Source organism: Rutidosis leptorrhynchoides, chromosome 2, assembly GCF_046630445.1.
Source record: "Rutidosis leptorrhynchoides isolate AG116_Rl617_1_P2 chromosome 2, CSIRO_AGI_Rlap_v1, whole genome shotgun sequence".
NCBI lineage: Eukaryota > Viridiplantae > Streptophyta > Magnoliopsida > Asterales > Asteraceae > Rutidosis > Rutidosis leptorrhynchoides.
The window spans coordinates 120,670,641-120,742,729 of record NC_092334.1 but is presented as its reverse complement, the minus strand read 5'-3'; positions in this window follow the sequence as shown (position 1 = coordinate 120,742,729).

Genomic DNA, 72,089 nt, shown 5'->3' with positions numbered 1-72,089 from the left:
TCAGCCCAAAAATATTTAGAGTTTAAAAGGGACTATATACTCACCTAATGTATTTTGTAGTAAAAATACATATAACGACATTTAACAAGTGTAGGGTTGGCCTCGGATTCACGAACCTCAAGGGAGTATCCCTTAAAAATGGCCAAGCCCGGGTTTGAACCCGCTACGTCCCGCTAACCCGATAACATCCTTATCCGTTACTCCGTATCATTTTTTTTTCTATTATCATTATTAAGATTTTAATATCTTAAATAAATTTTTCAATTTTGACTTCGTCATCAATCATTGTAATATATTCTTATGATCATAATTTCGTATCATCATAATCGATTTTTGCCATCATACCCGTAACAATTATACATAACCATATTCGAATCATCATCATCACTTAATTTTCATCTTATCATCATCATTTAACTACATCATCATCTTTAATATCGTGACTATTAGATAATCACAAATCATTATCATCATTCCATGTTTCAACGTAAACAGAATCATATATCATCATTATATTTATCCTTCTTGACCCAACAATCTAATGGCCCAAGTAATAAGGAAACTCGGCCCAACAGTTTAAAGGATCATGGCCCATCATGAATTTAAATAAAACGGCCCAAGTTAAGGAACAGATCATATCGGTTTTGATATCTAAAATACATCTGTCGACAAACAAAATAGGTGGGGTTCTCCTTTTAAAATAATGTCGGCCATCAACAATAGAAAAAGAGAAAAAACGTGAATCACGTCCGTCCAAGTGGGTTTAGATGATGAAGTGATAGTTTCAACTCGAATAGAAAACAGAAACAATAATGGTTTGCAACTACAAATAGCTGTAGCAATAGCGAAGGTGGTTTGGATCGAAGCAGAAACAAATGGGTTTGTTGTGAATTTTCGAAGAAAACAGAAGAACATAAGTAGTAGAAGAATACGTAGGTGGTGGTGATTCTTAGGTTTGTTTTGAGTTGTTCTTGGACAGGAAAACAGCAGCAATTGTCGAAGGTTTGCAGGTGATTCCCATGGTGATTTAAGATGATGATTTATCGAGCAATACAGAAAAAGAATTATTCGATAGTGATGGATGAAGGGTGAATTAACTTGGGCTGTTGGGACAGAAACATGATTGAAGGTTTTATGATTTGATGTGGGTCTAGCTTGATCAAGACACCAAACAAAACAGGTACATGATATAGTGCAACAACATGTGGGATTTACGTTGAGTACAACTAAAATAAAAAAAAGTTTTGGTTTTCGAGGTGTTTGATTGGAAGAACGTGATGTGGAAGGTGGTTCAACACAAGATTGTGGGTTTTCATCATGCAATAGCAGCGATTTTTAATGGTTCACGGTGGTTTCGTGTTGATGGGTTATGTCGATGGAACAAAGAGGATAAAGGTGGTGTCGACGGTGGTTTTGGTGAGGGTTGCAGTTTAATAGTCTCGTGGCTCAACACTAAAAGAAAAGAGAGAAGAGAGAGCGGTGGAAGCTTACGGTGGTTGATGGTAACCGGAGTTGAAAAGGAAAAAGAAACGAATCATAAAGGTGGCCGTTGGCGTATGAGAGTGGCGATGGGTTGTTTTAGAGGGTGACAGTGGTGTTCTTGATTGTTGGGGTTGGCGAGGGTGATGATGAATCGTAAATGACAACCGGTGGTGATTCAATGAAGAAGAAGGATATTGGAGGTGAAGGTCGGATGAAGAATGTGAAGAGTGATGGCGGTATTGGTTATCGAAGAAGAAAATAATGTAGGTGAAGGAGTGAATATCTCTTAATGTATAAGTCTATATATAGAATATATAGAGTATGAAAGTTGACAGATAGATGGTTATGAATTTCAAACGCAAACAGTAATGGAATCTAATAATCATATCCACAAGTTTAGCTCTCGTGACTCAAAATTTGGTTTATACTACCGACGTGACATGCTTCCACCATTTACGTTTCATATTAAAATTTACATGATTTTCTAAAAAAAATCAATAGACAACCTAAGAGTTAAATTGTTTCATTACACTCTTCTTAAGGAAATAAAACTATAAATATGTAAAGATAAGCAAACATATAATCATAACATTTACAAGATGATCTTTAAACAGATTGACCTTAATAATGCACCATATTTTAATAATAAGTTTTATTATTTACATAATTAATTCTAATATCAAAATTATATAATATATTATTTATATACTTATTATATTATTTTACATATTTATTAAATCGTATATTATTTTTAATTTGAATTATTATATATATATTTATATTTTTAATATATGTATGTATCTCTCTACAAATAGTTGTTCTTGAATCGTCACGCTTGGTCAAAGGGTAACTGATTATCCGAATATAGATTTCAGACTTTCTAGACTCAACATTAGGGTTTTTGCTTATCGTGTCGGAAACCCATAGAGATTTGAGTTTAAATTTGGTCGGAAATTTCCGGGTCATTACAGTACCTACCCGTTAAATAAATTTCGTCCCCGAAATTTGATAGAGGTTGTCATGGATAACAACAGGAATGTTTTCATGACGAATATGAGGGAATAATGGAGTTTTATCATTATTGAGATATATAGATAAAACGATTTGATCATGTGAAGCGCACGAGTGAAGCTATCACAAAAGAGTGAAATGAGTAAACAATTATATTTGTTTCAACCGATGACGTAGTTGATATTGATTTCCGCGATTTAAGGAATCCAAAGAAAATCTTACGTAATAATATGTGGTTCTTCGGCGATCAGGATCCGGCAATCTGTTTCTATTTCTTTGTCGGATATTTCACTATAAATCCACCCCCTTCCCTTCCTTATTCTCCACACCTTCTATTCCTTATTCCTCTACTCATTCCTTAATATGCTCCATCCAATCCTAATTCTTATTATACTTTTAACTTTCATATATTTCATTCTTCTCTTTCATCTGCCGCCAGAAGAATCTATTCACTTTTATGATTTCCTTGGAATTATAATGTTTCTAATTCTCCCATGTCTTTACGTTGCAATACGTATTAATATACACGGTTTGTAGTTTCTGGGTGGTTGTTGGGTTTTATATCTTCCCTTATACTTCGATGTCCTTTCTTTTGTTTTCCATAATCATTGTCATCCACAGTTAATGTTCTCTCCTAATTGCTGCGATTTTTACTACAACTTTTATTTCGGAGCTTTATTCTTTTTCTTTTCCTCCTCTTCAACTAAGCATCTATTGTAATGGTCCGGAATTTACACATATGGATTTTCGAATGAACATTGTTAATGCTCTAAGAAAGAATTGGTAATGGCACGATTTTGATTTGTCAATTTACCAGAATTTGGAAGAAAAGATAGAACTATCAGGAAGATATGTTCTCGATACATTTGAAAATTGGGTAGAATGTAATAGTCGTATAACATGACACATGATGATGGTACTGTGAATCATCACATTCCATTAGAAACTCAACATGACTTACTGTAATATAATGAAGTTGATCAAGTTTCATTATATTATACTAATTCATGCATCAGTTCCCAACACTACTTCAAACCATTCATATTTCAATTTCGAAGATTTCAGATTTTTGAAACTAACATAGTTTCTTTTATATTGTAACGCAAATATTATGGAAAGATAGATGATTTCGGATAAGAATAGTTGTGAAAGTATCTCCAAAAATATGGAGAATATGTATAACGGAAGATATGAAGATATCTTGTAATATCTAAGATAAGATGATGATGAAGAATATCATCTGGAAAGATTTAGAATAAAGAGTAGGGTTCTTACTAATGATTTCAGCAGACACTGAATCATTTGGATTCTTTGAAAGCAGATTCAGTTCTTGTGATTTATTCATACTTTGCTCAATCCGTTTTCCAGTTCCAACCCTTCTCTTTTTCTGAGCTTTTCCAACACACTGTACTTTTTCGTCAAACTTTTGACTTGTTAAAGTCGTTTACGGTTTTTGCTGCTTCATCAGCATTTTAAGAACTAGTTCGCAGTTCTGGGTGTTTTTCGGAAAACTTCACATTCGGAGTATGAAATTCTTAGGAGTAGACGTTATAGGTATAACTGGAGAAGTTCCGTGAGATTTTCAAATTACCAATTGCGGATTCTGCCAAGGAAACGACGAGCTGCTGGTACATCTGTTGATGATGTCGTGGAATATAAAAGGTTCACCGGTAACGACGGCGAAAGGACAGCGTATATACGTCGAGGTTATAATAAGACTAGTCTTGCTGAGAAATCGAGGTTAACTTACTGAAGCAGTGACAAAATTGGCTACTTTGAAAAGGAGTCATAAGGTTGTTTTTTTGCTAATAAATGATAAAGGATTTAACACGGTACGTGTTAAGCTATGAATTTGGGTTCGAGAGTTTTTCAGGTGCATATATCTTTTCTTCCATAGATGAAGTGCGGCTGGTTCAACTTCTCGGTGGAGGGGTTTTCAAGAATCATGAAAGATTTGAACACGGATTGTAATTATCGAGGTACAAATGAGATTTAGGATGAAATCAAGTGGCAAATTTGAAGAATTGTTTAGTTTCATATGTTATAACAATATTTTAATTCATTTTAATTGTCCAAAGTTAGCAGTCCAATTGTCCAATGGTCCAATAAATTCATAAATAATTTTAATATATAATATTCGAATTAAATAATACGTATCGTGACCCGTGTACCGGTCTCAGTATTGATCACAACTCAAACCATATATATATTTTGGAATCAACTCCAACCCTGTATAGCCAACTCCCACCTTCACATATAGAGTGTCTATGGTTGTTCCGAAATATATATATAGATGGGTCGATATGATAAGTCGAAACCTTGCATACGTGTCCCGTTATTTATAGTGCGTAAAATAAATAAATATATATCATGACCCATTGCACAACGTGTTGTCTCAGAATTAATCCGACGTATTGTTGTCCATGTGTCCCGACGGTATGTAAAGTGCGGAAATTAAATGACGATAAATAAAATTGCGAGAATGTAAATTGCGAGAATGTAAATTGCGATAAATTAAATGTTAATCAGTTAGCTGGGAACAGTTAGCTAGGAACAGTTAGCGTGGAATCTTAACAGAGTTTCAATTAGTTAATTCGTTTGTTTCTAACAAATTTTTAATTTGTCCAATGTTTTCTTCATTATGCCACTTGTTGGATTCTGATAGATCAAAATCCAATTATGAAATCTGAATGGAAATGGTTATTTTGTGGTGAACGGATACATATATCGGTGGTTGTAAGTAGGATAGTAAATGATCGTTGAATCAGATTCGAATAATGTACAGTGTAACTTATTAATGTGAAATCTTAATATTCCTCGGGTACTACCTACCCGTTAAAATATTTTTCACCATTAACGGTCTGTACGAAAGAATTCTTAATTACAATCTTTATGAAAATATACTTGCATATATATTTTCTTCGGAGGTAATCATGGATCAAACGAGTTAATAAGATATTAAACTCACTTGATTTATCGCTAATTCTGGATTACAAAATCTCTAAAACTTTAGAGATTACATAATCGCCATGTCGAACGAAGACAAATGAGGTAGAATAATACATAACGCGAAGATAATCGATGTAGAACGAAGATCATATTCAAAGTACAGATGGAGATATTGAGGCGTGTGATGTTGTTATCCGAGGTACAGATTGTGATGTTTGAGGTTATGACGTGATTGTGATTGGGGTGATAAGGATACTGTCGACGTTGGTGATGATGGTACGAATTATGCTGTTGGTGCTGCTGCTGGTGTTTGCAACCTTCACACCATGTTCTCTAAAGCCGTCACGCAAGCACGTAGTTCGTTACTTTTTGCTGGTACACCGGGATGATTGACAGTTGAAGTGAGCGGATAAATAAAATTCGAAATATGGGATAGTATGTAATTATGACAAGATACTCGGAAAAGGGGAGAGAAAATGGTTTCTCGAATAGGTTCGCCGGTAAGTGCTTCAGGTTAAAAAGGGCAATTTGGTGGATGGAAGAGATCTTCGATGTGAAACGATTTTCGAATATAGGATGATATTCTAACTTCATAGAATTTCTATATATATAAAATCCTGTAGACTACGGAGGAATTTACAGCATATGTCAGGTAAGTCTACGGATGTGCTAAGATATAGATTATCAGATACGCTAAAATATGGATTTTGTCTATACACTATCGATGCACCAAATGCAGTAAGACGTGTCTAGACTTAAGAATGATAAGCACGCAATTTCCTAAGGATGATAAGCAGATGATTTCCGACTAGAATGATAAGCAAAACTTTTTGACAGACAGACACGGTCGAAGTCCAGACTCACTAATGTATCCTAACAACTACTAGTCAGACACACTAATGCAAGGCCTGGTTCACTAAGACCACCGCTCTGATACCAACTGTGATGTCCGCAACTAATCCATCCGAACGAAGTCTTCAACAGTTGGTCCCATTGCGATGATCGACTCCAAGTAATGTTCTTAAAATGAGCAAATGCACAGCGGAGGACTTAATTCATACCTGAGAATAACATGCTTTAAAACGTCAACATAAAGTTGGTGAGATATATAGGTTTGATGCTAGCAGCGTTATAACTATGGACCACAAGATTTCATGTTTATACATAATACACTCCTCGTGTATGGAAAAGTCGTTGAGCACTTGGTAACCATACTTAACTTTTAAATCACAGCAGCATATTCTTAAATAAACCCTACACCGTACCAAGTGTAGTAACGAAACGAAGTACTGTGCAACCGTTAAAAACTGGTCGTCCAACCCGGTTGGGGTTGTCAGGCCCGATAGATCTATCAACAGAATTCGCGTTTACGCTCCTCACGTAAATATTAGCTACCAAGTATAAAGAAATATGCCATGGTACAACTCAACGTAGAATTTATTTTTGATCACTTGTGTCCATAACGTAAATCATTTATAAAAACAGCGCATGTATTCTCAGCCCAAAAATATTTAGAGTTTAAAAGGGACTATATACTCACCTAATGTATTTTGTAGTAAAAATACATATAACGACATTTAACAAGTGTAGGGTTGGCCTCGGATTCACGAACCTCAAGGGAGTATCCCTTAAAAATGGCCAAGCCCGGGTTTGAACCCGCTACGTCCCGCTAACCCGATAACATCCTTATCCGTTACTCAGTATCATTTTTTTTTTCTATTATCATTATTAAGATTTTAATATCTTAAATAAATTTTTCAATTTTGACTTCGTCATCAATCATTGTAATATATTCTTATGATCATAATTTCGTATCATCATAATCGATTTTTGCCATCATACCCGTAACAATTATACATAACCATATTCGAATCATCATCATCACTTAATTTTCATCTTATCATCATCATTTAACTACATCATCATCTTTAATATCGTGACTATTAGATAATCACAAATCATTATCATCATTCCATGTTTCAACGTAAACAGAATCATATATCATCATTATATTTATCCTTCTTGACCCAACAATCTAATGGCCCAAGTAATAAGGAAACTCGGCCCAACAGTTTAAAGGATCATGGCCCATCATGAATTTAAATAAAACGGCCCAAGTTAAGGAACAGATCATATCGGTTTTGATATCTAAAATACATCTGTCGACAAACAAAATAGGTGGGGTTCTCCTTTTAAAATAATGTCGGCCATCAACAATAGAAAAAGAGAAAAAACGTGAATCACGTCCGTCCAAGTGGGTTTAGATGATGAAGTGATAGTTTCAACTCGAATAGAAAACAGAAACAATAATGGTTTGCAACTACAAATAGCTGTAGCAATAGCGAAGGTGGTTTGGATCGAAGCAGAAACAAATGGGTTTGTTGTGAATTTTCGAAGAAAACAGAAGAACATAAGTAGTAGAAGAATACGTAGGTGGTGGTGATTCTTAGGTTTGTTTTGAGTTGTTCTTGGACAGGAAAACAGCAGCAATTGTCGAAGGTTTGCAGGTGATTCCCATGGTGATTTAAGATGATGATTTATCGAGCAATACAGAAAAAGAATTATTCGATAGTGATGGATGAAGGGTGAATTAACTTGGGCTGTTGGGACAGAAACATGATTGAAGGTTTTATGATTTGATGTGGGTCTAGCTTGATCAAGACACCAAACAAAACAGGTACATGATATAGTGCAACAACATGTGGGATTTACGTTGAGTACAACTAAAATAAAAAAAAGTTTTGGTTTTCGAGGTGTTTGATTGGAAGAACGTGATGTGGAAGGTGGTTCAACACAAGATTGTGGGTTTTCATCATGCAATAGCAGCGATTTTTAATGGTTCACGGTGGTTTCGTGTTGATGGGTTATGTCGATGGAACAAAGAGGATAAAGGTGGTGTCGACGGTGGTTTTGGTGAGGGTTGCAGTTTAATAGTCTCGTGGCTCAACACTAAAAGAAAAGAGAGAAGAGAGAGCGGTGGAAGCTTACGGTGGTTGATGGTAACCGGAGTTGAAAAGGAAAAAGAAACGAATCATAAAGGTGGCCGTTGGCGTATGAGAGTGGCGATGGGTTGTTTTAGAGGGTGACAGTGGTGTTCTTGATTGTTGGGGTTGGCGAGGGTGATGATGAATCGTAAATGACAACCGGTGGTGATTCAATGAAGAAGAAGGATATTGGAGGTGAAGGTCGGATGAAGAATGTGAAGAGTGATGGCGGTATTGGTTATCGAAGAAGAAAATAATGTAGGTGAAGGAGTGAATATCTCTTAATGTATAAGTCTATATATAGAATATATAGAGTATGAAAGTTGACAGATAGATGGTTATGAATTTCAAACGCAAACAGTAATGGAATCTAATAATCATATCCACAAGTTTAGCTCTCGTGACTCAAAATTTGGTTTATACTACCGACGTGACATGCTTCCACCATTTACGTTTCATATTAAAATTTACATGATTTTCTAAAAAAAATCAATAGACAACCTAAGAGTTAAATTGTTTCATTACACTCTTCTTAAGGAAATAAAACTATAAATATGTAAAGATAAGCAAACATATAATCATAACATTTACAAGATGATCTTTAAACAGATTGACCTTAATAATGCACCATATTTTAATAATAAGTTTTATTATTTACATAATTAATTCTAATATCAAAATTATATAATATATTATTTATATACTTATTATATTATTTTACATATTTATTAAATCGTATATTATTTTTAATTTGAATTATTATATATATATTTATATTTTTAATATATGTATGTATCTCTCTACAAATAGTTGTTCTTGAATCGTCACGCTTGGTCAAAGGGTAACTGATTATCCGAATATAGATTTCAGACTTTCTAGACTCAACATTAGGGTTTTTGCTTATCGTGTCGGAAACCCATAGAGATTTGAGTTTAAATTTGGTCGGAAATTTCCGGGTCATTACAGTACCTACCCGTTAAATAAATTTCGTCCCCGAAATTTGATAGAGGTTGTCATGGATAACAACAGGAATGTTTTCATGACGAATATGAGGGAATAATGGAGTTTTATCATTATTGAGATATATAGATAAAACGATTTGATCATGTGAAGCGCACGAGTGAAGCTATCACAAAAGAGTGAAATGAGTAAACAATTATATTTGTTTCAACCGATGACGTAGTTGATATTGATTTCCGCGATTTAAGGAATCCAAAGAAAATCTTACGTAATAATATGTGGTTCTTCGGCGATCAGGATCCGGCAATCTGTTTCTATTTCTTTGTCGGATATTTCACTATAAATCCACCCCCTTCCCTTCCTTATTCTCCACACCTTCTATTCCTTATTCCTCTACTCATTCCTTAATATGCTCCATCCAATCCTAATTCTTATTATACTTTTAACTTTCATATATTTCATTCTTCTCTTTCATCTGCCGCCAGAAGAATCTATTCACTTTTATGATTTCCTTGGAATTATAATGTTTCTAATTCTCCCATGTCTTTACGTTGCAATACGTATTAATATACACGGTTTGTAGTTTCTGGGTGGTTGTTGGGTTTTATATCTTCCCTTATACTTCGATGTCCTTTCTTTTGTTTTCCATAATCATTGTCATCCACAGTTAATGTTCTCTCCTAATTGCTGCGATTTTTACTACAACTTTTATTTCGGAGCTTTATTCTTTTTCTTTTCCTCCTCTTCAACTAAGCATCTATTGTAATGGTCCGGAATTTACACATATGGATTTTCGAATGAACATTGTTAATGCTCTAAGAAAGAATTGGTAATGGCACGATTTTGATTTGTCAATTTACCAGAATTTGGAAGAAAAGATAGAACTATCAGGAAGATATGTTCTCGATACATTTGAAAATTGGGTAGAATGTAATAGTCGTATAACATGACACATGATGATGGTACTGTGAATCATCACATTCCATTAGAAACTCAACATGACTTACTGTAATATAATGAAGTTGATCAAGTTTCATTATATTATACTAATTCATGCATCAGTTCCCAACACTACTTCAAACCATTCATATTTCAATTTCGAAGATTTCAGATTTTTGAAACTAACATAGTTTCTTTTATATTGTAACGCAAATATTATGGAAAGATAGATGATTTCGGATAAGAATAGTTGTGAAAGTATCTCCAAAAATATGGAGAATATGTATAACGGAAGATATGAAGATATCTTGTAATATCTAAGATAAGATGATGATGAAGAATATCATCTGGAAAGATTTAGAATAAAGAGTAGGGTTCTTACTAATGATTTCAGCAGACACTGAATCATTTGGATTCTTTGAAAGCAGATTCAGTTCTTGTGATTTATTCATACTTTGCTCAATCCGTTTTCCAGTTCCAACCCTTCTCTTTTTCTGAGCTTTTCCAACACACTGTACTTTTTCGTCAAACTTTTGACTTGTTAAAGTCGTTTACGGTTTTTGCTGCTTCATCAGCATTTTAAGAACTAGTTCGCAGTTCTGGGTGTTTTTCGGAAAACTTCACATTCGGAGTATGAAATTCTTAGGAGTAGACGTTATAGGTATAACTGGAGAAGTTCCGTGAGATTTTCAAATTACCAATTGCGGATTCTGCCAAGGAAACGACGAGCTGCTGGTACATCTGTTGATGATGTCGTGGAATATAAAAGGTTCACCGGTAACGACGGCGAAAGGACAGCGTATATACGTCGAGGTTATAATAAGACTAGTCTTGCTGAGAAATCGAGGTTAACTTACTGAAGCAGTGACAAAATTGGCTACTTTGAAAAGGAGTCATAAGGTTGTTTTTTTGCTAATAAATGATAAAGGATTTAACACGGTACGTGTTAAGCTATGAATTTGGGTTCGAGAGTTTTTCAGGTGCATATATCTTTTCTTCCATAGATGAAGTGCGGCTGGTTCAACTTCTCGGTGGAGGGGTTTTCAAGAATCATGAAAGATTTGAACACGGATTGTAATTATCGAGGTACAAATGAGATTTAGGATGAAATCAAGTGGCAAACTTGAAGAATTGTTTAGTTTCATATGTTATAACAATATTTTAATTCATTTTAATTGTCCAAAGTTAGCAGTCCAATTGTCCAATGGTCCAATAAATTCATAAATAATTTTAATATATAATATTCGAATTAAATAATACGTATCGTGACCCGTGTACCGGTCTCAGTATTGATCACAACTCAAACCATATATATATTTTGGAATCAACTCCAACCCTGTATAGCCAACTCCCACCTTCACATATAGAGTGTCTATGGTTGTTCCGAAATATATATATAGATGGGTCGATATGATAAGTCGAAACCTTGCATACGTGTCCCGTTATTTATAGTGCGTAAAATAAATAAATATATATCATGACCCATTGCACAACGTGTTGTCTCAGAATTAATCCGACGTATTGTTGTCCATGTGTCCCGACGGTATGTAAAGTGCGGAAATTAAATGACGATAAATAAAATTGCGAGAATGTAAATTGCGAGAATGTAAATTGCGATAAATTAAATGTTAATCAGTTAGCTGGGAACAGTTAGCTAGGAACAGTTAGCGTGGAATCTTAACAGAGTTTCAATTAGTTAATTCGTTTGTTTCTAACAAATTTTTAATTTGTCCAATGTTTTCTTCATTATGCCACTTGTTGGATTCTGATAGATCAAAATCCAATTATGAAATCTGAATGGAAATGGTTATTTTGTGGTGAACGGATACATATATCGGTGGTTGTAAGTAGGATAGTAAATGATCGTTGAATCAGATTCGAATAATGTACAGTGTAACTTATTAATGTGAAATCTTAATATTCCTCGGGTACTACCTACCCGTTAAAATATTTTTCACCATTAACGGTCTGTACGAAAGAATTCTTAATTACAATCTTTATGAAAATATACTTGCATATATATTTTCTTCGGAGGTAATCATGGATCAAACGAGTTAATAAGATATTAAACTCACTTGATTTATCGCTAATTCTGGATTACAAAATCTCTAAAACTTTAGAGATTACATAATCGCCATGTCGAACGAAGACAAATGAGGTAGAATAATACATAACGCGAAGATAATCGATGTAGAACGAAGATCATATTCAAAGTACAGATGGCGATATTGAGGCGTGTGATGTTGTTATCCGAGGTACAGATTGTGATGTTTGAGGTTATGACGTGATTGTGATTGGGGTGATAAGGATACTGTCGACGTTGGTGATGATGGTACGAATTATGCTGTTGGTGCTGCTGCTGGTGTTTGCAACCTTCACACCATGTTCTCTAAAGCCGTCACGCAAGCACGTAGTTCGTTACTTTTTGCTGGTACACCGGGATGATTGACAGTTGAAGTGAGCGGATAAATAAAATTCGAAATATGGGATAGTATGTAATTATGACAAGATACTCGGAAAAGGGGAGAGAAAATGGTTTCTCGAATAGGTTCGCCGGTAAGTGCTTCAGGTTAAAAAGGGCAATTTGGTGGATGGAAGAGATCTTCGATGTGAAACGATTTTCGAATATAGGATGATATTCTAACTTCATAGAATTTCTATATATATAAAATCCTGTAGACTACGGAGGAATTTACAGCATATGTCAGGTAAGTCTACGGATGTGCTAAGATATAGATTATCAGATACGCTAAAATATGGATTTTGTCTATACACTATCGATGCACCAAATGCAGTAAGACGTGTCTAGACTTAAGAATGATAAGCACGCAATTTCCTAAGGATGATAAGCAGATGATTTCCGACTAGAATGATAAGCAAAACTTTTTGACAGACAGACACGGTCGAAGTCCAGACTCACTAATGTATCCTAACAACTACTAGTCAGACACACTAATGCAAGGCCTGGTTCACTAAGACCACCGCTCTGATACCAACTGTGATGTCCGCAACTAATCCATCCGAACGAAGTCTTCAACAGTTGGTCCCATTGCGATGATCGACTCCAAGTAATGTTCTTAAAATGAGCAAATGCACAGCGGAGGACTTAATTCATACCTGAGAATAACATGCTTTAAAACGTCAACATAAAGTTGGTGAGATATATAGGTTTGATGCTAGCAGCGTTATAACTATGGACCACAAGATTTCATGTTTATACATAATACACTCCTCGTGTATGGAAAAGTCGTTGAGCACTTGGTAACCATACTTAACTTTTAAATCACAGCAGCATATTCTTAAATAAACCCTACACCGTACCAAGTGTAGTAACGAAACGAAGTACTGTGCAACCGTTAAAAACTGGTCGTCCAGCCCGGTTGGGGTTGTCAGGCCCGATAGATCTATCAACAGAATTCGCGTTTACGCTCCTCACGTAAATATTAGCTACCAAGTATAAAGAAATATGCCATGGTACAACTCAACGTAGAATTTATTTTTGATCACTTGTGTCCATAACGTAAATCATTTATAAAAACAGCGCATGTATTCTCAGCCCAAAAATATTTAGAGTTTAAAAGGGACTATATACTCACCTAATGTATTTTGTAGTAAAAATACATATAACGACATTTAACAAGTGTAGGGTTGGCCTCGGATTCACGAACCTCAAGGGAGTATCCCTTAAAAATGGCCAAGCCCGGGTTTGAACCCGCTACGTCCCGCTAACCCGATAACATCCTTATCCGTTACTCCGTATCATTTTTTTTTTCTATTATCATTATTAAGATTTTAATATCTTAAATAAATTTTTCAATTTTGACTTCGTCATCAATCATTGTAATATATTCTTATGATCATAATTTCGTATCATCATAATCGATTTTTGCCATCATACCCGTAACAATTATACATAACCATATTCGAATCATCATCATCACTTAATTTTCATCTTATCATCATCATTTAACTACATCATCATCTTTAATATCGTGACTATTAGATAATCACAAATCATTATCATCATTCCATGTTTCAACGTAAACAGAATCATATATCATCATTATATTTATCCTTCTTGACCCAACAATCTAATGGCCCAAGTAATAAGGAAACTCGGCCCAACAGTTTAAAGGATCATGGCCCATCATGAATTTAAATAAAACGGCCCAAGTTAAGGAACAGATCATATCGGTTTTGATATCTAAAATACATCTGTCGACAAACAAAATAGGTGGGGTTCTCCTTTTAAAATAATGTCGGCCATCAACAATAGAAAAAGAGAAAAAACGTGAATCACGTCCGTCCAAGTGGGTTTAGATGATGAAGTGATAGTTTCAACTCGAATAGAAAACAGAAACAATAATGGTTTGCAACTACAAATAGCTGTAGCAATAGCGAAGGTGGTTTGGATCGAAGCAGAAACAAATGGGTTTGTTGTGAATTTTCGAAGAAAACAGAAGAACATAAGTAGTAGAAGAATACGTAGGTGGTGGTGATTCTTAGGTTTGTTTTGAGTTGTTCTTGGACAGGAAAACAGCAGCAATTGTCGAAGGTTTGCAGGTGATTCCCATGGTGATTTAAGATGATGATTTATCGAGCAATACAGAAAAAGAATTATTCGATAGTGATGGATGAAGGGTGAATTAACTTGGGCTGTTGGGACAGAAACATGATTGAAGGTTTTATGATTTGATGTGGGTCTAGCTTGATCAAGACACCAAACAAAACAGGTACATGATATAGTGCAACAACATGTGGGATTTACGTTGAGTACAACTAAAATAAAAAAAAGTTTTGGTTTTCGAGGTGTTTGATTGGAAGAACGTGATGTGGAAGGTGGTTCAACACAAGATTGTGGGTTTTCATCATGCAATAGTAGCGATTTTTAATGGTTCACGGTGGTTTCGTGTTGATGGGTTATGTCGATGGAACAAAGAGGATAAAGGTGGTGTCGACGGTGGGTTTGGTGAGGGTTGCAGTTTAATAGTCTCGTGGCTCAACACTAAAAGAAAAGAGAGAAGAGAGAGCGGTGGAAGCTTACGGTGGTTGATGGTAACCGGAGTTGAAAAGGAAAAAGAAACGAATCATAAAGGTGGCCGTTGGCGTATGAGAGTGGCGATGGGTTGTTTTAGAGGGTGACAGTGGTGTTCTTGATTGTTGGGGTTGGCGAGGGTGATGATGAATCGTAAATGACAATCGGTGGTGATTCAATGAAGAAGAAGGATATTGGAGGTGAAGGTCGGATGAAGAATGTGAAGAGTGATGGCGGTATTGGTTATCGAAGAAGAAAATAATGTAGGTGAAGGAGTGAATATCTCTTAATGTATAAGTCTATATATAGAATATATAGAGTATGAAAGTTGACAGATAGATGGTTATGAATTTCAAACGCAAACAGTAATGGAATCTAATAATCATATCCACAAGTTTAGCTCTCGTGACTCAAAATTTGGTTTATACTACCGACGTGACATGCTTCCACCATTTACGTTTCATATTAAAATTTACATGATTTTCTAAAAAAAATCAATAGACAACCTAAGAGTTAAATTGTTTCATTACACTCTTCTTAAGGAAATAAAACTATAAATATGTAAAGATAAGCAAACATATAATCATAACATTTACAAGATGATCTTTAAACAGATTGACCTTAATAATGCACCATATTTTAATAATAAGTTTTATTATTTACATAATTAATTCTAATATCAAAATTATATAATATATTATTTATATACTTATTATATTATTTTACATATTTATTAAATCGTATATTATTTTTAATTTGAATTATTATATATATATTTATATTTTTAATATATGTATGTATCTCTCTACAAATAGTTGTTCGTGAATCGTCACGCTTGGTCAAAGGGTAACTGATTATCCGAATATAGATTTCAGACTTTCTAGACTCAACATTAGGGTTTTTGCTTATCGTGTCGGAAACCCATAGAGATTTGAGTTTAAATTTGGTCGGAAATTTCCGGGTCATTACACATAGGTACCATACCGACTAGCTCCATCCGAAATGAAGGAATTATCTAGCCAACTACAAGAACTTTTAGACAAAGGATTCATTCGTCCTAGCTCTTCTCCGTGGGGTGCACCTGTTCTATTTGTCAAGAAGAAAGATGGCACGTTGAGAATGTGTATTGACTACCGAGAACTCAACAAGTTAACCATCAAAAATCGTTATCCACTCACGCGTATTGATGACCTGTTTGACCAACTGCAAGGGTCAAGTGTTTATTCGAAGATTGATCTAAGGTCGGGTTATCATCAACTAAGGGTCAAGGAAGCTGATGTTTCTAAGACTTCTTTCCGAACTCGTTATGGACATTATGAGTTTCTTGTCATGCCTTTTGGTTTAACCAATGCTCCTGCTGTATTCATGGATCTTATGAACCGTGTATGCAAACCTTATCTTGACAAATTCGTGATCGTTTTCATCGATGATATCCTAATCTATTCTAAGAGCGAGAAAGAGCATGAACAACATCTGTGGTTGATTCTAGAGCTTTTAAAGAAGGAACAACTGTATGCCAAGTTTTCCAAGTGTGAATTTTGGCTACTAACCGTACAATTTCTCGGGCATGTAGTTGATAGTAAGGGAATACATGTCGATCCTGCAAAAATCACCGCTATCCAGAACTGGGAAGTACCTAGAAGTGCGAAGCATATTCGCCAATTTTTGGGACTTGCTGGTTATTACCGAAGGTTTATCCAAGACTTTTCTCTTATAGCCAAACCTCTCACCAAGCTAACTCATAAAGGGAAGAAATTCGAGTGGTCCGAAGAACAGGAATCTGCTATCAAGATTCTAAAGGATAAATTGACCACAGCCCCGATTCTATCATTACCTGAGGGTACTGATGATTTTGTAGTCTATTGTGATGCCTCGAATCAAGGTTTCGGATGTGTTTTGATGCAACGTAAAAAGGTTATCGCCTATGCATCTAGACAGCCGAAGAAACATGAGAAGAACTATACCACACATGACTTGGAGTTAGGAGCTGTGGTATTTGCATTGAAGATGTGGAGACATTACCTCTATGGGGTTATGTAATGACCCGGACTTTTTCGATCGATCTATACTTATAAGATTAATATTTACATAAATTAAACCTTACCAACATGATAAGCAACCCAAATTGTTGAGACTTATGTTTTTGAAAAGAGATTTACACAACGTTTGACCGTCTAGTTTGACCGATGATATCACGAACTATATAACATATGATAATTATACGTTTGTGTATATATATGTATATATACATATTTAACATGATCTAAGGATGTTTTAATATCTCATTTTGTATTAATAACAATAAGTTATAAGTATATTTTGAAACTACTAACTTAAGTTTTCAAAACGATAACTTTAAGTAACGTTTTTGATATAAATACTTATAACCTATAATGTTTATACATATATCGTATATGTAATGTATTTAATCACTTTTTAAGGACTTAAATACATAAAACAATATAAGTATATTCACAAAAGATAACTATATTTGAATCCTCGTTCCGTTTTCACAAGATTCCTATACGTATATTTAGAGTATATGTACTCGTATCATACCTAGCTTCTATACGTATTTACTATTGGTATATACACATCAAATCACCACCAACCAGCCCTTGTTCATGCCTTATGTATAAGGTAACTCTCTTGTTCATGCCTTAAGTATAAGGTAATTACTTTTGTATGATAGTATGACTAATTACACAAAATTACAACATAAATTTTGTCCATGATCTTCATCATTCACGCCACCATCACCACCATATATACTCCATCCATTTTCAATTTTGCTACATCATTTTGCTAGTTAGGAACACACTTTCAAGAGCCTTAAAACCTTTAACCATCTCAGCCCACAACCATGAAGATCTAGCTTCAAAAACATCACTTAATCACCATAAGAAAACCCTTACAAAAACACTTCAAGAATCCTTCCAAGAACACAAGTTTACTTCCAATCTTTCATCCAACTCCACCACTCTTTTGATTCTAGGTTTTTACTTCTCTTTTACAGCAACCTTGTCCAAGTAACTTGAGGTAGTAACTTTGTTCATAACCTTATTCGATTCATATATATATAGTTATCTTATTTTATGGTATAAAATTTTAACAACAAGAACATAGTTTGAATGTTTTCAAACTTGTTTGCAAACTAAATAGATCCTTCTAACTTAACTTTTAAAATACTTCAAGACCTGTAATATATTATAAGGATATGCTAACTTAACAAGGTAAAACTTGGTTTTTCAAAGAACACCTTAAAAACTGAATTTACGTCGTCGGAGTACAACCGGGGGCTGTTTTGGGTTGGATAATTAAAAACCATCTTAAGCTTTGAATTGGAGGCTTATTTTCTGGAAAATTGATATTTACTATGAATATGTTAACACATAAAAATTTCATGATTTAACTCAAAGTATAAGTATTTTTAGAAAAATAATCATTTAAGGTAGTTTACATGATGGAAAATGATCAACTTCATAAGTTTCACCAAAGTTTGACCTATGACCTGTGATTTTGAATACAAACTAAGGTAATTACAGTTCATATTCTTAAAGAAGGACTCGATCCAAGGAAGTGGCAAGTTGAACCAACGAAAACGGAGTTGTAACGAAGAAACTATGACTAAAACAAGATCGGATATCCAAAACTAGTTTAGCCACGAAAATAATTGGAGAAAAATTAAATAAATCACATCTTTCTAAAATAACATGATATTTTATATATATGTACTCATAATTTAATTTTATATATTTCAGGATCACCCATAAACTATACGAGAAGATTAATCATAAGATCCCATGATTGTACGCAATACGTCTTCTTGACAATATAGGTACCATGGGTCAAGATTAATCCTGACCAATACAAATACGATGGGGGTTTTATTTATTTCGATGGGGGTTTTATTTATTTATTGAACACCTAAATATGAACCATTAAAATTGAATTGCTAACTACGGACTAAGAAGACATTAAAAGTATTATAAGTATATATACGTGACGATTGTTTAAAATGAAAATATATTGATATATTATATATGGATAGGTTCGTGATATCAACCGGAGACCAAGTAAAAATATATATATCTTCAAGGCAAAAGTGAGTATATAGTCCCACTTTTAAACTCTAAATATTTCGGGACGGGAATACATGTATTTTATGTTTTACGATATGGACACAAGTAACTGAAAAATATATTCTACGTTGAGTTGTACCACTGGCATACTTCCCTGTAGCTTGGTAACTACTATTTACAGCGGTATTGTAAACGCGAATCCTATTGATAGATCTATCGGGCCTGACAACCCCAACCGGACTGGACGACCAGTATTCAACGGTTGCACAGTACTTCGTTTCGGTGACTACACTTGGTACGGTGTAGTAAGATTTCATAATAAAGGGAATATGCGACGTGATTAAATGTTAAGTATGGTTACCAAGTGCTCAACCACTTAGAATATTTTTATTAAAATGTTTACATATGAAATCTTGTGGTCTAAATTTATACCGCTGCCGGCATTAAACCTATATCTCACCAACTTTATGTTGACATTTTAAACATGTCTATTCTCAGGTGATAACTAAAAGCTTCCGCTGCAACATGTTGAATTTAAGCAAGATCATGTGTACGCATATTTGTGTCAAAAACAAAACTGCATATCCGAGGAATTGTAATGTAAAATATGCTAGAAATCGTATTGTTATCATCACATGTAAAGTTTGTAAGTCTAAGATTATCGCTAAACGATAATCATCTTTTTATTGTCTAAAGCTTGTATTAAAATAAGAGTTATGGTTTGTAATGTAAAATAAATGCAGTTGTTCTTTTAAAAATGTCGCATATAGAGGTCAATACCTCGCAATGAAATCATACGTTATTTAACTCGTTCTTATGGTTAAGGACGGGTTATGACATGTGGTATCAGAGCGGTGGTCTTAGCGAACCAGGTTTGCATTAGTGTGTCTAACTGATAAGTCGTTAGGATACATTAGTAAGTCTGGACTTTGACCGGGTCTGATTTAAAAACCATTGCTTATCATTGTTGGTTAAAATTTATATGTAAATATTATGTAGTACTAATGGGTTAGTTGTTGTGTGATAGATGTCGGGCTCAAAACTTGTTATCACATTCAGCGACTCCGAACCAGAATCTTCAGATGGTGTTCCAGTCATTAACTTATCCGATGACGAAAATAATATCTTTGGGGAAGACTCACAAATTCCGGATGAACCAACTATAGAGAACCCGGAAAGTGAACCCGAGGAGGAAAGTGAACCCGAGGAGGAAAGTGAACCCGAGGAGGAAAGTGAACCCGAGGAAGAAATACAGGAAATTACAAAAGACAAGTTCGAACTAGGAAAGAAACGAAAGGCTAATGAATTAGAAAATTCAAATCCCGAGTTTAGTGAGGATGATGTGGCACCAACTCCACTAGACACTACCACCCCTATTCCCGCTATTCCTATTCGTTCTATCCCGGCATCCAGTTCTTCAGCCCCACAGCCAAAATATAGGGAGACACCGCCAAAATATAGGCAGACAGCCAGGATAAGCGTTAAGCGATTCTTTGAACCTAAACGTCCTAGAAAATAGACCAAATGATGCGCTGCCGTATTAAACCATGGGATCATATAATGTTTTGTATAATATTATTAGTGTGGTTTGCTTAATGTTCGATGTAAGATAAGCATATGTAAAATATTGAAGTATGAAATGCAATAATTTTCCATGGTTAAGTATTATTTAGATGGTAGTAATTGGTTCTGTACTAAGCTATTAAGTATGGACATTAACGGGTAGGTACTACCCTAGATATAATTATAAAACGCTAATAAGAAGAAAAGGCTTTTATAATAATACCTGGTTCATATTATTAATAAGCTATAATGTACTGTAAATATACACTACATCTATAATATTCCATGTGAATAATTATTTTCTTTTCATTCTTATAGAAGAATATGGCGCGATTGAATCGAATGACGGAACAAGAAGTCGAGGAATTCATCAACCAGCGAGTGAACGACAGAATGTTATGGGTCGAGGCTGCAAGAGCTGCTACAGTTAACCCAAATCCTCGTGTAGGATGCACCTACAAAACTTTTCAAGCTTGCAAGCCCTCATCATTCAGTGGAACAGAAGGACCGATCGGTTTAACCCGGTGGATAGAAAAGATGGAGACTGTGTTTAAAATCAGTGGTTGTGTTGAAAAGGACATGACCAAGTATGCATCGTGCACTTTACAAGATAGTGCACTCACGTGGTGGAAAAATTATGTGAAGGCTGTAGGAGGAGATGTAGCTTATGATACTCCATGGGAAGAATTCAAAATAATGTTAATCAACGAGTATTGTCCAAGGAACGAGGTTAGGAAGTTGGAAGATGAATTACGAAGCCTGAAGGTTGTTGGTACTGAAATCACCAATTACAATCAGCGATTCATGGAATTAGTTTTGCTATGTCCTGAATTGGTTCCAACCGAAGAACGGAAGATTGAAATGTACAAAGATGGTTTGCCCAAAAAGGTCAAGGCAAATGTTACAGCATCGAAACCTAAGACAATTCATGAAGCTATAACCATGGCAAACGAGCTAATGGATCAGGTCATCATGGATAAGAAAGTATCCAATACTGATGTGAAGGTATCAGGTAACAAAAGAAAGTAGAATGGAAATTATGATCGAGGTAACCAACAACAATCTTTTAAGAAACAAGAAATCACGCAAGGTGCTGGTAGTGGTTTAAGTTTTGGTTACAAAGGACAAAATCCTTTATGTAACCGATGCCACAAACATCACTCTGGCTACTGTAATGTGGTATGCAACAAATGTAATCAAAAGGGTCATCTTGCTGAAGATTGTAGGGCTCTCGTTACAAATACAAATGGTACCAAGACTCCTGCCACCAATGCAAATAGAACTGCTTTGGCTACTATTACTTGTTATGGGTGTGGAAAACAAGGTCACTATAAGAGCCAGTGCCCGAATCCTGAGAAGAATATCGGACCTGCACGTGGGAGAGCATTTATTATTAATGCTAGAGAGGAATGTGAAGACCCGGAGCTTGTTATGGGTACGTTTACCATTAATAACTTATCAGCATCTATTATATTTGATACTGGTGCCGATAGAAGTTACGTGTGTAGAAATTTTTACACTAAATTGAATTGTTCATCATTACCTCTAGATGCTAAGAACATGATTGAGTTAGCTAATGGTAAACTAATTAAAGCCGATAAAATTTGTCGTGATTGTAAAATAAATTTAGCCGGAGAAACGTTTAAAATTGACTTGATACCCGTAGAATTAGGAAGTTTTGATGTAATAGTCGGCATGGACTGGATGTCCAAAGTAGGAGCTGAAGTTGTGTGTGCCAAGAAGGCAATTCGCATTCCTTGTAAGGATAAAATGCCGGTGATGATTTATGGAGAGAAGGGTAACTCAAAGCTAAAACTCATTAGCTGTTTGAAAGCCAAGAAGTGTTTAGAAAAGGGATGTTATGCTATTCTAGCACATGTTAATAAAGTCAAAAAGAAAGAAAAAGAGAAGTGCATCAACGACGTGCCTGTGGCAAGAGATTTTCCTGAAGTTTTTCCGAAAGAGTTGCCGGGATTACCTCCATTTAGATCTGTAGAATTTCAAATAGATTTAGTACCAGGAGCTGCACCAGTTGCCCGTGCTCCATATAGACTTGCACCGTCCGAGTTAAAAGAACTTCAGAGTCAGTTAAAAGAATTACTGGATCGAGGATTCATACGACCAAGTACTTCACCGTGGGGAGCTCCGATTCTATTTGTTAAAAAGAAAGATGGATCTTTTAGGATGTGTATAGATTATCGTGAATTAAATAAGTTAACTATCAAGAATCGGTATCCACTACCGAGAATTGACGACTTATCATCAATTACGCGTCAAAGAAGAAGATATACCGAAAACTGCTTTTCAGACACGTTACGATCATTACGAATTTTTGGTCATGCCATTTGAATTGACGAATGCGCCAGCTGTATTCATGGACCTCATGAATCGAGTTTGTAGTCCATATTTAGATAAGTTTGTTATTGTTTTCATTGATGACATTCTTATCTATTCCAAGAGTGAGCAAGAGCATGAGCAGCATTTAAGGTTAATATTAGAGTTGTTGAGAAAAGAACAGCTATACGCTAAATTTTCTAAGTGTGCTTTCTGGTTGAAAGAAGTGCAATTTCTTGGTCACGTTGTTAGTAGCAAAGGAATTCAGGTTGATCCAGCTAAAATTGAGGCCATTGAAAAATGGGAGACTCCTAAAACACCAATGCAGATACGCCAATTTTTGGGTTTAGCCGGTTATTATAGAAGGTTTATTCAAGATTTTTCCCGAATAGCTAAGCCGTTGACAGCATTAACGCAAAAAGGGAAGAAATACGAATGGACCTCGGAGCAGGAGAACGCATTTCAATTACTGAAGAAGAAGTTAACTACGGCGCCTATTTTATCGTTACCTGAAGGGAACGATGATTTTGAAATATATTGTGACGCTTCGCGACAAGGTTTTGGTTGTGTTCTTATGCAACGAAAGAAAGTTATTGCATACGCATCCCGACAATTGAAGATTCATGAGCGGAATTATACGACGCATGATCTAGAACTGGGAGCAGTCGTGTTTGCGTTGAAGATATGGAGACACTACTTATATGGGGTTAGATGCACTGTGTTTACTGATCATAAAAGTCTTCAACATATTTTCGATCAGAAACAGCTGAACATGAGGCAACGTAGGTGGGTCGAGCTGATAAACGACTACGATTGTGAGATTCGCTATCATCCCGGGAAAGCGAATGTAGTGGCCGACGCTTTAAGCAGAAAGGAACGAGAACCAATTCGAGTACGAGCAATGAACATAAAAATTCGCATGAATCTCAACTCACAAATCAAAGAGGCTCAACGAGAAGCTCTTACTAAAGAAAACATAGGAAATGAAATAATGAAGAAGTATGGGAAACAACTCATTATGCGGGAAGATGGAATTCGATATTTTGCAAACCGTATTTGGGTACCAAAGTTGGGTGGATTAAGGAAGTTAATATTGAATGAGGCACATAAGACAAGATACTCGATACATCCTGGAGTTGGAAAGATGTATCAAGATCTTAAGACGCATTATTGGTGGCCTAATTTGAAGACAGACGTTACAACATATGTTGGGGAATGTTTAACTTGTTCCAAAGTCAAAGCAGAACACCAGAAGCCGTCAGGATTACTTCAACAACCAGAAATCCCAGAATGGAAATGGAATGGTATTACCATGGATTTCATCACAAAATTACCTAAGACTGCCTGGGGTTATGACACCATTTGGGTAATAGTTGATCGTCTCACCAAATCTGCACATTTCTTGCCTATAAAGGAAACGGATAGAATGGAGAAACTATTACGATTATACATAAAGGAAATTGTTTCAAGGCATGGAATACCTATTTCCATTATATCCGATCGTGATAGTAGATTTACATCAAAGTTCTGGCAATCACTACAGGAGGCCCTAGGAACTCGTTTGGATATGAGTACCGCATATCATCCGCAAACTGACGGGCAGAGTGAAAGAACAATTCAGACTCTTGAAGACATGCTTAGGGCATGTGTGATTGATTTTGGAAACGGATGGGATAAATATCTACCATTAGCAGAATTCTCGTATAATAATAGTTATCATGCGAGCATTAAAGCTGCATCATTCGAAGCACTGTATGGAAGGAAGTGTAGATCCCCTATCTGTTGGAACGAAGTAGGAGATCGACAATTAAATGGACCCGAGATCATCCATGAAACTACTGAGAAGATAGTGCAAATCAAGGAGAAATTGAAAACAGCCCGTAGTCTCAAAAAGAGCTACGCCGATGTCCGAAGGAAACCATTAGAGTTTCAGATCGGTGACATGGTTATGTTAAAGGTGTCACCTTGGAAAGGTGTAATACGTTTTGGAAAAAGGGGTAAACTAAACCCAAGGTATGTAGGCCCGTTCAAAATTATCGAACGCATCGGACCTGTAGCTTATCGACTCGAGTTACCGCAACAACTCGCCGGAGTACATAATACATTTCACGTCTCGAACCTTAAAAAGTGTCTTGCAAAGGAAGACCTCACCATTCCTCTTGAAGAAATTCAAGTTGACGAGAAACTACAATTCATAGAAGAACCAATCGAGATCATGGACCGTGAAGTTAAACGGCTCAAGCAGAGCAACATACCGATCGTTAAAGTTCGTTGGAATGCACGAAGAGGTCCCGAGTTTACTTGGGAGCGAGAGGATCAAATGAAACAAAAATACCAGCATTTGTTTCCCGATGACGCAAAATAGGTACGATTTTAAAATTTCGGGACGAAATTTATTTAACGGGCAGGTACTGTAATGACCCGGACTTTTTCGATCGATCTATACTTATAAGATTAATATTTACATAAATTAAACCTTATCAACATGATAAGTAACCCAAATTGTTGAGACTTATGTTTTTGAAAAGAGATTTACACAACGTTTGACCGTCTAGTTTGACCGATGATATCACGAACTATATAACATATGATAATTATATGTTTGTGTATATATATGTATATATACATATTTAACATGATCTAAGGATGTTTTAATATCTCATTTTGTATTAATAACAATAAGTTATAAGTATATTTTGAAACTACTAACTTAAGTTTTCAAAACGATAACTTTAAGTAACGTTTTTGATATAAATACTTATAACCTATAATGTTTATACATATGTCGTATATGTAATGTATTTAATCACTTTTTAAGGACTTAAATACATAAAACAATATAAGTATATTCACAAAAGATAACTATATTTGAATCCTCGTTCCGTTTTCACAAGATTCCTATACGTATATTTAGAGTATATGTACTCGTATCATACCTAGCTTCTATACGTATTTACTATTGGTATATACACATCAAATCACCACCAACCAGCCCTTGTTCATGCCTTATGTATAAGGTAACTCTCTTGTTCATGCCTTAAGTATAAGGTAATTACTTTTGTATGATAGTATGACTAATTACACAAAATTACAACATAAATTTTGTCCATGATCTTCATCATTCACGCCACCATCACCACCATATATACTCCATCCATTTTCAATTTTGCTACATCATTTTGCTAGTTAGGAACACACTTTCAAGAGCCTTAAAACCTTTAACCATCTCAGCCCACAACCATGAAGATCTAGCTTCAAAAACATCACTTAATCACCATAAGAAAACCCTTACAAAAACACTTCAAGAATCCTTCCAAGAACACAAGTTTACTTCCAATCTTTCATCCAACTCCACCACTCTTTTGATTCTAGGTTTTTACTTCTCTTTTACAGCAACCTTGTCCAAGTAACTTGAGGTAGTAACTTTGTTCATAACCTTATTCGATTCATATATATATAGTTATCTTATTTTATGGTATAAAATTTTAACAACAAGAACATAGTTTGAATGTTTTCAAACTTGTTTGCAAACTAAATAGATCCTTCTAACTTAACTTTTAAAATACTTCAAGACCTGTAATATATTATAAGGATATGCTAACTTAACAAGGTAAAACTTGGTTTTTCAAAGAACACCTTAAAAACTGAATTTACGTCGTCGGAGTACAACCGGGGGCTGTTTTGGGTTGGATAATTAAAAACCATCTTGAACTTTTAATTGGAGGCTTATTTTCTGGAAAATTGATATTTACTATGAATATGTTAACACATAAAAATTTCATGATTTAACTCAAAGTATAAGTTTTTTTAGAAAAATAATCATTTAAGGTTGTTTACATGATGGAAAATGATCAACTTCATAAGTTTCACCAAAGTTTGACCTATGACCTGTGATTTCGAATACAAACTAAGGTAATTACAGTTCATATTCTTAAAGAAGGACTCGATCCAAGGAAGTGGCAAGTTGAACCAACGAAAACAGAGTTGTAACGAAGAAACTATGACTAAAACAAGATCGGATATCCAAAACTAGTTTAGCCACGAAAATAATTGGAGAAAAATTAAATAAATCACATCTTTCTAAAATAACATGATATTTTATATATATGTACTCATAATTTAATTTTATATATTTCAGGATCACCCATAAACTATACGAGAAGATTAATCATAAGATCCCATGATTGTACGCAATACGTCTTCTTGACAATATAGGTACCATGGGTCAAGATTAATCCCGACCAATACAAATACGATGGGGGTTTTATTTATTTCGATGGGGGTTTTATTTATTTATTGAACACCTAAATATGAACCATTAAAATTGAATTGCTAACTACGGACTAAGAAGACATTAAAAGTATTATAAGTATATATACGTGACGATTGTTTAAAATGAAAATATATTGGTATATTATATATGGATAGGTTCGTGATATCAACCGGAGACCAAGTCAAAATATATATATCTTCAAGGCAAAAGTGAGTATATAGTCCCACTTTTAAACTCTAAATATTTCGAGATGAGAATACATGTATTTTATGTTTTACGATATGGACACAAGTAACTGAAAAATATATTCTACGTTGAGTTGTACCACTGGCATACTTCCCGGTAGCTTGGTAACTACTATTTACAACGGTATTGTAAACGCGAATCCTGTTGATAGATCTATCGGGCCTGACAACCCCAACCGGACTGGACGACCAGTATTCAACGGTTGCACAGTACTTCGTTTCGGTGACTACACTTGGTACGGTGTAGTAAGATTTCATAATAAAGGGAATATGCGACGTGATTAAATGTTAAGTATGGTTACCAAGTGCTCAACCACTTAGAATATTTTTATTAAAATGTTTACATACGAAATCTTGTGGTCTATATTTATACCGCTGCCGGCATTAAACCTATATCTCACCAACTTTATGTTGACGTTTTAAACATGTCTATTCTCAGGTGATAACTAAAAGCTTCCGCTGCAACATGTTGAATTTAAGCAAGATCATGTGTACGCATATTTGTGTCAAAAACAAAACTGCATATCCGAGGAATTGTAATGTAAAATATGCTAGAAATCGTATTGTTATCATCACATGTAAAGTTTGTAAGTCTAAGATTATCGCTAAACGATAATCATCTTTTTATTGTCTAAAGCTTGTATTAAAATAAGAGTTATGGTTTGTAATGTAAAATAAATGCAGTTGTTCTTTTAAAAATGTCGCATATAGAGGTCAATACCTCGCAATGAAATCATACGTTATTTAACTCGTTCTTATGGTTAAGGACGGGTTATGACAGGTTAGAATCAAGGTGTTTACCGATCATAAAAGTCTTCAGCATATCTTTGAACAGAAGCAATTAAATATGAGACAAAGGCGTTGGATCGAGTTATTAAATGACTACGACTGTGAGCTTAGGTATCATCCTGGAAAGGCGAATGTAGTAGCCGACACCCTTAGTAGAAAGGATCGTGCCAAACCAATCCGAGTCCGAGCTTTGAATTTGCGCATTCGTACTAATCTTACATCTCAAATCCGTGAGGCACAACTTGAGGCATTGAAGGAAGAGAATGTCCAACTCGAGGGACTTAAAGGTCTTGTAAGGCAACTTGAACTCAAGGGAAATGGAACAAGGTATTTTAATAACCGAATCTGGGTTCCAATCTTCGGAAATCTACGAGGACTAGTCTTGGATGAAGCACATAAGACTAGGTATTCTGTTCACCCAGGCTCTAGTAAAATGTATCACGATGTGAAGAAGTTTTATTGGTGGCCTAATCTGAAATCTGATATCACTGAGTATGTAAGCAAGTGTCTTACTTGTTTGAAAGTTAAGGCCGAACATCAAAAGCCGTCTGGTTTACTTCAACAACCGGATATTCCGCAGTGGAAGTGGGAGTGTATCACTATGGATTTTATCACTAAGTTGCCCAAGACTTCTAGTGGCAATGATACTATTTGTGTCATAGTGGATCGTCTTACTAAATCTGCACATTTTTTACCGATGAAGGAAACTGACAAGATGGAGAGATTGTCACAATTATACATCAAAGAGATTGTCTCTCGTCATGGAGTTCCTATCTCTATCATTTCTGACCGCGACAGTCGATTAATTTCTAGATTCTGGAAATCTCTACAATCTGCACTTGGAACTCAACTCGACATGAGTACTGCTTATCATCCGCAAACGGATGGTCAAAGTGAACGAACCATTCAAACATTGGAAGATATGCTACGTGCTTGTGTTATCGATTTTGGCAAAGGATGGGATAGACATTTGCCTTTGGCTGAATTTTCTTACAACAACAGCTATCACTCAAGCATTAAGGCTGCACCTTTTGAGGCTTTATATAGACGAAAATGTAGATCTCCACTATGCTGGGATGAACTTGAGGACAGACAGTTAACTGGTCCTGAAATCATACATGAAACTACAGAAAAGATCGTTCAGATTAAGAAACGATTAGAAACTGCCCGTAGCCGATAGAAAAGCTATGCTAATATTCATCGGAAGGATTCAGAATTCCAAGTCGGTGATAAAGTCATGTTGAAAGTATCGCCTTGGAAAGGCGTTGTCCGTTTTGGCAAGAGAAGTAAACTTAGCCCACGATTTGTTGGACCTTTCAAGATTACTGAAAGAATTGGTCCTGTGGCATATCGATTGGAATTACCCTCTGAGCTTAATAATGTACATGATGTATTTCATGTCTCGAATCTTAAAAAGTGTCTTGCTGATGATACACTTGTTGTTCCATTGGATGATATCCGCATTGATGATAAAATGCATTTCGTTGAAGAACCGATAGAGGTTATGGATCGTGAGGTTAAAGGTTTGAAACAGAGTACTATTCCTATTGTTAAGATCCGTTGGAATTCACGAAGAGGCCTTGAGTATACCTGGGAACGTGAAGACCAGATGAAGCGGAAATATCCTCATCTCTTCTCAACTGCTGATGCGTCCGAGAAATCCACTTGAAACTTCGGGACAAAGTTTAAATTAACGGGGAGGTACTATAACAACCCTCACTTTTCCATTTTGAAATTTCTATATTACCCTTAGAGTTTCATCTTCTGATCCGGTACACTGTCATTAGGGTTGTTATCCGAATAGTAAATGTCCATAGATAATAAATGCTCGTAGTAAGTAAACCCTAACACATTTATCAATATTATAACTATAAACCCTAATAATATAAACCCTAATTTTTCAAAACCTAACCTAAATAGTAATTACTTATATAAACCCTAATTTTAATGTTAATTAGGTACATGAAGTATTAATATTACATATATGTATATGTAACTAATATTAATTTTGTTAATAACTTTCGTACTATATAACTAACCTTGTAATAAAAATAATTATATGATAAGTAATGTGTCACAACTATAAATAATAAAAGCTATAAGTTGATAATTTAGAAATAAAAGTTTAATATTGTTAATTACCAAAAATATAAATAATTATATATAAATTCGTATTTAAAAATTAAATAAAAATAAAAAGGAAATCCTAAAAATTCTAGAATGATCATCTCATTATCTAAAAAAAAAAAAAAATATAACCATGTATATCACTCGGCCGATCTTTTTTAAAAAAAAGGGATAAGATCATTTTTTTAAATTTTTTTTTCAACTCATAATGTATTTGCACAATAATTTGACTACATACAAAAATCAACAAAATTCAACAAACAAACATCCCAAACTTTTAGCAAAGCCCTACGGTATTTGATTTTTTTAATATTCTCTTTTATTTTATTCACTAAATTGTATCCTATAAATACTACTACACTTCTAATTATTTTATCACTCATTCACACTCACAAAAAAAAAAAATATATAATCTCCTCAAAATAAAAGTACGCAGCAACTTGAGGTATTATTTCTTTCCATCGAATTTTTTTTATATATATGTTTCGGTTATTTTTTTTATTTATTATTACCGATTACACTTTTGTTTTTATTTTAAATAATTATAAATTCAAAACTCAATGTTAAAAGTTATATGATAATATTATAATCAATATTAAGTAATATGGAATGTATTAAAATTATTTTTATAAGTTATATACTCAGATTTTATTTTAAATACAATTAAAAACGAAATTAATATATTTGTGAGTATATACTTGATTTAAATAACAAATAAATATATATAATTGATAAAAACTATTTTTACAGGTTCTTGAATGTTAATATGATACAAAAGTAATCAAAAATAATTTTTTAGATTTTATAAGTATTTAAATTCGAATTATTATGTATTTAAGGAATATATACATCGTATAACATGCAAAAATTAAAAGTAATTGTTATACATACTTATAATTCATTATGGTAATTTTTACAGGAGCTATTAGTCATATAAATATTATTGAATACCAAAAATTAATTAAATTAACATTTTATGTATTTATCCTATACTTAATAGTTATCGAATTAGTTTAATGAATAAAACGAATTTAAATTGAATAAAAATATTCATATTAGTTATTTTTGCTAATAAAGTGTTTATAACAGTAGTAACATTCATAAAAATAATTATAATAAGTTTTGGAATATTATTTATATTTAAATACGAATTAAATAGTGATTAAACATAAATACTGAGTGAAATTCATAATAAATATTAAACATAAATAAAAATAATTATAAATATTTTTTATGAGATTATTATAATTGTATAAAGTTTTGAAAATTATAAAAAAATAAATAAATAAGTCGTTTAGTATTTAATGTATATTTGTTTATGTTTATTTGTTAATCGAGAGAAAAAGAAAAAAGAAATACAAAATAAATACAAAAGTGTATTAAATCTGATAATATAAAATTTTTATATAATCATTAGGATGTGTAGGTACTGTAAAAATTATAAAAATTTATTTTAAATTAATTTATCTTATTTATTCAATTATAAGACTAATTTAATGGTTAAATGATAAGATAATATTAAATAAATAATATATTTATATAAAATTCGTATTTATAATTTTTGTAATATATTTGCAGAATATAGAACCTATAAAAAATATAAAAGATTTTAATTAGGCCGAATTAATAATTAATAACTAATTAACCTTGATTAAAATGAATCGAATATGTATATATAAAGAAAATACGAAAGAAATATACAAATGAGCTATATTTATATTTATAAAATTTTACACAGTTTATAATACTTAAATAAACTTATAAAAATCTTATTTATATTTATTTGGTATTTATTGTAATTAAAAATGAATTTAAGGAAATAAATAATAAGTATAATGTTTATAATATAAGTTAATAATAAGAATAATACATTATTAATAAATACTTGTATTGTAACTTATTAGAATACTTTAGTTATTATATGATAATTAAAAGTTATTAATAACTAATAATACTAACCATAGTAATACATTAATAATGAATAATTATAATGTAACTATTAATACTTTATTATAAGTATGATTTAAAAATGAATAATAAGTCATTAATAAATAAGTATAATATAACTTATAATATAATAATTTGACTTAAACCTAAGGTGAAGTTTAATCAAAAGATAACGTACAAGTCATGCGAATTTCACCGCTACTTACGGTCGTAAGTGAATGATGTATAGGTTGCCATTTATGGGTAAGCTTGTGGATCTCGAATGCCATGACTTAGATTCTGGTCAAGAGTCCTGGGCTCCCGGTTACATCTGGTCATTCCTGACTTATTTGATAGCAACGAAGTTTGAGTAAAGTTGTACAACATCTTAAGAAAGATTATAACCCGAACTTCCTAAATTTGGAAACTTACTATAAATGGAAACTTTCCACGAATAGTAACTTTTCGAAAATAGAACTCTTTTAGAAAACCATTATTAGTATAGTTACTATACTTATGTCTATTAGACAATATCTGATAGTGCATTCTATCTCTAGGTTGAGATCTCGATCACGTTCGTCCGTTCAATCCTCTCATTTGTGGAATATCTCTTCTATGCTATTTAAGGTGAACTTCATAGCCCCGCTTTTTCATATTTATTGATTTTATAAATCTTGGGGTGAGACACATACTTGTATTTAAATGATTTACACTTTAGACACAAGTACTTAACTTTTTGATATGCAACTTCATGAGATTATTGTTAACTTGTATTCTTATATGCAAATCCCCGCTATAATATCGTTAATTGCTGGAATTAAAATGTTGCAAGCTTAATTATTATGAGTAGGCCTATTGAGAGTGACGTCTCTACCCATTGACCGATCGTCAAGGGGGTACATAATAATGATTACCGACACCCGTACAGTGTCAGGGGTGAATGTTTAGCTCGATATTATAACTCATGGCATATTGAATATTTTTGTTTCGAATTAAACCTTGTGGTCTAAAACTTTATTGATTATATAAACCTATGATGTTCTCTCAACCATTATGTTGACGATTTTAAGCATGTTTGTCGCAGGTGAAGAATAGCTTATGTGCTGCCCTATGATGCTTAGCTAGCCGATGCATTGGAGTCCATATATTTATAATTTAGCATTTGTTAAACATTGTTATTTACATTTGGGTTTGCCATGTAAAACATTATTTCGTTTCCGCTGCAATACTATTATTGTTTTTAATAAAACGTCTCATTTAGAGTCGTTCTCGCTTATATACTTGTGTTGTGATATTGTGAAGTCATATTTACCCCCGGCCCTATTTTGGGGGTATGACACCCACCTTCACCATAGGGCTTTTGTAGTAGACTTCATTATGTAATCTAGTTGTAGTTTTATGTATTACTTATGTATTGTATGAACCTTTACTGATGTATGCAACTTATTATTAATGAATGGAACTTTTCGTTATTTAATTATTGCACGATGTTCTATTTACGTTACTGTACGATGGTTTTGTGATATCGGTATCAAGTTGCTCTACTTAATTAACATGTGTTGTGCTGTTTACATGTTGGTTGTTGTATACTATATTATTACTATTTGAATACTGGATTTTGACTTGAGTCAAAAATTTTGTTTAGAACATCATGGCCAACGGACGATCAACACCCACCGCAGCCCAAATCGAGGAGATGATTTCCGAAAGGGTAGCCGCAGCCATTGCGGAAATGCAACCCAAAGCTCCACCGCCACCGCCACCGGTTATTCAGCCCATTCGTAATGGGTGCACGTACAAAGAGTTCCAAAGCCGGAAACCCCACAACTTCAGTGGAACAGAGGGGCCGGTTGATCTCACTAGATGGTTCGAGAAATTAGAATCTGTGTTTCGAGTTAGTAACTGCTCAGAAGCGAATAAAACCAAGTTTGCTTCATGCACGCTGTCTGACGGCGCACTAACGTGGTGGAACACGTTGGCTCAAGCAAAGGGTATCGATGAAGCGTTTGCTACCCCATGGGAGGAATTCAAAGGGGCCCTGATTGATGAATATTGCCCGAGGACCGAAATCCAGAAGATGGAGATTGAGCTTAGGCAGTTGAAGGTTGTGGGAAACGACCTCGATGGCTACAATCGTAGGTATTTGGAACTAGCCCTGATGTGTCCTACCATGGTCACCCCGGAATTCAAGCGTATGGAGAGATACTTGTGGGGACTTCCTAAGTCCATTAAGGGAAACGTCACCTCGTCCAAGCCACCCAATGTCCCGGAAGCGATGTGCATGGCGCATACTTTAATGAACCAAATTATCATCGATGAACCGGAGAAGGCCAAGTCTGAAGCGGGTAGTAGTGATAAGCGAAAGTGGGATAACAAAAGGGGAAGGACCTATGATTAAAACCCGGCAAAATGACATGAGGGTTTCAGAGGAAACAACAACGATGGAAACCCCAATCCAAACACCAACTCAAACCCCAACTACAAGGCAACCTTACCACAATGCAAGCGGTGCTACAAGCATCATACTGGGTATTGTAACGTTGTTTGTGAAAAGTGCCAACGGACTGGACATATCGGTAAAGACTGTAAGGTCACCACCCTGAATGTGAAGGCGAACCCCAATGGACCGAAAAAGTGCTACGAATGTGGACAAACGGGCCCAGAAATGCGTGCCCCAACAAAAGAAAAGATGGCGGGCCACCTCGTGGTAGAGCTTTCAATGTTAATGCAAGGGACGCCCGAGAGAACCCCGACTTGGTGACAGGTATATTCACTATCAACAATTTATTAGCTTCTGTCCTATTTGATACTGGTGCCGATAGAAGTTATGTATGTAGACACTTTTGCGATAAGATTAATTGGTCGTTAGTTCCTTTAAAAGAGAGTATGCTTGTCGAGGTCACCATTGGAAAACTTGAGAAAGTTGACCATGTTAGTCGAGGAGCTATTATCAACATAGCTGGTGCATATTTCGAAATTGATTTGATACCCATCAAATTGGGAAGTTTTGATGTAATCGTCGGTATGGATTGGTTGACCAAGATAAGGGTCGATATTATCTGTGGAGATAAAGCTCTTCGTATACCACAAGGAGATGTTGAGCCACTGATCATTTACGGAGAGAGATGTACCTCGAAGCTGAACCTCATTAGTTACGTGAAAGCACAAAAGATCATGAAGAAGGGACGTCTTGCTGTCCTAGCACATGTGAAAATGGTAGAAACTGAGGTGAAGAGTGTGAACGACGTTCGAATTGTGAAAAAATTTTCCAATGTCTTCCCTGAAGAATTGCCTGGATTACCGCCACCGAGAGCCGTAGAGTTTCAGATCGATTTAGTTTCAGGAGCTGCACCTGTAGCTCGCGCACCTTATCGACTCGCACCTTCCGAAATGCAAGAGTTGCAGAGCCAATTACAAGAACTGCTACACCGTGGATTCATCCAACCAAGTTTCTCACCTTGGGGCGCACCTGTGTTGTTTGTGAAGAAGAAGGATGGATCCTTCCGTATGTGTATCAACTACCATGAACTCAAAAAATTGACGATCAATAATTAGTATCCTCTTCCCCGAATTGACGATCTTTTTGATCAACTACAAGGATCGAGCGTTTATTCCAAGATCGATTTGAGATCCGGTTATCACCATTTGAGGGTAAAAGAAAGCGATGTAATGAAGACTGCATTCAGAACTCGTTATGGTCATTATGAGTTTCTTGTGATGCCATTCGGTTTAACCAACGCACCTGCCGTGTTCATGGACCTCATGAATCGTGTCTGCAAGCCATACCTGGATAAGTTTTTCATCGTCTTCATAGATGATATCCTCATCTACTCTAAGAGTGAAGAAGAGCATGAGCAACATCTTCGATTAGTACTTGAACTCTTGAGGCAAGAGCAACTTTATGCGAAATTCTCCAAGTGTGAATTTTGGTTGAAGGAAGTTCAATTTCTGGGTCATGTTGTGAGTGACCAGGGTATCAAAGTTGATCCCGCCAAGATTGAAGCTATCAGCAAGTGGGAAATTCCCACTACTCCAACTCACATCCGCTAATTCCTAGGTCTTGCCGGTTACTACCGAAGATTTATTGAAGGTTTCTCTCTGATTGCGCGTCCTTTGACCGCGCTGACTCACAAGGGGAAGAAGTTCATTCGGAAACCCGCACACGAATCAGCATTTTAGACCTTGAAGAAGAAGTTAACCACCGCACCTATCTTATCACTTCCTGAAGGCAGTGACGATTTCGTCGTTTATTGCGATGCTTCGAAAAGTGGTTTTGGTTGTGTACTGATGCAACGATCAAAGGTTATTGCCTATGCTTCTCGTCAACTGAAGATTTACGAGCGGAACTACACTACTCACGATATCGAACTTGAAGCCGTTGTCTTTGCGCTCAAATTGTGGAGACACTATTTGTATAGAACTAAAAGTACTATCTTCACCGACCACAAAAGCCTCCAACACATCTTTGATCAGAAGTAACTGAATATGAGGCAGCGTCGATGGATCGAGACGCTGAATGAAAATGATTGTGAACTTCGCTATCACCCTGGCAAGGCCAATGTTGTAGCTAATGCTTTAAGCCGAAAGGAGAGGATGGCACCTCTTCGTGTTCGGGCTCTGAACATCACCATCCATTCGAATCTCAATAGCCAGATCAGAGTAGCCCAAGATGAGGCTCTCAAAGAGGAGAATATATCTCACGAACATTTGAACATTCTTGTCTCTCGATTCGAGGTTAGGGAGTCTGGACTCCGATGTTATGCTGGAAGAATTTGGGTACCTCTTTATGGAGATCTACTGAACCTCATACTTGATGAAGCACACAAGTCGAGATATTTGATTCACCCCGGAGCGGGCAAAATGTACCACGACCTTAAAGAAAAGTATTGGTGGCCCAATCTTAAGAAGGACGTTGCAACTTATGTTGGTAAGTGTCTGACTTGCTCGAAAGTTAAGGCCGAGCAGCAGAGGCCCTCTAGATTACTTCAGCAACCGGAAATCCCACAATGAAAGTGGGAAAGGATAACAATGGATTTTATCACCAAGCTACCAAAGACGGTGGGCGGATACGATACCATTTGGGTTATCGTTGACCGTCTTACCAAATCTGCACACATCCTAGCTATGAAGGAAACGGATACGATGGAGATACTTGCTCAACTATACATCAAGGAGGTTGTATCTTGTCATGGTGTACCTTTATCGATCATCTCAGATCGCGATCCCCGTTTTGCTTCTAGATTTTGGTGTTCCTTACAAGAAGCCATGGGAACCCGTCTCGACATGAGTACTGCTTATCACCCACAGACCGACGGGCAAAGTGAACGAACGATTCAGACCTTGGAATACATGTTGCGTGCATGTGTTATCAATTTTGGAAAAGCCTAGGAAAGGCATTTGCCACTCGCTGAATTTTCTTACAACAACAGTTATCACTCGAGTATTAATGCCGCACCTTTTGAAGCGTTGTATGGCCGCAAGTGCCGATCTCCTATTTGTTGGGCCGAAGTAGGCGAAAAGCAAATCACCGGACCCGAGGTAGTCCATGAAACAACGGAGAAGATTGCTCAGATTCAAGCGAGACTTAAGACTACCCGCGATCGTCAAAAGAGTTATGCCGATCTTAAACGTAAAGACTTTGAATTAAATGTTGGTGACAGTGTAATGTTAAAGGTTGCACCTTGGAAGGGTGTGATTCGTTTTGGAAAACGTGAAAAGTTGAACCCGCGATACATTGGTCCTTTCAAAATTTTGGAGCGTGTTTGAAATGTCCCGTTCTTATTGATTAAAAACGTTCCATATTAATTGATTTCGTTGCGAGGTTTTGACCTCTATATGAGACATTTTTCAAAGACTGCATTCATTTTTAAAACAAACCATAACCTTTATTTCATAAATAAAGGTTTAAAAAGCTTTACGTAGATTATCAAATAATGATAATCTAAAATATCCTGTTTACTCACGACCATTACATAATGGTTTACAATACAAATATGTTACATCGAAATCAGTTTCTTGAATGCAGTTTTTACACAATATCATATAAACATGGACTCCAAATCTTGTCCTTATTTTAATATGCAACAGCGGAAGCTCTTAGTATTCACGTGAGAATAAACATGCTTTAAACGTCAACAAAAATGTTGGTGAGTTATAAGTTTAACCTATATATATCAAATCGTAACAATAGACCACAAGATTTCATATTTCAATACACATCCCATACATAGAGATAAAAATCATTCATATGGTGAACACCTGGTAACCGACATTAACAAGATGCATATATAAGAATATCCCCATCATTCCGGGACACCCTTCGGATATGATATAAATTTTGAAGTACTAAAGCATCCGGTACTTTGGATGGGGTTTGTTAGGCCCAATAGATCTATCTTTAGGATTCGCGTTAATTAGGGTGTCTGTTCCCTAATTCTTAGATTACCAGACTTAATAAAAAAGGGGCATATTCGATTTCGATAATTCAACCATAGAATGTAGTTTCACGTACTTGTGTCTATTTTGTAAATCATTTATAAAACCTGCATGTATTCTCATCCCAAAAATATTAGATTTTAAAAGTGGGACTATAACTCACTTTCACAGATTTTTACTTGGTCGGGAAGTAAGACTTGGCCACTGGTTGATTCACGAACCTATAACAATATATACATATATATCAAAGTATGTTCAAAATATATTTACAACACTTTTAATATATTTTGATGTTTTAAGTTTATTAAGTCAGCTGTCCTCGTTAGTAACCTACAACTAGTTGTCCACAGTTAGATGTACAGAAATAAATCGATAAATATTATCTTGAATCAATCCACGACCCAGTGTATACGTATCTTAGTATTGATCACAACTCAAACTATATATATTTTGGATTCAACCTCAACCATGTATAGCTAACTCCAACATTCACATATAGAGTGTCTATGGTTGTTCCGAAATATATATAGATGTGTCGACATGATAGGTTGAAACATTGTATACGTGTCTATGGTATCTCAAGATTACATAATATACAATACAAGTTGATTAAGTTATGGTTGGAATAGATTTGTTACCAATTTTCACGTAGCTAAAATGAGAAAAATTATCCAATCTTGTTTTACCCATAACTTCTTCATTTTAAATCCGTTTTGAGTGAATCAAATTGCTATGGTTTCATATTGAACTCTATTTTATGAATCTAAACAGAAAAAGTATAGGTTTATAGTCGGAAAAATAAGTTACAAGTCGTTTTTGTAAAGGTAGTCATTTCATTCGAAAGAACGACGTCTAGATGACCATTTTAGAAAACATACTTCCACTTTGAGTTTAACCATAATTTTTGGATATAGTTTCATGTTCATAATAAAAATACTTTTCCCAGAATAACAACTTTTAAATCAAAGTTTATCATAGTTTTTAATTAACTAACCCAAAACAGCCCGCGGTGTTACTACGACGGCGTAAATCCGATTTTACGGTGTTTTTCGTGTTTCCAGGTTTTAAATCATTAAGTTAGCATATCATATAGATATAGAACATGTGTTTAGTTGATTTTAAAAGTCAATTTAGAAGGATTAACTTTTATTTTGAACAAGTTTAGAATTAACTAAACTATGTTCTAGTGATTACAAGTTTAAACCTTCGAATAAGATAGCTTTATATGTATGGATCGAATGATGTTATGAACATCATTACTACCTCAAGTTCCTTGGATAAACCTACTGGAAACGATAAAAATAGATCTAGCTTCAAAGGATCCTTGGATGGCTTGAAAGTTCTTGAAGCAGAATCATGACACGAAAACAATTTCAAGTAAGATTTTCACTCGAAATAAGATTGTTATAGTTATAGAAATTGAATTAAAGTTTGAATATGATTATTACCTTGTATTAGAAAGATAACCTACTGTAAGTAACAAAGGTTTCTTGATCTTGGATGATTACTTGGAATGGATTTAGAAAACTTGGAAGTAAACTTGCAATCTTGGAAGTATTCTTGATTTTATGAAACTAGAACTTTTGGAATTTATGAAGAACACTTAGAACTTGAAGAAAGAACTTGAGAGAGATCAATTAGATGAAGAAAATTGAAGAATGAAAGTGTTTATAGGTGTTTTTGGTCGTTGGTGTATGGATTAGATATAAAGGATATGTAATTTTGTTTTCATGTAAATAAGTCATGAATGATTACTCATATTTTTGTAATTTTATGAGATATTTCATGCTATTTGCCAAATGATGGTTCCCACATGTGTTAGGTGACTCACATGGGCTGATAAGAGCTGATCATTGGAGTGTATATACCAATAGTACATACATCTAAAAGCTGTGTATTGTACGAGTACGAATACGGGTGCATACAAGTAGAATTGTTGATGAAACTGAACGAGGATGTAATTGTAAGCATTTTTGTTAAGTAGAAGTATTTTGATAAGTGTCTTGAAGTCTTTCAAAAGTGTATGAATACATATTAAAACACTACATGTATATACATTTTAACTGATTCGTTAAGTCATCGTTAGTCGTTACATGTAAATGTTGTTTTGAAACCTTTAGGTTAACGATCTTGTTGAATGTTGTTAACCCATTGTTTATTATAACAAATGAGATGTTAAATTGTTATATTATCATGATATTATGATATATAATATATCTTAGTATGATATATATACAGTTAAATGTCGTTACAACGATAATCGTTACATATATGTCTCGTTTCGAAATCATTAAGTTAGTAGTCTTATTTTTACATATGTATTTCATTGTTAATACACTTAATAATATATTTACTTATCATTTAACATAATTAACCAAGTGTATCAATATCTTAATATGATTCATATGTACCTAGTAAGACGTTGTTATAACGATAATCGTTATATATATCGTTTTCGAGTTTCTTAAATTAATAGTCTCATTTTTATGTATATAACTCATTGTTAAAATACCTAATGAGATACATACTTATAATAAAATCATGTTAACTATATATATAACCATATATATGTCATCGTATAGTTTTTACAAGATTTAACGTTCGTGAATCACCGGTCAACTTGGGTGGTCAATTGTCTATATGAAACCTATTTCAATTAATCAAGTCTTAACAAGTTTGATTGCTTAACATGTTGGAAACACTTAATCATGCAAATAACAAGTTCATTTAATATATATATAAACATGGAAAAGTTCGGGTCACTACAGTGTTGGACCCGTTGCTTACTGTTTGGATCTACCAGCACAATTGAGCTCAGTTCATCCTACCTTCCACGTGTCAAACTTGAAGAAGTGTCTTGCTCCACCCGAACTTATCATACCACTGGAGGAACTCACGATTGACGACAAACTCCACTTTGTGGAAGAGCCTGTTGAAATTATGGACCGTGAGGTCAAAACTTTGAAACGCAACACGATTCCGATCGTCCGAGTACGATGGAATGCCAAACGAGGACCTGAGTTTACTTGGGAACGAGAGGATCAAATGATGCAGAAGTATCCTCACCTTTTCCCGACTCCTCCATCTATCTCAGCTTAAAATTTCGGGACGAAATTTTCTTTAACAGGTGGGTAATGTAACGACCCTGGATTTTCCAACATTTACTTATTAATATTTATTATTAATACTTGTGATTAAATGAATGTATTGTTATACATTTACTTGTTACCATGATTTCCTTTTAATTGCCCGACACGTCTTTGTGACACACGTACATTACACGAATAATATTTTCGAGTATTATTTAAATTCATGATTAATTTTATTAATCATTTTAATTAACTATGGTTACTAGTTAATTACTTGGGCTTTGTTGGATTATTTGTTACATACTTGATCTTTTATTAATGGACTCATGATTTGTGGACTTAGAAGCCCACACTACATCCTTAATGGACTTATTAGCCCATTACACATGTAAGTATTACTTTAGAACTAAACTAGATGAATTAACTTGGTATGGAATCTAGTTACCACTTACTTACACCATGTTCCCATGCAAATACCTCATATAACCAACTTTTAAAGACAATTACATGCAAGAACTTGTGGACTGTGAAGACCCGTCCTAATCCATCCGGACGAAGTCCATATCGATTATAAACGATTCACAACAGTTGATTACATCGCGAGGTACTTGACCTCTATATGATACATTTTACAAACATTGCATTCGTTTTTGAAAAGACAAACTTTCATTACATCGAAAGTTGACAGGCATGCATACCATTTCATAATATATCCAACTATAATTGACTTGATAATAATCTTGATGAACTCGACGACTCGAATGCAACGTCTTTTGAAATATGCCATGAATGACTCCAAGTAATATCTATAAAATGAGCAAATACACAGCGGAAGATTTCTTTCGTACCTGAGAATAAACATGCTTTAAAGTGTCAACCAAAAGGTTGGTGAGTTCATTAGTTTAACTTAAACAATCGTTTCCATCATTTTAATAGACCACAAGATTTCAGATTTCCATTTCTCATAAACATACGTCCCATGCATAGAGACAAAAATATCATTCATATGGATTGAACACCTGGTAACCGACATTAACAATATGCATATATAAGAATATCCCCATCATTCCGGGATCCTCCTTCGGACATGATATAAATTTCGAAGTACTAAAACATCCGGTACTTTGGATGGGGCTTGTTGGGCCCGATAGATCTATCTTTAGGATTCGCGTCAATTAGGGTGTCTGTTCCCTAATTCTTAGATTACCAGACTTAATAAAAAGGGGCATATTCGACTTCGATAATCCAACCATAGAATGTAGTTTCACGTACTTGTGTCAATTTCGTAAAACAGTTATAAAAGTTGCGCATGTATTCTCAGCCCAAAAATATAAAGGGCAAAAAGGCAAATGAAACTCACGATACTGTATTTTGTAGTAAAAATACATATGACGTCATTGAACAATGCAGGGTTGGCCTCGGATTCACGAACCTATATCAATTGTGTATATATTAATACGTATAATGTAAGTTACAAAATTTCATTTATTAATATGTATTATTTATATATTATAGTTTTGTAGAATTTATTCTAACCTTTATTTTAAAACGTATACTTATATTATATTTTAAGTTATATTTTATATATATATATCGATTTTATGTATATATCTATAATGATTTACGTTTATATAAATAGTGACATTAATATATTTATATACATATATTTATGGTTAGTATTGTATTTATGAAATTTTATTAGTTTGTTATGTGAATTATTAATACAATCCTAGTATATACCATAAGTATATATATAGTGTACAAAAGATTTATTTGTTAAAATAATAATTTAGATAATAATGATTTACTAATAATAATAATAATTTTATTAATAATGATAATACTAATAGCAAAAAAAAATGAAAATGATAACTGTTAATGATACTAATAATAATAACTCTAAAATAATATTAATACTAATACCATACTTATGTTAATAATAAGGGTTCTAATATTTATAAAATGATAAATGATAATCATAATAATACTAGTAAATATTAATGATGATACTGATAAATATGATATTATTAATTGTAAATGTACTGATGATACTATTATTTATAAACCGGTACAAATTCTAATATTGATGATAATAATATATTTTTATTTCCTTCATAATAATAATAATGATAATCATAATCATAATCCTAATGATGATAAAATACTAAAATGATAAGTTTATTACTAATAATAATATTATTAATACCTATCATAATAATAATAGTAATGTCTATAATACTTTCAAATATGATAACAAGTATGATACTAATAATAACAATAACAATAACAATCAAAACAATCACAATAATAATAATAATACTAATAATAATTAATATATAATAACAATAAAAAAATTAGAAAAGAAAACTACCTCACATGAAAAGAGTTTCAAAAAAAAAAAGAAACTACCGTCCTCTGGACTCGATCTCGTGACCACATGCTCACACGCAAACACTCTCGACCATCCCACCAATTCTGATTCTCTGTACTAATATCGAATTTAAATTTTATATATAAACTGTTTTTCTTCTATTCCTCTTCTTCTCCACAAGTCTCATGGATTCAACAAAACATCAATAACCAAAAAAAATAAAAAATCGGGGTTCCCTTTAAAGCTTCAAAACATTACAGAAAAAAAAATAATTTGGGTTCTAAAATAAAAAAAAAAAACACTAAGGCCTACTGCAGCGTCGGTTCTTGGAACAAAACAAAAAAAATTGATTTCGTAATAGATAACATTATAGATAATGTTTATAACACGAAATAGTTTTCTAAACATGTATAAAAACTACTGGAATCGTCAATTTGATCAGAAACATATACACGAACGCGAATTTGTCTCAAGAACAATTGTTGACTTTTTTTAAACTAAACTTTGACTTCAAAATTCAAGATCGATATAAAGATTTGAGAGTTGAGATTTTGCAGATAGATTCAAAGAAAGATTTCTAACCTTTCTGCATTTTTAGATTTTGAAACTTTATTCGAAATTGAATTAAGAGAAAAAAAAATTGGAGCGTGCAGAGAAGAAGAAAACAAAAATATCGCTGTGCTCTTTAATCCCATTGGATTTCCTTTTTATTTGATTTGCAATTATACATAATCATGTTGTAATAATAGAGATCGGTTGATAAAAAATGGAGAAAATGTCAACACAGGTTCACGAGTTGGGAGCAGGAAAGAAACAAAAAAAATAATAATAATAGAGATAAAGGATACAGAGGTCAAGCGTATAATATAGATCCCTACTGTTTTTTTTTAATTAATAATAATAATATATAATAACAATACTATTAATATCTAATAATATTAATAAAATTAATAATAATGATAAATATAATATTAATGATAATAATAATTGTAAAAATGATAATAATAATAATAATAATAATACCATACTAATTATGATAATATTAATATTTTATCGATAATAATAATATTAGTAATAATAATCTAATTTATACATCCAATTTCATCTTTATATGATATAAAGTGATATTATGAATACAAATATTGATATTTGACGATACAAATAACATTACTACAACAACTATATTTGTATTTAAATTTAATTTATTAATATCATCTATTATTATGTAATATTTAATAATTATGTAATATGTATTGTAACATATACTGAATATTATATATTTATGCATTTTAATATAAATATATTATAATATTTATTTACATACTAATTATATTATACTTATGTATGTAATTATGAAAAATATAAATGTTTTATATATGTAAGTATTATATATATTTATTAAAATAGTACATTATTTCATCATAGATATATTATAAATTTCTACATATACATAATATAATAATTATGTATAAAATCATATATATATATATATATATATATATAGTTATATTTATGTATATATGTATACTACCATATATATAAAATCATGTTTTAAATGTTGAGTAGATGATTAATTATGTATATTAAACAATTAACTACAAAGTATAACATTGTACATTTAATATTTTGATAACGTTGGTAAAATATGTTTGAATCATTTATATACAATATACTATATATATTAAAAATGAAAATCTTTAGTTATTAAATGTTATCTTTTATAATAACAAAATTACTTAATAGTTCATTAATACTAATATAATTAGTTTTATATATAATTATTTATATTTACATTCTTAGTTACAATTAAAGGTTCGTGAATCGTCGGAAATAGTTAAAGGTCAAATGTTATCATGAAATAGTTCAAACATAATGAGACTCGGTTTAATAGACTTTGCTTATCGAGTCGAATCATATAAGATTATGTTTAAATTTGGTCGGAAATTCCCGGGTCATCACAGTACCTACCCGTTAAAGAAATTTCGTCCCGAAATTTGAGTGAGGTCGTCATAGCTAACAATAAATATGTTTTCCTGACGAATATGAGTTGATAACTTGAGTTTTATCATCATTGAGTAATATGGATAAAAATAATTCGATTATTCGAAGAGTGCGAATGAAGCTATTCACAAAAGGATGAAATGAGAAACAAAGATTTGTTTTTAACTTTTGACGTAGTCAGGTTTGAATTTAGAAAATAAGGCGCGTCTTAACTTTTGACATTGCCTTGGTTGAATTCCGGAATTTAAGGAATTTAAAGAAAATCTTGAAGATCTATAAAATCTGATTCTTCGGGATTTATGGAAATTAAGATCTCTTTAATTAAATACGGTGATCTGCCCCGATTACTACGTCTGATATTTCCAGTATAAATTAAGCTCTTCCTTTCCATTATTCTCACCATTCTTATACTTTCTTTCTTAGTTCATACATCCAAAAGATTCTGAAAATGATTAATCCAGTTTTGATCCTTGTCCTCATCCTTACTATCGCAACAATCATTCTCCTTTTCCAACTTCCACCAGAGGAATCTGCTTTCTTCTACTTCGCCCTCGGGATTATAATGTTTTTAATTCTCCCGTGTCTTTATGTTGCGATAAACATTGATATACACGGTTTGTAATTTATGTGTTGTTATCGGACTTTATATTCTCCCTTATATTTCAAAGCTCTATGCTTTTGTTTTCTCTTCCCGACTTCAAGTCAAGCGAATAATGGTCCAGAATTTATAGATATAGAGTTTCGAATGATTATAATGTTCTAAGCATGAAGGAACGTGATAGCACGATTTGATTTTCAAATTTATCAACATCACGGAAGATAGAACCATCAAGAATACATTTTCTTGATTTGTTACGGAGTTAAGTAGGATGAAAGAGTTATGTAACATGGCACATGATGACGTTATGATCTGTGAATCATCACGTTTCATTTAGAAACTCAGCATGACTTACTGTAATATAATCACGTTGATCAAGTGTCATTATATTATACTAACTCATGCATTAGTTCCCATCATTACTACAATAACATTCATATTTTAAGCTTGAAAATTTACAGAATATAGAAACTAACAGTTTCTATATGATGTAATACTGATAGCACGAAAAGATTAATGATTTCAGATAAGAATAGTTATAAAAATATCTCCAGAAATATGGAGGATATTTATAATGAAAGGTACGATAATATCTCAGAATATCTAAGATCATAGGATGATAGAAACTATTGTCTGCAAGGGTTTAGAGTAAGGAGCAAGTTATTCACTATAGACTTTAGCAGACATTGAATTATTTGGATTCTTTGAAGTCAAACTTATTCTTTGTGATTTATCCACGGCTTTCTTCATAGTTTCGCATAATCTGCTTTTCGGCACTATATTTTCTATTGAATGTTTCCAATATATTGATACACAGGAAGCACGAAGAGGTATATAATTTCGGACGAGAATATTTATGAAAATATCCTCAGAAATATCAAAGATATTGATGATGATATTTTGGAATTTCTAAGTTCGACGGTTGATGGAGAAAGATTTTCCGCAAGATTTTAACATGACTTCGGAGCAAGATATTCTCTAAAGATTTCAACGGATCCAGAATTACCTGAATCCTTTGAATATAGGATTTGGTCCTTGTATTTGTCCTTGGTCTCCTTCATGGGTAACTCAATCTGTTTTTCAATACCCAATTTTCTATCGAGCGTTCCTAACACTCCTTTCTTTATCATCAAACTTTTGTCCGTTTAGACCATCTACCATTTTTCTGTTTCCTCTGCATTTAATGCTATGATATCTGAATCATCGGTTATTAATCCGAGGTGGTTTCAGGAGAATTGTGTTTTTAGATGATTAAACGCTGATGGTAATATGATGGAATATGAAAGGTTACCTGGTAACAATAAAAGAGCACGCGTATATATAAACGTTATAATAAGGTTGTTTCGTACGAAAAGTCGAAGTTGACTTGTTGGAGCTGTGACAAAATTGGCTAATTTTGAAAAGGGATCGCAAAGTTGTTTTTGTTAATAAATGCCAAAGGATCTGACGCGGCTACGTGTTGAACTTTTACACAATTGCCGAGAGTTTCTCAGGTGCATAACTATATGCATAAATCTTTCCTTCCGTAGATAAAGTGCGGTTGATTCATCCTATCGATTGAGGTGTTTTCAAGAATCATGAAAGGTTTGAACGCAGAATGTAATCGTGAAGATACAAATGAGGTTTAAGACGAAATCAAGTGGCAAACTTGAAGAATTGTTTAGTTTCATATGTTATATTCAATATTTTAATTCATTTTAATTGTCCAATGTTATTAGTCCACAGTCGATAGTCCACAGTTGACAGTGCAATCATTCATATATAGTTTAATATATAATATTTGAATTAATTAATACGTATCGTGACCCGTGTACATGTCTCAGACTCGATCACAACTCAAAGTATATATATTATTATAGAATCAACCTCAACCCTGTATAGAGAACTCGATCATTACTGCATATAGAGTGTCTATGGTGATTCCAAATAATATATATAGATGTGTCGATATGATATGTCAAAACCTTGTATACGTGTCCCGATATTTAAAGTGCGTAAAATAAATAACAGAAATTAAATGACGATAAATAAAGTGCGTAAAGTAAATAACAGAAATTAAATGACAATAAATAAAATTGCGAGAATATAAATTGCGATAAAATAAATTGCGATAAATAAATTGCGATAAATAAATTGCGATAAATAAAATGTAATACGGAATTAACAGTTAGCTAGGAACAGTTAGCTAGGATTTTGTTAGCGTGGTTTCTTAATAAAATTTAATATTGTTAATTAGTCTGTTTCTAATCAATTTTTATTGTGTCCATTATTTCTTCATTATGCCACTTGTTGGATTCTGATAGGTCAAAATTCAAATATGAAATTGAATTTGAATAAAAATAGTTATTCTTTGGTGAACGGATAAGTATCCCGGTGGTTGTAAATAGGATAGTGAATAACTGTTGAATCAGATTCGAAGAATATACAGTGTAACTTATTAATGTGAAATTTAAATATTCCTCGGGTATTACCTACCCGTTAAAATATTTTTATTATTAACAGTTTGTACAAAAGAATTTTTAATTACAATCTTTATGAAAACATATATACATATATATTTTCTTCAGATGTAATCATGAATTTAATGAGTTAACATGATATTAAACTCATTTAGTTTTCAGTTGGAACTAGAATAAATAATCTCTAAAACATTAGAGATTACATAATCACCATGTCGAACGAAGATAACTGATGTAGAATGTCATGTAGAATGATGATTATACTCGAGGTATAGATTGAGATGTTGAGGCATGTGATATTGAAATTTGGGTTGTTGGTGGTACTGTTGGTGCCGGTGATTTGGATGAAGCTGGTACGTTTTGCACCATATTTTCCAAGACTACAACTTATGCGCGAAGTTCGTTAACTTCTTCTATTACACCGGGATGATTGTCGGTTCGGACGAGCGGATGAATGAGGTTTAGAATCTGAGATAGTATATGATCGTGATGAGATACTTTGGAAATGAGAGAGAAAATGGTGTCTCGAACAGGTTCGCCGGTAAACGTTTTAGGTTCATTGTCAAGAGGTGAATTTGGTTAGTGGAAATGATCGCCTTCTTCGCGTTTCCATTGATTAAGTCGACTACGAACCCATCTCCAATTCATTCAGAATAGATGATGGCTAATTGATCGATTCATTCCGGTTACTCTGCTTTCGGAGCTCGAGTGGAAATCCATATCGAAATAGCTGTCGGAATAACTATCGAAATAGCTATCGAAATCTGATGGACTCGAACTGGTTGAGGGATTCATCTCGTACGATCAGATGAAGGATTTTCGATAAGAAATAGATTATAGGATGTAGATTAGTACCCTGCAATACATAATTTACATAAGCATATATAATACTAAAATCCCATAAGCTATGGAGGAATCTACGGAAGCTGTCAGGCAAAGGTAACAATAACAGATACGCTAAGATATGAATTTAACTATACACTGTCTATGCAATAAAGGCAGTAAGACGTGTCTTAGACTTTAAGGATGATAAGCAAATAATTTTTTGACACTAAATGATAAGCAAAACTTTTGACATGCAAACACGGTCGAAGTCCAGACTCATTAATGCATTCTAACGACTATCAGTTAGACTCACTAATGCAAGACCTGGTTCGCTAAGACCACCGCTCTGATACCAACTGTGAAGACCCGTCCTAATCCATCCGGACGAAGTCCATATCGATTATAAACGATTCACAACAGTTGATTACATCGCGAGGTACTTGACCTCTATATGATACATTTTACAAACATTGCATTCGTTTTTGAAAAGACAAACTTTCATTACATCGAAAGTTGACAGGCATGCATACCATTTCATAATATATCCAACTATAATTGACTTGATAATAATCTTGATGAACTCGACGACTCGAATGCAACGTCTTTTGAAATATGCCATGAATGACTCCAAGTAATATCTATAAAATGAGCAAATACACAGCGGAAGATTTCTTTCGTACCTGAGAATAAACATGCTTTAAAGTGTCAACCAAAAGGTTGGTGAGTTCATTAGTTTAACTTAAACAATCGTTTCCATCATTTTAATAGACCACAAGATTTCAGATTTCCATTTCTCATAAACATACGTCCCATGCATAGAGACAAAAATATCATTCATATGGATTGAACACCTGGTAACCGACATTAACAATATGCATATATAAGAATATCCCCATCATTCCGGGATCCTCCTTCGGACATGATATAAATTTCGAAGTACTAAAACATCCGGTACTTTGGATGGGGCTTGTTGGGCCCGATAGATCTATCTTTAGGATTCGCGTCAATTAGGGTGTCTGTTCCCTAATTCTTAGATTACCAGACTTAATAAAAAGGGGCATATTCGACTTCGATAATCCAACCATAGAATGTAGTTTCACGTACTTGTGTCAATTTCGTAAAACAGTTATAAAAGTTGCGCATGTATTCTCAGCCCAAAAATATAAAGGGCAAAAAGGCAAATGAAACTCACGATACTGTATTTTGTAGTAAAAATACATATGACGTCATTGAACAATGCAGGGTTGGCCTCGGATTCACGAACCTATATCAATTGTGTATATATTAATACGTATAATGTAAGTTACAAAATTTCATTTATTAATATGTATTATTTATATATTATAGTTTTGTAGAATTTATTCTAACCTTTATTTTAAAACGTATACTTATATTATATTTTAAGTTATATTTTATATATATATATCGATTTTATGTATATATCTATAATGATTTACGTTTATATAAATAGTGACATTAATATATTTATATACATATATTTATGGTTAGTATTGTATTTATGAAATTTTATTAGTTTGTTATGTGAATTATTAATACAATCCTAGTATATACCATAAGTATATATATAGTGTACAAAAGATTTATTTGTTAAAATAATAATTTAGATAATAATGATTTACTAATAATAATAATAATTTTATTAATAATGATAATACTAATAGCAAAAAAAATGAAAATGATAACTGTTAATGATACTAATAATAATAACTCTAAAATAATATTAATACTAATACCATACTTATGTTAATAATAAGGGTTCTAATATTTATAAAATGATAAATGATAATCATAATAATACTAGTAAATATTAATGATGATACTGATAAATATGATATTATTAATTGTAAATGTACTGATGATACTATTATTTATAAACCGGTACAAATTCTAATATTGATGATAATAATATATTTTTATTTCCTTCATAATAATAATAATGATAATCATAATCATAATCCTAATGATGATAAAATACTAAAATGATAAGTTTATTACTAATAATAATATTATTAATACCTATCATAATAATAATAGTAATGTCTATAATACTTTCAAATATGATAACAAGTATGATACTAATAATAACAATAACAATAACAATCAAAACAATCACAATAATAATAATAATACTAATAATAATTAATATATAATAACAATAAAAAAATTAGAAAAGAAAACTACCTCACATGAAAAGAGTTTCAAAAAAAAAAAGAAACTACCGTCCTCTGGACTCGATCTCGTGACCACATGCTCACACGCAAACACTCTCGACCATCCCACCAATTCTGATTCTCTGTACTAATATCGAATTTAAATTTTATATATAAACTGTTTTTCTTCTATTCCTCTTCTTCTCCACAAGTCTCATGGATTCAACAAAACATCAATAACCAAAAAAAATAAAAAATCGGGGTTCCCTTTAAAGCTTCAAAACATTACAGAAAAAAAAATAATTTGGGTTCTAAAATAAAAAAAAAAAACACTAAGGCCTACTGCAGCGTCGGTTCTTGGAACAAAACAAAAAAAATTAATTTCGTAATAGATAACATTATAGATAATGTTTATAACACGAAATAGTTTTCTAAACATGTATAAAAACTACTGGAATCGTCAATTTGATCAGAAACATATACACGAACGCGAATTTGTCTCAAGAACAATTGTTGACTTTTTTTAAACTAAACTTTGACTTCAAAATTCAAGATCGATATAAAGATTTGAGAGTTGAGATTTTGCAGATAGATTCAAAGAAAGATTTCTAACCTTTCTGCATTTTTAGATTTTGAAACTTTATTCGAAATTGAATTAAGAGAAAAAAAAATTGGAGCGTGCAGAGAAGAAGAAAACAAAAATATCGCTGTGCTCTTTAATCCCATTGGATTTCCTTTTTATTTGATTTGCAATTATACATAATCATGTTGTAATAATAGAGATCGGTTGATAAAAAATGGAGAAAATGTCAACACAGGTTCACGAGTTGGGAGCAGGAAAGAAACAAAAAAAATAATAATAATAGAGATAAAGGATACAGAGGTCAAGCGTATAATATAGATCCCTACTGCTTTTTTTTAATTAATAATAATAATATATAATAACAATACTATTAATATCTAATAATATTAATAAAATTAATAATAATGATAAATATAATATTAATGATAATAATAATTGTAAAAATGATAATAATAATAATAATAATAATACCATACTAATTATGATAATATTAATATTTTATCGATAATAATAATATTAGTAATAATAATCTAATTTATACATCCAATTTCATCTTTATATGATATAAAGTGATATTATGAATACAAATATTGATATTTGACGATACAAATAACATTACTACAACAACTATATTTGTATTTAAATTTAATTTATTAATATCATCTATTATTATGTAATATTTAATAATTATGTAATATGTATTGTAACATATACTGAATATTATATATTTATGCATTTTAATATAAATATATTATAATATTTATTTACATACTAATTATATTATACTTATGTATGTAATTATGAAAAATATAAATGTTTTATATATGTAAGTATTATATATATTTATTAAAATAGTACATTATTTCATCATAGATATATTATAAATTTCTACATATACATAATATAATAATTATGTATAAAATCATATATATATATATATATATATAGTTATATTTATGTATATATGTATACTACCATATATATAAAATCATGTTTTAAATGTTGAGTAGATGATTAATTATGTATATTAAACAATTAACTACAAAGTATAACATTGTACATTTAATATTTTGATAACGTTGGTAAAATATGTTTGAATCATTTATATACAATATACTATATATATTCAAAATGAAAATCTTTAGTTATTAAATGTTATCTTTTATAATAACAAAATTACTTAATAGTTCATTAATGCTAATATAATTAGTTTTATATATAATTATTTATATTTACATTCTTAGTTACAATTAAAGGTTCGTGAATCGTCGGAAATAGTTAAAGGTCAAATGTTATCATGAAATAGTTCAAACATAATGAGACTCGGTTTAATAGACTTTGCTTATCGAGTCGAATCATATAAGATTATGTTTAAATTTGGTCGGAAATTCCCGGGTCATCACATGGACAACTCCCTCCTCCTTTTGTTGTGAGAAGCCGTCGGCCATAGTAGGCCTTGGGAGTGTTTTTGTCTTCAAACTTTGGTTAGATACTCACTCATACTTCACTCACTTTTCACACACTTCATTTCACTTCACATTTTTTTCTCTCATTTCTCTCAAACATTTCTCTCCAGTTTGTAAGTAACTAGACTTTGTGCTCTTCTTCTTTTCTTTGTCAAAACCGTAGCCTAGCTACACAAATCATCATCATCATTTACTTGTCTTTGATTCTTGTTCACTTACTTGTAGTTGTTGTAGTTACTTACTAGTTATTATGAATCAAACTCTCTAGTTTGTTATTCACTTTATCTTGTTCATACAAGAACATACAAGAACATAAACTTTCTAGTTTAAGTTCTACATTTAATGTTTGAAAGATTGAAATTCATGTGTTGTAAATCATTACTTGAATCCATGTTTGTAAACTTAAAGTTTACTTTCTTAAAGATCAAGATCTTGGCTTGAATCTTTAAAGTATGAACAACCATGAACTAGTTACTTGTTTGTTTAGTTTATTTCTTCATTTGTTCATGTTTTAAATTCGTGATTTGTTGTTATAATGGTCAAGTGTTACTAGTTAACTTTGATCTCATTTTTCTTGAACTAAAGTTAACTTATAAGTTCAAGAACAAGGAAGTTTAACTTTCTAGTTATAACTTCACATACATATGAAAGATCTAAGTTTCGATAGATTATGGTCTACTTATTTTGTCATAAACAAAAGCTTGTAAGCTTACATACACTTTACAAGATGAAAATCTAAGTTTTGTAACTTATGGTTTCATCAAAGTAAAGATTCAAGTGTTATTACTTAGGATTTATCTTAATAACTTTAGATCTAGACCTTTGGGTCTTGGATCTTCAAGATCTAACTAATAACTATGTTCTACATCTTAAGATCTTGATTAGTTAGTTTACTTTCAAGTTTGTAGTTCAAATATTACTTTTATAGTTCATGTATGTGTCGGATCTAAGATTTTGATGTAACTTTGGTTCATCAAGCTACTTGCAACACTTAAATGAGTTGTACTACATGTCTTAGACTTACACAAGTGTTATGATGGTCAAACCTTGGTTAAGATGATGCAAACACATCAACGAGTTGTACACTTGAAGCTATATGCATCAAGGATGAGAACCGTGATAAGCATCGAGCTCCAAGAACCCACCGGAACCTACTGTTTGCTGTTTTCTGGAACAGACCCGAATACTAGGGCTACTGTAAAGTTGATTTTCAGTTAGCTCTGTTCAAGTAGATAATTTTTCGTTTAAGACTCGTCTAAATCCGAGTTACGGTTTAGGATCTATGGCCCTCCGAGTGTCACTATGTCCTTTAACGTTGTGCTGAAAATTCTGACCTACTCGCACTTAGACCGTCGCCACGGTCAAACGAAGACGAGTTTGCTTCTGTAATTTTTACCACAACTAAAGGACTCATATACGGAGCCATGGCCACTGGTCTCACCTTATTTCAGTAGGTATAGAGGCCGTGGTGACTGATCGAAGTTAGCCTTTGTTTTAAACTCTTTTCTAGAATGAAACTTACTTTACACCTTTTGTTTGATGATGAATGATGATGACCCTTAAGACCTAATTTACATACATTTAAACCTATTGGGACGATTTACTGACTTAGTAATATTTGACTTAGGTTGAGGATTTCCGGACCTACATACTTGCTTACTTCCCGACTCGACTTTACCACTGTGAGTTATAACATCCCTGTTTACTTTAACTATTTTGAGAACTGAGAATACATGCGCATTTTACGTTTTACATACTAGACACGAGTACTTAAACTTATATATGTGTGGGTTATACAACGACATAAACATTCCCTTTAGCTCGGTAACGTTTAGTCATTGGTTTTTGAACCGGTGAACACGAATCTTAGATATGGATCCATAGGGTTTGACATCCCCACTCGGGCTAGTAGCGCTAGCATTTAACGGGTGTTTAATACTTCGTAAACATACGCACTCGCCAAGTGTACTTTCAGGGGGTTATAAACGTTAAGTTAGTTACCAAGTGCCCACGGTTAAACATATACTTTATCATACTGTTTTGAAACGCTCTTTGTAGCACTGAAATCTCGTGGCCTACCTTACATACTGTTATACTTAAACTATAGCTCACCAACCTTTGTGTTGACGTTTTTAAGCATGTTTTTCTCAGGTACTTAAGGTTAGCTGCTTCCGCTGTGTACCAGTCATGCCTCGTAGACTTCCGCTGTGCTTTACTAGAGATCTCACCGCATGAAATACTTTATCTTGCATTCAAACTTTAATACTTTTGAACTATGATTTGTAACGACCTGAGGGTCACATACTATTATCCTTGCTTCTATTCATTGAAGCATACTTTTGGTTGTAAAACAATTGACGTTGGTTATGACGTCAGCTTTTATCATGAATGCAAACTTGTTTTGAAAACGCATATAGTGTTTGACCTTGTAATGATCCTGTTGTTGATGATTCGTACACGATGGTTTTGTACGGGGCATCACATTTATCAAAAAGGACATATCTAAAAAGTAATAAAAACTTAAGATGTAATGATATACGAGTATGATTTTTTGGTAAGCGAGTGAAAACTCTTATGAACGCGTACATTGGCTCCCTCATAGAATGTAAAACATTGGTAACAAACGATTATCAGATATAAGTTATATATATCAACATATAATATAATTTCTTTTATTATTTTAACTAATAAAATTTACTACTGTATTTTTATGTTACGTAAAATAATAAAGATTTTAACTAGTGTTAAAACTAATACTCCGTAAAACTTAAATAAATCTTCCCCATTAAAGGGTTACTTTTTCTAGGAGCTATCCAAGTGCTAATGCTATACAATACAAGCAGGATTATAAAGAAATGGGGCCAAAAGAAAATATAATTAGATGTACTAGGTATAATATTTATTGAAAAAAATAGGTTATTCACCTAGAGTGGGTTGATACAAGATATCTTAAAGGATTAGCCACATGATGCAGAATAATGTAATACTCCGTAAAGAGGCTTTCAACAATGTTAATATGGTAAACTACATTATTGGGATAATTTATTGATAATCACGTTTGCTCTACAATAGTGTCATTTCTTGAAAACCATGTTTTAAAGCCTAAAATACGCAAAAAAGTAATTAATACAAATTATTTTCTAACACTTAAAATAAGATTATTTACGATTTCTAAATATGATAATCAAAAAATCATAGCCCAATCGCTAATTCAAACACCCACTTAGTGATTTTATGTCAGAATGTAAATAATGTAAGCATTTTTTATTATATCGATCCTTGATATACGTAGCTTTCTTAAAATCATATAATTTCGTATCAACCGTAAATTATGTATACCGCAACTACGGGAGGTAATATTTTACTAGTTATAATTATAGAAAATAGAAATAGATATATAGTTTACTGTTTAGATCCACAAATCTTATTTTCAATATCGTTTTTATATATTTGGATAAATTTGAATTGCTATATGTAAATCACAAGACACGTGGGTACTGTTTTATAGCAATTATATAAATATTCAAAACTAACGAGGGCTTATATGAAAAGAGGCACACGTAGAAGGTATAAATATATAATTGTTTTAATGCCAGTTTACTAAATAAAAAAAGTAGTGTATTTGGTATAGGAGTGGAAGAAGTGGAAATCAACCTTGTTGCTTGTTACTTAGGTTGTCAAGTAGGTAAATTCCCATGTACTTACCTCGGATTACCGATTAGGTCAAAGATCAACAAAATAAATGATTGGCGTACGGTTATCGACAAGTTTAATAACCCTCTCTAGAGTTGGAAAATACGGACGCTGTCTTTTGGTGGAAGATTGGTTCTCATCAAATCGGTTGTAAATAGTCTCCCATTGTACTACTTTTCGCTCTTTCGTGCTCCGCCGAGTGTGATAAAATTACTTGAGAGTGTGAGAAGAGCGTTTTTTTTGGGGCGGGCCGGGCACAAATTCAAAAATTTCATGGGTAAAATGGAAAAATGTCCTAAACTCCTACAGGAACGGGGGTTGAACATTGGTTCTTTACGTGCAAAAAACTTAGCCTTATTGGAAAAATGGTGGTGCAGGTTTAAAACCGAACCCACCTCCCTTTGGGCCAAGGTTATTCGTAGTATTTATGGTCGTTTGGTGGTTTATTGTTGGATGATGAGTTTGCTCATCAAACAACATTAGGCACTTGGCAGAATATTGTCTTAACAGGTACATTAATTGAAGATCTTCAAATCCATTTCAAGAGCTCTTTTGTCAAGAACATTGGTTGAAATGTCCCGTTCTTATTGATTAAAAACGTTCCATAATAATTGATTTCGTTGCGAGGTTTTGACCTCTATATGAGACGTTTTTCAAAGACTGCATTCATTTTAAAACAAACCATAACCTTTATTTCATCAATAAAGGTTTAAAAAGCTTTACGTAGATTATCAAATAATGATAATCTAAAATATCCTGTTTACACACGACCATTACATAATGGTTTACAATACAAATATGTTACAACAAAATAAGTTTCTTGAATGCAGTTTTTACACAATATCATACAAGCATGGACTCCAAATCTCGTCCTTATTTAAGTATGCGACAGCGGAAGCTCTTAATAATCACCTGAGAATAAACATGCTTAAAACGTCAACAAAAATGTTGGTGAGTTATAGGTTTAACCTATATATATCAAATCATAATAATAGACCACAAGATTTCATATTTCAATACACATCCCATACATAGAGATAAAAATCATTCATATGGTGAACACCTGGTAACCGACATTAACAAGATGCATATATAAGAATATCCCCATCATTCCGGGAAACCCTTCGGATATGATATAAATTTCGAAGTACTAAAGCATCCGGTACTTTGGATGGGGTTTGTTAGGCCCAATAGATCTATCTTTAGGATTCGCGTCAATTAGGGTGTCTGTTCCCTAATTCTTAGATTACCAGACTTAATAAAAAGGGGCATATTCGATTTCGATAATTCAACCATAGAATGTAGTTTCACGTACTTGTGTCTATTTTGTAAAACATTTATAAAACCTGCATGTATTCTCATCCCAAAAATATTAGATTTTAAAAGTGGGACTATAACTCACTTTCACAGATTTTTACTTCGTCGGGAAGTAAGACTTGGCCACTGGTTGATTCACGAACCTATAACAATATATACATATATATCAAAGTATGTTCAAAATATATTTACAACACTTTTAATATATTTTGATGTTTTAAGTTTATTAAGTCAGCTGTCCTCGTTAGTAACCTACAACTAGTTGTCCACAATTAGATGTACAGAAATAAATCGATAAATATTATCTTGAATCAATCCACGACCCAGTGTATACGTATCTCAGTATTGATCACAACTCAAACTATATATATTTTGGAATCAACCTCAACCCTGTATAGCTAACTCCAACATTCACATATAGAGTGTCTATGGTTGTTCCGAAATATATATAGATGTGTCGACATGATAGGTCGAAACATTGTATACGTGTCTATGGTATCTCAAGATTACATAATATACAATACAAGTTGATTAAGTTATGGTTGGAATAGATTTGTTACCAATTTTCACGTAGCTAAAATGAGAAAAATTATCCAATCTTGTTTTACCCATAACTTCTTCATTTTAAATCCGTTTTGAGTGAATCAAATTGCTATGGTTTCATATTGAACTCTATTTTATGAATCTAAACAGAAAAAGTATAGGTTTATAGTCGGAAAAATAAGTTACAAGCCGTTTTTGTAAAGGTAGTCATTTCAGTCGAAAGAACGACGTCTAGATGACCATTTTAGAAAACATACTTCCACTTTGAGTTTAACCATAATTTTTGGATATAGTTTCATGTTCATAATAAAAATCATTTTCTCAGAATAACAACTTTTAAATCAAAGTTTATCATAGTTTTTAATTAACTAACCCAAAACAGCCCGCGGTGTTACTACGACGGCGTAAATCCGGTTTTACAGTATTTTTCGTGTCTCCAGGTTTTAAATCATTAAGTTAGCATATCATATAGATATAGAACATGTGTTTAGTTGATTTTAAAAGTCAAGTTAGAAGGATTAACTTTTGTTTGCGAACAAGTTTAGAATTAACTAAACTATGTTCTAGTGATTACAAGTTTTAACCTTCGAATAAGATAGCTTTATATGTATGAATCGAATGATGTTATGAACATCATTACTACCTTAAGTTCCTTGGATAAACCTACTGGAAAAGAGAAAAATGGATCTAGCTTCAACGGATCCTTGGATGGCTCGAAGTTCTTGAAGCAGAATCATGACACGAAAACAAGTTCAAGTAAGATCATCACTTGAAATAAGATTGTTATAGTTATAGAAATTGAACCAAAGTTTGAATATGATTATTACCTTGTATTAGAATGATAACCTACTGTAAGAAACAAAGATTTCTTGAGGTTGGATGATCACCTTACAAGATTGGAAGTGAGCTAGCAAACTTGAAAGTATTCTTGATTTTATGTAACTAGAACTTGTAGAATATATGAAGAACACTTAGAACTTGAAGATAGAACTTGAGAGAGATCAATTAGATGAAGAAAATTGAAGAATGAAAGTGTTTGTAGGTGTTTTTGGTCGTTGGTGTATGGATTAGATATAAAGGATATGTAATTTTGTTTTCATGTAAATAAGTCATGAATGATTACTCATATTTTTGTAATTTTATGAGATATTTCTTGCTAGTTGCCAAATGATGGTTCCCACATGTGTTAGGTGACTCACATGGGCTGCTAAGAGCTGATCATTGGAGTGTATATACCAATAGTACATACATCTAAAAGCTGTGTATTGTACGAGTACGAATACGGGTGCATACGAGTAGAATTGTTGATGAAACTGAACGAGGATGTAATTGTAAGCATTTTTGTTAAGTAGAAGTATTTTGATAAGTGTATTGAAGTCTTTCAAAAGTGTATAAATACATATTAAAACACTACATGTATATACATTTTAACTGAGTCGTTAAGTCATCGTTAGTCGTTACATGTAAGTGTTGTTTTGAAACCTTTAGGTTAACGATCTTGTTAAATGTTGTTAACCCAATGTTTATAATATCAAATGAGATTTTAAATTATTATATTATCATGATATTATCATGTATGAATATCTCTTAATATGATATATATACATTAAATGTCTTTACAACGATAATCGTTACATATATGTCTCGTTTAAAAATCATTAAGTTAGTAGTCTTGTTTTTACATATGTAGTTCATTGTTAATATACTTAATGATATGTTTACTTATCATAGTATCATGTTAACTATATATATATCCATATATATGTCATCATATAGTTTTTACAAGTTTTAACGTTCGTGAATCACCGGTCAACTTGGGTGGTCAATTGTCTATATGAAACATATTTCAATTAATCAAGTCTTAACAAGTTTGATTGCTTAACATGTTGGAAACATTTAATCATGTAAATATCAATCTCAATTAATATATATAAACATGGAAAAGTTCGGGTCACTACAGTACCTACCCGTTAAATAAATTTCGTCCCGAAATTTTAAGCTGTTGAAGGTGTTGACGAATCTTCTGGAAATAGATGCGGGTATTTCTTCTTCATCTGCTCTTCACGCTCCCAGGTGAACTCGGGTCCCCTACGAGCATTCCATCGAACCTTAACAATTGGTATCTTGTTTTGCTTAAGTCTTTTAACCTCACGATCCATTATTTCGACGGGTTCTTCGATGAATTGAAGTTTTTCGTTGATTTGGATTTCATCTAACGGAATAGTGAGATCTTCTTTAGCAAAACATTTCTTCAAATTCGAGACGTGGAAAGTGTTATGTACAGCCGCGAGTTGTTGAGGTAACTCAAGTCGGTAAGCTACTGGTCCGACACGATCAATAATCTTGAATGGTCCAATATACCTTGGATTTAATTTCCCTCGTTTACCTAATCGAACAACGCCTTTCCAAGGTGCAACTTTAAGCATGACCATCTCTCCAATTTCAAATTCTATATCTTTTATTTTAATGTCAGCGTAGCTCTTTTGTCGACTTTGGGCGGTTTTCAACCGTTGTTGAATTTGGATGATCTTCTCGGTAGTTTCTTGTATAATCTCCGGACCCGTAATCTGTCTATCCCCCACTTCACTCCAACAAATCGGAGACCTGCACTTTCTACCATAAAGTGCTTCAAACAGCGCCATCTCAATGCTTGAATGGTAGCTGTTGTTGTAGGAAAATTCTGTTAACGGTAGATGTCGATCCCAACTGTTTCCGAAATCAATAACACATGCTCGTAGCATGTCTTCAAGCGTTTGTATCGTCCTTTCACTCTGCCCATCAGTTTGTGGATGATAGGCAGTACTCATATCTAGACGAGTTCCTAATGCTTGCTGTAATGTCTGCCAGAATCTTGAAATAAATCTGCCATCCCTATCAGAGATAATAGAGATTGGTATTCCATGTCTGGAGATGACTTCCTTCAAATACAGTCGTGCTAACTTCTCCATCTTGTCATCTTCTCTTATTGGCAGGAAGTGTGCTGATTTGGTGAGACGATCAACTATTACCCAAATAGTATCAAAACCACTTGCAGTCCTTGGCAATTTAGTGATGAAATCCATGGTAATGTTTTCCCATTTCCATTCCGGAATTTCGGGTTGTTTAAGTAGACCTGATGGTTTCTGATGCTCAGCTTTGACCTTAGAACACGTCAAACATTCTCCTACGTATTTAGCAACATCGGCTTTCATACCCGGCCACCAAAAATGTTTCTTGAGATCCTTGTACATCTTCCCCGTTCCAGGATGTATTGAGTATCTGGTTTTATGAGCTTCTCTAAGTACCATTTCTCTCATATCTCCAAATTTTGGTACCCAAATCCTTTCAGCCCTATACCGGGTTCCGTCTTCCTGAATATTAAGATGCTTCTCCGATCCTTTGGGTATTTCATCCTTTAAATTTCCCTCTTTTAAAACTCCTTGTTGCGCCTCCTTTATTTGAGTAGTAAGGTTATTATGAATCATTATATTCATAGATTTTACTCGAATGGGTTCTCTGTCCTTCCTGCTCAAGGCATCGGCTACCACATTTGCCTTCACCGGGTGGTAACGAATCTCAAAGTCGTAATCATTCAATAATTCAATCCACCTATGCTGCCTCATATTCAGTTGTTTCTGATTAAATATGTGTTGAAGACTTTTGTGGTCCGTATATATAATACTTTTGACCCCATATAAGTAGTGCCTCCAAGTCTTTAATGCAAAAACAACCGCGCCTAATTCCAAATCATGCGTCGTATAATTTTGTTCGTGAATCTTCAATTGTCTAGACGCATAAGCAATCACCTTCGTTCGTTGCATTAATACACAACCGAGACCTTGCTTTGATGCATCACAATAAATCACAAAATCATCATTCCCTTCAGGCAATGACAATATAGGTGCCGTAGTTAGCTTTTTCTTCAATAACTGAAACGCTTTCTCTTGTTCATCATTCCATTCAAATTTCTTCCCTTTATGCGTTAATGCAGTCAAGGGTTTTGCTATTCTGGAAAAGTCTTGGATGAACCTTCTGTAGTAACCAGCTAGTCCTAAAAACTGGCGTATGTGTTTCGGAGTTTTCGGGGTTTTCCACTTTTCAACAGTTTCTATCTTTGCCGGATCCACCTTAATACCTTCTTTGTTCACTATGTGACCGAGGAATTGAACTTCTTCCAACCAAAATGCACACTTTAAAAACTTAGCGTACAATTCTTCCTTCCTCAATACTTCTAACACCTTTCTCAAATGTTCACCGTGTTCTTGGTCATTCTTTGAGTAAATAAGTATGTCATCAATGAAAACATGACAAACTTGTCAAGGTATGGTCCACACACTCGGTTCATAAGGTCCATGAACACAGCTGGTGCATTAGTTAAACCAAACGGCATGACCATAAACTTGTAATGACCGTAACGTGTTCTGAAAGTAGTCTTTGGAATATCATCTTCTTTCACCCGCATTTGATGATACCCGGAACATAAGTCAATCTTTGAATAAACAGACGAGCCTTGTAGTTGATCAAATAAGTCGTCGATTCTCGGTAGTGGGTAGCGGTTCTTGATGGTAAGTTTGTTCAACTCTCGGTAGTCGATACACAACCTGAATGTACCATCTTTCTTCTTGACAAACAAAACAGGAGCTCCCCATGGTGATGTGCTTGGTCGAATGAAACCACGCTCTAAAAGTTCTTGTAATTGGCTTTGCAGTTCTTTCATCTCGCTGGGTGCGAGTCTGTAAGGAGCACGAGCTATTGGTGCAGCTCCTGGTACAAGATCTATTTGAAATTCAACGGATCGATGTGGGGGTAATCCCGGTAATTCTTTCGGAAATACATCGGGAAATTCTTTTGCAATGGGAACATCATTGATGCTCTTTTCTTCAGTTTGTACTTTCTCGACGTGTGCTAGAACAGCATAGCAACCTTTTCTTATTAGTTTTGTGCCTTCAAATTACTAATAAGATGTAGCTTCGTGTTGCCCTTTTCTCCGTACACCATTAAGGGTTTTCCATTTTCTCGTATAATGAATATTGCATTTTTGTAACAAACGATCTCTGCTTTCACTTCTTTCAACCAGTCCATACCGATTATCACATCAAAACTCCCTAACTCTACTGGTATCAAATCAATCTTAAATGTTTCGCTAACCAGTTTAATTTCTCGATTCCGACATATATTATCTGCTGAAATTAATTTACCATTTGCTAATTCGAGTAAAAATTTACTATCCAAAGGCGTCAACGGACAACTTAATTTAGCACAAAAATCTCTACTCATATAGCTTCTATCCGCACCCGAATCAAATAAAACGTAAGCAGATTTATTGTCAATAAGAAACGTACCCGTAACAAGCTCCGGGTCTTCCTGTGCCTCTGCCGCATTAATATTGAAAACTCTTCCGCGGCCTTGTCCATTCGTGTTCTCCTGGTTCGGGCAATTTCTAATAATGTGGCCCGGTTTTCCACATTTATAACAAACTACATTGGCATAACTTGCTCCGACACTACTTGCTCCGCCATTACTCGTTCCGATACCATTTGTTCCTTTCGTTCTATTAACCCCTGGTCCGTAGACCTCACACTTCACCGCGCTATGACCATTTCTTTTACACTTGTTGCAAAATTTGGTGCAGAACCCCGAGTGATACTTTTCACACCTTTGGCATAGCTGCTTCTGATTTTTGTTGTTGTTGTTGCGGTTATTATTGTTGTTGGGATGATTGTTGTAGTTGCTGTTGTTGTTGTTGTTGTTGTTGTTGTTGTTGTTGTTGTTGTTGTTGTTGTTGTTGTTGTTGTTGTTGTTGTTGGGCCGTTTGTTGTAGTTGCGATTGATGTTGCGATTGTTGGGATAATTGTTGCGATTATTGTTGTAATTGCTGTTGTTGTTGTATTGGTGATTCTTATCACCGTTTTCCTCCCACTTTCTTTTGACTTGCTTCACATTGGCCTCTTCAGCAGTCTGTTCTTTAATTCTTTCTTCAATCTGGTTCACTAGTTTGTGAGCCATTCTACATGCCTGTTGTATAGAGGCGGGCTCGTGTGAACTTATATCTTCTTGGATTCTTTCCGGTAATCCTTTCACAAACGCGTCGATCTTCTCTTCCTCATCTTCGAATGCTCCCGGACACAATAGGCACAATTCTGTGAATCGTCTTTCGTACGTGGTAATATCAAATCCTTGGGTTCGTAACCCTCTAAGGTCTGTCTTGAGCTTATTGACCTCGGTTCTGGGACGGTACTTCTCGTTCATCAAGTGCTTGAATGCTGACCACGGTAGTGCGTACGCATCGTCTTGTCCCACTTGCTCTAGATAGGTATTCCACCATGTTAACGCAGAACCTGTGAAGGTATGCGTAGCGTACTTCACTTTGTCCTCTTCAGTACACTTACTTATGGCAAACACCGATTCGACCTTCTCGGTCCACCGTTTCAATCCGATCGGTCCTTCGGTTCCATCAAATTCCAAAGGTTTGCAGGCAGTGAATTCTTTGTAGGTGCATCCTACACGATTTCCTGTACTGCTAGATCCAAGGTTATTGTTGGTATGTAGCGCAGCCTGTACTGAGGCTATGTTTGAAGCTAGAAAAGTACGGAATTCCTCTTCATTCATATTCACGGTGTGTCGAGTAGTCGGTGCCATTTCCTTCAAAATAGTCAAATGGAACAAGTTAATCATACAGAATATTAAGAGTAGTTAATAGTATTTCGTAGCATAATATGAACTCATTTATAAAAGCTTTTTCTTCATATTAGCGTTTTATAAGTTTAAATTCGGGTAATACCTACCCGTTAAGTTCATACTTAGTAGCTAATATACAATTCAACTACTACAATTCTATATGAAAAACTGATTATAATAATATTTCGCGTTCAAACTTACAATACCGCTTATTTTACATATAGCATGAAATATAGCACACAATAAATTTGATACAAGATGGTTGTGAAGATAATTCTAGCTAGTACACAAGTCGTTCAGCAAAGGCAATAAAGACACGTAATTCATACGTCCAGAAACAAGTCATGCATTCTGGTTTTACTAGGATTACTTCCCATCCTTGGTCTTGTGGAACATAACCGTTATGGCCGTTGATAAGACAGCGTGTTGTAACGTCGTCAAAGGGACGAGGGTTACGTAATGTCCAACAGTCCCGTAACAATCTAAAAATCTCATTTCTTACCCCAATTACCGACTCCGTCACTTGTGGAAATGTTTTGTTTAATAGTTGTAGCCCGATGTTCTTGTTCTCACTTTGGTGAGAAGCGAACATTACTAATCCGTAAGCATAACATGCTTCTTTATGTTGCATGTTAGCCGCCTTTTCTAAATCACGAAGTCCAATATTCGGATATATTGAGTCAAAATAATTTCTTAACCCGTTGCGTAAAATAGCATTTGGGTTCCCCGCAATATATGCGTCAAAGTAAACACATCGTAACTTATGGGTTTCCCAATGTGATATCCCCCATCTTTCAAACGAAAGTCTCTTATAAACCAAGACATTCTTGGAACGTTCTTCGAATGTCTTACAAACTGATCTCGCCTTAAATAGTTGTGCCGAGGAATTCTGACCGACTCTAGACAAGATTTCATCAATCATGTCTCCGGGTAGGTCTCTTAAAATATTGGGTTGTCTATCCATTTTGTGTTTTTAAACTGTAAAATAGACAAGAGTTAGATTCATAAAAAAATACTTATTAATACAAGCAATTTTTACATATATCATAAAGCATAAGCACAATATATTACATATATTACACCACACGAATACAACTATCTTATTCCGACTCGCTCGTTTCTTCTTCTTCGGTTTTGGTTCGTTTTGCCAAGTTTCTAGGGATATATGATGTTCCCCTAATACTAACTGTCGTTTTCCACATTGGTTTAGAAAAACCTGGTGGTTTAGAGGTTCCCGGGTCATTGTTACAACTTAAGGACTTCGGGGGTTGACGATACATATAAAGTTCATCGGGGTTGGAATTAGATTTCTCTATTTTTATGCCCTTTCCCTTATTATTTTCTCTTGCCTTTTTAAATTCAGTTGGGGTAATTTCTATAACATCATCGGAATTCTCGTCGGAATCCGATTCATCGGAGAATTGGTAATCCTCCCAATATTTTGCTTCCTTGGCGGAAACACCATTGACCATAATTAACCTTGGTCGGTTGGTTGAGGATTTTCTTTTACTTAACCGTTTTATTATTTCCCCCACCGGTTCTATTTCTTCATCCGGTTCCGATTCTTCTTCCGGTTCCGATTCTTCTTCCGGTTCCGACTCTTCTTCCGGTTCCTCTTCGGGAACATGTGAATCAGTCCACGAATCATTCCAATTTACATTTGACTCTTCATTATTATTAGGTGAGTCAATGGGACTTGTTCTAGAGGTAGACCTCTATCACATAATATCAAACGCGTTAAGAGATTAATATATCACATAATATTCACATGTTAAAAATATATAGTTTCCAACAAAATTTGTTAAGCAATCATTTTTCAAGTAAATACGGTCGAAGTCCAGACTCACTAATGCATCCTAACAAACTCGATAAGACACACTAATGCAAAATTCTGGTTCTCTAAGACCAACGCTCGGATACCAACTGAAATGTCCCGTTCTTATTGATTAAAAACGTTCCATAATAATTGATTTCGTTGCGAGGTTTTGACCTCTATATGAGACGTTTTTCAAAGACTGCATTCATTTTAAAACAAACCATAACCTTTATTTCATCAATAAAGGTTTAAAAAGCTTTACGTAGATTATCAAATAATGATAATCTAAAATATCCTGTTTACACACGACCATTACATAATGGTTTACAATACAAATATGTTACAACAAAATAAGTTTCTTGAATGCAGTTTTTACACAATATCATACAAGCATGGACTCCAAATCTCGTCCTTATTTAAGTATGCGACAGCGGAAGCTCTTAATAATCACCTGAGAATAAACATGCTTAAAACGTCAACAAAAATGTTGGTGAGTTATAGGTTTAACCTATATATATCAAATCATAATAATAGACCACAAGATTTCATATTTCAATACACATCCCATACATAGAGATAAAAATCATTCATATGGTGAACACCTGGTAACTGACATTAACAAGATGCATATATAAGAATATCCCCATCATTCCGGGAAACCCTTCGGATATGATATAAATTTCGAAGTACTAAAGCATCCGGTACTTTGGATGGGGTTTGTTAGGCCCAATAGATCTATCTTTAGGATTCGCGTCAATTAGGGTGTCTGTTCCCTAATTCTTAGATTACCAGACTTAATAAAAAGGGGCATATTCAATTTCGATAATTCAACCATAGAATGTAGTTTCACGTACTTGTGTCTATTTTGTAAAACATTTATAAAACCTGCATGTATTCTCATCCCAAAAATATTAGATTTTAAAAGTGGGACTATAACTCACTTTCACAGATTTTTACTTCGTCAGGAAGTAAGACTTGGCCACTGGTTGATTCATGAACCTATAACAATATATACATATATATCAAAGTATGTTCAAAATATATTTACAACACTTTTAATATATTTTGATGTTTTAAGTTTATTAAGTCAGCTGTCCTCGTTAGTAACCTACAACTAGTTGTCCACAATTAGATGTACAGAAATAAATCGATAAATATTATCTTGAATCAATCCACGACCCAGTGTATACGTATCTCAGTATTGATCACAACTCAAACTATATATATTTTGGAATCAACCTCAACCCTGTATAGCTAACTCCAACATTCACATATAGAGTGTCAATGGTTGTTCCGAAATATATATAGATGTGTCGACATGATAGGTCAAAACATTGTATACGTGTCTATGGTATCTCAAGATTACATAATATACAATACAAGTTGATTAAGTTATGGTTGGAATAGATTTGTTACCAATTTTCACGTAGCTAAAATGAGAAAAATTATCCAATCTTGTTTTACCCATAACTTCTTCATTTTAAATCCGTTTTGAGTGAATCAAATTGCTATGGTTTCATATTGAACTCTATTTTATGAATCTAAACATAAAAAGTATAGGTTTATAGTCGGAAAAATAAGTTACAAGCCGTTTTTGTAAAGGTAGTCATTTCAGTCGAAAGAACGACGTCTAGATGACCATTTTAGAAAACATACTTCCACTTTGAGTTTAACCATAATTTTTGGATATAGTTTCATGTTCATAATAAAAATCATTTTCTCAGAATAACAACTTTTAAATCAAAGTTTATCATAGTTTTTAATTAACTAACCCAAAACAGCCCGCGGTGTTACTACGACGGCGTAAATCCGGTTTTACGGTGTTTTTCGTGTCTCCAGGTTTTAAATCATTAAGTTAGCATATCATATAGATATAGAACATGTGTTTAGTTGATTTTAAAAGTCAAGTTAGAAGGATTAACTTTTGTTTGCGAACAAGTTTAGAATTAACTAAACTATGTTCTAGTGATTACAAGTTTTAACCTTCGAATAAGATAGCTTTATATGTATGAATCGAATGATGTTATGAACATCATTACTACCTTAAGTTCCTTGGATAAACCTACTGGAAAAGAGAAAAATGGATCTAGCTTCAACGGATCCTTGGATGGCTCGAAGTTCTTGAAGCAGAATCATGACACGAAAACAAGTTCAAGTAAGATCATCACTTGAAATAAGATTGTTATAGTTATAGAAATTGAACCAAAGTTTGAATATGATTATTACCTTGTATTAGAATGATAACCTACTGTAAGAAACAAAGATTTCTTGAGGTTGGATGATCACCTTACAAGATTGGAAGTGAGCTAGCAAACTTGAAAGTATTCTTGATTTTATGTAACTAGAACTTGTAGAATATATGAAGAACACTTAGAACTTGAAGATAGAACTTGAGAGAGATCAATTAGATGAATAAAATTGAAGAATGAAAGTGTTTGTAGGTGTTTTTGGTCATTGGTGTATGGATTAGATATAAAGGATATGTAATTTTGTTTTCATGTAAATAAGTCATGAATGATTACTCATATTTTTGTAATTTTATGAGATATTTCATGCTTGTTGCCAAATGATGGTTCCCACATGTGTTAGGTGACTCACATGGGCTGCTAAGAGCTGATCATTGGAGTGTATATACCAATAGTACATACATCTAAAAGCTGTGTATTGTACGAGTACGAATACGGGTGCATACGAGTAGAATTGTTGATGAAACTGAACGAGGATGTAATTGTAAGCATTTTTGTTAAGTAGAAGTATTTTGATAAGTGTATTGAAGTCTTTCAAAAGTGTATAAATACATATTAAAACACTACATGTATATACATTTTAACTGAGTCGTTAAGTCATCGTTAGTCGTTACATGTAAGTGTTGTTTTGAAACCTTTAGGTTAACGATCTTGTTAAATGTTGTTAACCCAATGTTTATAATATCAAATGAGATTTTAAATTATTATATTATCATGATATTATCATGTATGAATATCTCTTAATATGATATATATACATTAAATGTCTTTACAACGATAATCGTTACATATATGTCTCGTTTAAAAATCATTAAGTTAGTAGTCTTGTTTTTACATATGTAGTTCATTGTTAATATACTTAATGATATGTTTACTTATCATAGTATCATGTTAACTATATATATATCCATATATATGTCATCATATAGTTTTTACAAGTTTTAACGTTCGTGAATCACCGGTCAACTTGGGTGGTCAATTGTCTATATGAAACATATTTCAATTAATCAAGTCTTAACAAGTTTGATTGCTTAACATGTTGGAAACATTTAATCATGTAAATATCAATCTCAATTAATATATATAAACATGGAAAAGTTCGGGTCACTACATTGGTGAC